The sequence below is a fragment of the Chelonoidis abingdonii genome, chromosome 26 (genome assembly GCF_003597395.2).
Source record: "Chelonoidis abingdonii isolate Lonesome George chromosome 26, CheloAbing_2.0, whole genome shotgun sequence".
NCBI classification, from domain to species: domain Eukaryota; kingdom Metazoa; phylum Chordata; order Testudines; family Testudinidae; genus Chelonoidis; species Chelonoidis abingdonii.
In genome coordinates, this window is record NC_133794.1 from 12553080 (window position 1) to 12623957 (window position 70878).

General features: G+C 50.9%; 2 protein-coding genes across 2 annotated transcripts in view; both read right to left on the reverse strand.

Annotated features, from left to right (window-relative positions):
* LOC116828549 (keratin, type II cytoskeletal 8-like) overlaps positions 1 to 7506 on the reverse strand; it is a 17311-nt gene extending 9805 nt beyond the window's left edge. The window contains exons 1-5 of the mRNA XM_032786879.1: positions 7174 to 7506; positions 4307 to 4515; positions 2156 to 2216; positions 1825 to 1920; positions 1 to 107 (exon numbers count right to left, since the gene is read on the reverse strand). The exon at positions 1 to 107 is cut by the window's left edge and continues 64 nt beyond it. Coding sequence (XP_032642770.1) covers positions 1 to 107; positions 1825 to 1920; positions 2156 to 2216; positions 4307 to 4515; positions 7174 to 7506 — 806 coding nt within the window. The remainder of the gene's footprint in view (positions 108 to 1824; positions 1921 to 2155; positions 2217 to 4306; positions 4516 to 7173) is intronic.
* A 6252-nt stretch (positions 7507 to 13758) lies between these two features.
* On the reverse strand, positions 13759 to 31179 carry KRT8 (keratin 8). Its single transcript, XM_032786818.2, has 9 exons — positions 30767 to 31179; positions 24806 to 25014; positions 23943 to 24003; positions 23756 to 23851; positions 23027 to 23191; positions 19766 to 19891; positions 18681 to 18901; positions 16440 to 16495; positions 13759 to 15339 (listed from the first exon to the last, which is right to left on the reverse strand). Exons 1-9 carry the CDS (start codon positions 31106 to 31108, stop codon positions 15149 to 15151), a joined length of 1467 nt encoding a protein of 488 aa, XP_032642709.1. The 5' UTR covers positions 31109 to 31179; the 3' UTR covers positions 13759 to 15148.
* Positions 31180 to 70878: the final 39699 nt, after the last annotated feature.

The window sequence follows — 70878 nt, forward strand, 5'->3', positions numbered from 1 at the left end:
CTGGCCTCCGCAATGATGCTGTCCACATCTAGCTCGGGACTGCTGTCCACGGATATGACGACGGGGGTGTTGGACATCTCTACATCGGCCTGCAGTTCGCGTAGCTCCTACATGGGGAAGAAAACCCTCATTCGTTACAGCAAAGGACAGAGAACTGAACTGCAGCCGGCTCCCATGGAAACTCCTTCCCCAGGCTGATATAAATCAAGGCTGCTGCCTCTTCTGGACCCTGCGTGCACCACTGGTCAACCCACCTCCAAAAAGGATATTGCAGAATTAGAGGGGTTCAGGGAAGGGTAGACAAACTCTTATGAAAAGAGATTGACAAATTTGGGATGGTTTATCTTCCAAGACGAGACAAATAAGGGGACACAATAAAAGTATATACAATAACAGATGTCTAGAGAAGGGAGATTGGGGTGTCCTTACACAAGAACAAGGGTACGTTCCATAAAATTAAAGGGTGGCAAATTCAAAAAACAAACTAGAAAATACTTTTTCCACACATCACGTTGTTCGCCTGTGGAACTCACTGCCACAGGAAGTCAGTGAGACCAAGAACGTTGCAAGATGGAACATTTATAGGGATGAGAAAAATACCCAAAGTTATAAGTTTACACTGACAAATTTAGGGAGGGATTTAACACCTCATGGTTCAGGGGTGAAAACAATATCTGTCTGTCAGAGGTCAGGACGAGCCCTAACATGGAGGTAGATTATTCCACATCTGCTAATTCTATTTGTCTTACACTGAAGCAGCTGGTGCTGGCTACTGTTTGAAACGGGATAGTGGATTAGATGGAACTTGGGTCTATTAGAAGATGGAAGTCCCTATATGCCTAATGTCTTAGGGTATGTCTACACTGCAAAAAAAAAACCTGTGGCAGCAAGTGTCAGAGCCTGGGGCTATAGACTCAGGCTCACACTACAGTGCTATAAAATAGCCGTGTAGACATTCCCACTCCTGCTAGAGCTCAGGGTCTGAGACACAAACCCCTCACCAACTTTCAGAATCTGCACTCCAGCCTCAATGGGAATGTCTATACTGGTATTTTTAATGCCATAGGGTGAACTCAGTGAGCCCAAATCTGTAAATCCAGACTCAAGACACTTGCTGTAGCAGGGTTTTTTGCAGCATAGACGACCCCTTAAGGGGCTGAACGGAGGAGCTCCTGAGTTCTGATCCCATCTCCGCCACTTTCATGCCAAGTAGCCTTGGGTGAGTCATCCTGTCTCAGTTCTCCTGTCAGTAGAATGGGAGTCATGACACTTACGACAGAGGAGTTTTGTAAGAATTAATTGGTAATATTTATACCAGTTGTGGGCCCTGAACAAACCCCAAACAGCTCCTGACCATTGTGGGGCTTGAAATCTGGCCTGGAATTTTGCAGCTAGTTTGAAAGAGTCAAGTGAACCATGGAGGCAGGTCTGCCCTTTAAAAAAAAAAGACACCACTTCTGGCTCTTTAGAATGGGAGGATCTTTCATTACAGGAACTCAGTGTTACTCAGTGGATTTCACCAGGAAATTTACAGACACTGCACACACCCCTAGCATGGGTATAAATAGCAGTGTAAATGGTGAGGCACTGCTTAGGCAGGTAAAGACATCCCAGAACTTTTGGGCATGTACCCTGCGCAGCACTCTATGCATCCATGCAGTGCATCCCTCATCTACACTGTTAGCATTAGCCGTGTAGTGTCCCACTGCCTGCCCCCTGCTAGAGCCTTTCACTGCCGCGTGTAGCCACACACCCCAGTGTGGACGCAGCCCGTACCTTCTGTGCTGCCACAAAGTGTAGACAAGGGAGAGAAAAGTCACTTGCCTTGGCATAAAGCTCCATCAGGAAGTGGATTTCATCGGTCAGATCTTGCCACTTGACCTCCAGTTCCTGCTTCTTGGTGTAAGCCTCGTCCATATCCTGAGAAAAGAGTCCAGGAACCCGTGAGTCAGGCTCCGACCCTGGTTACTAAGACTGGAAGTTCTTTGGAGGTAGGAGGCCATTTTTTTGGTCCGTGTTTGTACAGAGCCTAGCACAATAGAGTCCTCGTCCATGACTGGGTCTCCCAGCCAGGCACTCCCACAATACCCATAATAAATAAATAATAATGCCCGATGCCTAGCGCCAAACCCAGTTGGAAGTAGCATGGACTCACCTTCTTAAGCAGGACAAATTCGTTCTCCCTCCCACTCCGGGCATTGATTTCTTCTTCGTACCTGTGAGCAGGAGGGAGGGAATCAGGGTGCATATGAGTGGCTGGGAGTTAATTCTCTTATAGAAGCTACTGAGATGTGGGGACCATCAGAGGATGTTCTGCAGAGCACCCAAAAAACCTCAGCTGAAGTCAGTGGGAGCTGTGGGTGTTCCCTGCCTGTGAATATCAGGCCTTTGCTGTTGCAGCTGTGGCTGCTGGCATCCCTAAAAGTCAACTTTAGGACTTTGCAAAAGAGAGCAGTGGTGCAGCCTAGTGAGTAGGGCACTGCACTGGGACTCTAGAAAGTTTGGTTCTAGTCTTGTCTTTGGCGCTGCCCTGCTGTGTGATCTTGGATGAGTTGTTTCCCCTCCTGCCTTTTGTCTGTTTACACCATGAGGCTTTCAGGGCTGGGACTGTATCTCACGATGTAGCTGCACAGCCTCCAGCACGATAGTGCCATGATCAGAGTTGGAACCTGTAAGCACCATGGGGATAGAAATATGGACCGGCTTTGATATACTGGGCCTGATTTAAACCCACCAAGGGCGTGATGGAGTTAGTCTGGATGTGCATCGGTGTAGCATAGGTGCCGACTCTGAGGGTGGAGCACTCACGGGGGAAAAAAATGGTGGGTGTTCAGCCCCCCCCAGTCAGCTCCTCCTTATCCCCCCAGTGCCTCTGACATCCCACTTGTCGGTGGCCCCACTGATTAGCGCCTCTCCCTCCCAAGGCCTCCCCTCCCTCCCAGTGCTGCAATCAGCTGTCCCATGCAGTTTCGAGGCATACACAAGGCACTGGGGGGGAGGGGAAGGATCAAGGGCGGAGTGTGCTTGAAGGAAGGGGGCAGGAAGAGGTGGGGGGAAGTGGAGTGGGGGCAGGAAGAGGCAGGGCAGGAGTGGGGTTATGGGGATTGGAGTAGGGGCAGGGCCTGGGGAAAGGTAGGGGTTGAGCACCCCCCAGCTCATTAGAAAGTCGGCGCCTCTGGCTGAGAGAGATGATGAAGGTAAGAATCAGAGTTGTGCAAATGATACATCTCTTAGTTCACTAATAGTGCTGAAAAATCAAGGGTAGGGGGGAAATATTCTCCCAGTTCTATTGGGATAGACTTGAGGTGACTATGAGCAAAAGACCCCCTACCCCACTGAGCCTGGAGACACTAACCATGCTGCAGTTTTGCCCATTGATATAATGGACTAAGTTCATCTGAAAAGTCACGTCCCTGGGGAGATGAAAGGAGATGAAAGCTAAGGACGATGCTTGCACTCAGGCAGTATTCATGTACGAATGCATTGACGGAGGCAGTATCCCGTTAGAGGTTTTGCCTTTAGACCAGGGATGGGCAAACTTTTTGGCCTGAGGGCCACAGCGGGGTTCTGAAACCATGTGAAGGGCTAGGTAGGGAAGACTGTGCCTTTCCAAACAGCCTGGCCCCCGGCCCCTATGCGCCTCCTGACTGCCCCCCTCAGAACCCCTGACCTATCCAACCCTCCCCGCTCCTTATCCCCTGACCGCCCCATCCTGAGACCCCCCCACCTCTAACTACCCCCCTGGGACCCCACCCTCTATCCAACCCCCCTGCTCCCTGTCCTCTGACTGCCCCAATCCCTACCCACACCCATGCCTCCTGGGACTCCCACGCCTCTCCAGCCCCTGTGTTCCCTGACCATCACCCCCAAAACCTCTGCCCCATCCAACCGCCTTCTGCTCCCTGTACCCTGATTGCCCCCAGGGACCCCCTGCCCCTTATCCAATCCGCCTGGTCCCTGCCCCCTTACCATGCCTCTCAGAGCACCAGGACTGGCAGCCGCATTGCCCAGCCGGAGCCAGCCACTCCGCCGCACTGCCCGGCAGGAGCTGAGACTGTGGGGGGACAGCAAGGGAGGGGTCGGGGGCTAGCCTACCCAGCCGGGAGCTCAAGGGCCAGGCGGGACAGTCCCTCAGGCCAGATGTGGCCCATGGGCCATATTTTGCCCACCTCTGCTTTAGGCCTTCCTTCTTCCATAGCTGATGGATACAGACCTGGATGTGCAAAGGACCCTAGCTGGAATCTTTACCCAATTCTTTCAGCGTGGTGAGAAAGTCCCCATGGGCTGCTTCATAGTTTGGACTCACTTTCGCTTGAACTCTTCCAGAAGGTCCTGCATGTTGCCCTGTTCGGATTCCAGCCTAACCCTCTGTTGCCCCAGGTCCTGCAGCTGCTTCTTCAGGCTGTTGATGTGCACCTTGAACATGTTTTCCATGTTACTGGGCCCAGTTTTCTGGCCCTGCAGGATGCTCCACTTGGTCTTCAACACCTGGTTCTGCTGCTCCAGCTTGCGAACCTGGGGAGAGAAGGAGTTTGCATCCTCAGACTGGTGGGACTGCGCACATGGGAGACCTTAGGCCAGACTTTTCAGCTGCGCTAACGCCCCTTTGCTTCACATCAGCAGTGGAAAAAAACATCATTAAAATGGGTGTAAATATAACTAGTGATTTACAAGAGCCAGTGTGCTCCAGTACATTGAGCAGCTGGCTTAGGACTATGGACAGCAGGCATCTGGGTAAGCTTGGGCAAGTCACTTCCCCTCTCTGTGTCTGTCTATTATTTAGATTGTAAGCTCGTTGGGGTGAGCATTATCTCTTGCTGTGTGTGTCTGTACTAGAACTGGGCAAATGATTTTTTTTGTTTGGTTCATTATCAATTCCAAAGAGTCTGAAAAATATTAATTTGGAGTCAGATGGAAATTTTTGGCTAATCGAAAAGTCAAAAAAAAATATTCATTTTGGATTGAATACAAAGTCTCGTTTCTACAAAATTAAAATGTTTTTGACCATTTGTAAACATTTTTTTAAAAAAGTAAGTAAAACCAAAGGACATTTTGCAACAAAATGTCATTTCAAATAGAAACATGAAATCGTTTTGTACCAATTGTTTGAACTGTTTTGTTATGTTTTTAAACAAACCATTCAGTGAAATCGACATGAATTAACAAAACGTTTTGGTGTCACTGAACTTGAATCTTTTTGCTAAAAAATTTCTCTCAGCTCTAGTGTGTACAGCACCTGACACGCTAGGGCCCTGATCTTGAAGGTTTTATTGTAATATGAATAAGAATAGCATTCAACCAACTCCAGCCGCAAGTACATTTTCCTTGTGCCACGAGCTTCCCATTTTCATTCAAGCTACGCCAACTACTCTTCACATTCACAGTTTCAGTTTCACAATTTCTCAACACCCAGATAGTGACACATGCCCTGACAGAACTGTTTGTGGTCCCTGAGCAGCTGTGTCCATGAGACGGGGAATCTGCACCCAGGCTGAGAAAAGGGCTTTCCAGCATTCAACCATAGGGGCCAACTTTGTGGGTGCTCTGGGGCTGGAGCACTCCTTCCCCCCTAGCACCTCCTGTCTGCCAGCAGCCCCACCAACTGGCTTCTCCCCCTCCCTCCCAGCACCTCCCGTGATCAGCTGTTCCTCAGCATGCAAGAGGTGCTGGGGGGAAGGGGGAGGAGTGAGAGGGGCCAGAACGGGGTTGGAAGAGGCAGGGACAGGGTGGGAAGAGGCAGGGCGGGGTGGGGCCTTGGGGAAGGGAAGGAGTGGGGGCAAGACCTGGGACAGAGCAGGGGTCAAGCATCTGCCCTGTCACATTAGAAAGTCAGCGCCTCTTCATTAAACTGCTGAAACAGACGCTGCCTTTAAAAACACATTAAGAGCAAAAATGACCCTCTTGATAGTCTCATTAATCGATCATGGGAGACTTTTGATCAGAACATCAATCTGACTTCTGGCCTTAAAGTCTATGACTCTGACACTAGATAACTGGGCCCATCTCCTTATTCTTTAGCCACAAAGGATAATTTATCTCCTCAATGCTAACCCACAACTCCCTGGGAGGAGACCTTGTTCCTACGAATACCTACGTACTAATCTTTCTCCGCTTCAGGAAGGATTATTATTGCAATAGGACAAACCTCACTCCCTTCCACAGATGGCTACAGGACACATCTACTTGGAGAAAACACTTGGTCCTCGTGGAAAACTGAGCATTTTTCCAGGATAAGACTATCCCCATACTTAGGAACACAAGAATTCCCAGGCTGGATCAGACTCACAACCATGCAGTCCAGTATCCCATCTCTAATAGTGGTCAGTACCAGATACTTCAAAGGAAGATGCAAGAAACCCCACAATGGGCAGATGGGGGGATAATCTGCCCCTCAGGGATCTTCTAAACCCTAAGAGAGAGAGAATTTAGAGAACTAATGGCCAATACGGCCATCGGGCTGTGGGAGCAATGAGAAAGAAACATTAAAGAGGGTTGGCCTTTATTGTAGGATGCTCATTGATTACTCCAAGCATGAACCAAAAGACATATCAACTAGTTCGGGGAAGCCTCTTTTGCTTCCCAACTTGAGTCCTATAAAGTCTTGATCTTGCTTTAGAAGACCTCAGCCTGAATAGTGATTTTAGGTGCCCAACTTAAGACCCCTTAAAGGGAGTTGATTTTATCCAAAATCGCCGAGCGCCCACCGCTGGAACTCAAGTCTCTTTAAGGCATTTCAAGTTGAGCACCCCAAAACTGAGTAGTCTAGTTGCTTTTGAAAATATAGACAGCAATTGTGACATTGGGAGAGTCTGCTTGAAAGCATCCCATTTAGTGTAACCTTTGGAGCCTCAGATAAGGCCTAGCTAGCTAGCTAGCTTCTGGCATTGGCTATGACAGCTCTTCAAGCTGATTATCTTTTGTACCATATCGATTCCCTACATGTCCCACAATGATTAAACCCTCTTTATTGCCTTTACTTATTCCACTGACAACAGCTACCAAGATGTTAGCAACTTGCCACCACTGCCCGTTGGGCTGTATACATCAGTTTTCCATGGTCTCTCCTGTTCTTATGAGGTAAAAAGTATAGGAAAGGAGGGCGACAGAGCTCTTCACGATACAGATCCATCTGTCAAAGAGAGGACGCTTGGCATTCAATAAGCCAAGGCTTACCTTGTCGATAAAGTGGGCAAATTTATTGTTGAGAGTCTTGATCTGCTCTTTCTCCTGAGCTTTCATGCGCTGGATCTCTGGGTCAAGCCCAGTCTCGATGGGACTCATCAGGCTCCAGTTGAAATTCACTGCTACGAGACTACCCTCGATGCTGGCCCCACCACTCATCCCCAGCCCCAAGGGGCTCCTGGCTCCTCTGAATTTGCTGCCACCAGCGCTGGAGATGGCATAAGTCACGGGGCTCATTCTGGGGTGGCCAGTGAAGGCATAGGACTGTCTGCTAAAATTGTGGGAGGAACTCCTGTACTTCTTACTGATGGAGATGACAGACATTTTGACAACGCCGGTGGAGAATGAGGAGGTGCTTGGTAGGCAGTCGCAGGCACTGGAGGAAGATCTGTAAAGGCTGAAGACTGCATGGAGTCAGTGCTGATTTATATCCAGGGTGGCCACGGGGCAGGGACACACCTGAGTGGCTGTGCAGCTGTGGAGGTGCAGCGCTTCACTGCACCCAGTTCATCACCTGCTTCATCAACATGGGCCCAACCTAGTTAACTTCTTCAGAGCCAGCAGAGAGAAAGCTGTACACCTTCAGCTTTTCAGCTACAGGGAGTCTTTCTTTTATCATGTCCATGCCAAACAGCTGTGTTTGGGTAGTTATTGCAAACTCTTCCATTACTAATTATTAGAGGTTGTGGAAACATTTTCATCATGACATATTTTTGATGAAGAACAGCTTTTCATTCAAATGAAAATTTTCATAACTGTCTAAATTTCCTGGGGTTTTTTCCCAATGGAGAAAAGAATTGGTAATATTTGTTATTTGTCCATCAGTAAAAATGTTCAGTTTTCAGTAAATGTTTTCACTTTTCTGTCAGTTTTGTAGTTAAAATTTTGGGGTTTCAGTCAAAAAGTATTTTTTAGTTTGTTGTATAGTAAAAATGTTCATGGTCTGGTACAATTTCTCTTTTTTCGGTCTGCTTTTAATTTAAGTAACACATTTTGGTTCTTTGTTTTTGAACCGCAATAGTTTTTAGCCTAAACTGAAAACAGCTTTAGGTTTTCAACAAAAAAGGGACCATTTTTGAGAGAATTTTCTTTAAAATATGAATATATTTTCTAAATTTCCCATGAAAAATAATTAGCATTTTTCAAACAACTCTATGATACTATACTTTGTATAGTCAACGATTAGATAGATAGATAGATAGATCCATCACTGTCAAGGCTGATTCCCAACTCTGGCACCTCCAGGTCAGAAGGTGGGGGTCCGCAAGGATTAAAAAAAAAAGGTCCCAGAAATGTTGCAGTGAAAAGTCTCATTTTCATCAAGTTTTAACGGGAAGAAAAATCATTTTCCAGCTGGCTACAGTCTTGGTTTCTTACTTAGCCTGGTCTACACAGCACTGTTAGGTCGACATGTGCCGCATTAGGTTGAATTTATAATGCATGTATCTACACTATCGAGCCCTGTCTGCCGACCTAAAGGCCTTCTAAAATCGAAGCCTGTACTCCACCTTGGCCAGTGGCGTGACGCTAGAGTCAACCTTCCTGGGTTGAATTAGGGGTAGTGTAGATACAATGCTGTGTAATCCAATGGGATTGGCCTCCGGCAGGAGTCCCAGAGTGCTCCAATGTGACTGCTCTGGAGAGCACTTTCAGCTTCACTCAGGGGTGAAAGTAACTTAAAGGACTTACCGGTATGATGGAGTCCTGGGCGGGGGCGGGGTCTCAACCAGAAGAGGCGGGGCATTTCAAGATTTAAAGGCCTTGGGGCTCCAGCTGTGTCCCGGGGCTCAGGGGCAAATTAAAGGGCCTGGGGCTTCAGCCACTGCAGAGCTTCGGCTCTTTAAATCCCCGCCCGAGCCCGGCTGCTGGAGCTCCAGAAGAGATTTAAAGGGCCCAGGGCTCCCCACAGCGGCTGGAGCCCTGGGCCCTTTAAATCACCGCTATGGAAGCCGGTCCAGTCTGGCACGGCGTATTGGCTCTTGCACAGGAAAAAGCCCCAGGAACTTTTGGATTTCATTTCCTATTTGATCAGGGTGGAGAACTCGCCAGCACAGCTGACCAGGCCTGCCCAGGGCTGCAAACGCACTCCAGGAGACACTGGATCTGATTGCTGTGTGGGGGGAAGAGTCTGTGCAGGCAGAGCTCTGAACCAGCAGAAGAAACACGGACATCTATGCCAAAATCACACAGGCCACACTTGTGTGACAAAGGCTACACCAGGAACACACACCACTACCGCATGAACATAAAGGAGCTCAGGCAAGCGTACCAGAAGACAAGGGAGGCGAACAGTCACTCTGCTTCTGAGCCACAGACATGCCGCTTCTATGAGCAGCTGTATGCGATTCTAGGTGAGGACCGCACCAGTATCCCAATACTCTCCGTGGATATCTCCCAGGGGCCCCAGGTGGCCTCAGGCAACAATGAGGAGGACATTGTTGATGAGGAAGAGGAGGAGGAGAATCCGCAGCAGGCAAGCGGAGGGTCCATTCTTCCCAACCACGACCTTTTCCTAACTCTGGAGCCAATCCCCTCCCAGGACCTATAGCTGCGGGACCGTGATGCAGGGAAGGCACCTCTGGTGAGTGCACACTTGTAATCACATGACACAGGTTAAATGCAATTGTGTTTACAATAGTGGCCAGTCCAGCTCCCCAAAGGGAGCTCCCCGGAAAGTCTGTTTATGTGCCAAGAGTTTCCTCACCAGAAAATGTCCCTAGGTGTCCCCTGACACCTCCTATCCTTTCTTGTGTGCTTGCCATACCTGCCTGCAAACCCAAATCTGCTGCCCAGTGCTCTGCTGTGTGTTGTACCTTACCGGTAGGTGCTTCTCTTAAAAGACAGAAGGTGGCCGTGTACATCAGGGAATGTATTTACTGCTGTGAAGTGTTTCATTCATTGCAGGCATTAACCTTCTGTTTTCAGCAGTGTCTGTTCCGTAAGGCTACCCTTGTGGTTTCTTTTTCCTTGCAGCGGCCTCGTCTGTGGGTGCTCCCTCCAGCCCAGAACAAAGGCCGTCCCAGCTTAGAAGGTGAAAAAAGCAGACATGGGGAAGACATGTTCTGCGATTTGATGCGTTCCTCCGAGACTGACAGGGCCCAGCTGAATGCATGGAGGCTCACACTCTTGGAGATCATGCACACCGACCAAGAGGGCAGGAAAGCATGCAAGGGACAAGAGTGTAATACGCAAGCGATGTTGAGGCTTATGGGGGGGGCAGACAGCCATGTTGAGGTGTCTTTTGAGGTGCAGGAAAGGCAGCTAGACCTTAGAGTCCTGTTGCACCCAATGATGAACCAGCTGCTCTCCTCCCCAAGTTCCAGATCCTCCTCTCCCAGATGTCCTAGAATGCAGGGGGAAAGCTCAACTCAACTCCAAGTGGTGGTTCATGGAGCAGAAGGCTCTCATTCTCCAAACTGCTAGACCAGGGGTCAGCAACCTTTCAGAAGTGGTGGGCCGGGTCTTCATTCATTCACTCTAAGGTTTCGCGTGCCAGTAATACATTTTAATGTTTTTAGAAGGTCTCTTTCTATCAGTCTATAATATATAACTAAATGATTGTTGTATGTAAAGTAAATAAAGGTTTTTAAAATGTTTAAGAAGTTTCATTTAAAATTAAATTAAAATGCAGAGCCCCCCAGCTCGGTGGCCAGGACCCAGGCAGTGTGAGTGTCACTGAAAATCAGCTCGCGTGCCACCTTTGGCACGCGTGCCATAGGTTGCCTACCCCTGTGCTAGACACTGCAATTGTAATAAGCTACATGTCCTTGCCCCTCCCGCCCTGTGTTATCAGGCCCTTAGATACAGGTTAACTTTGCTGTTCATCACTGTCTCTGTTCAGTGTTTATGAGCATAATAAAAATGCATGCGTTGAGGACAAGAGGCTCTTTATTCACTGTGCACATCGTGGTTGGTGGGGGTTTAGTTTACAGGGCAGTACATGTGAAAAAGAGGGGCAGCTTGGTAAGGAACAAACACCGAACGGTCACATCAGCGTTGGGTCATTCATGAAACTGGTTTTCAAAGCCTCTGGGAGACCAATGTGCCTCGAGGTGCTCTTCTTATTACGCTGGTGTCTGGCTGCTCATAATTGGCAGCCAGGTGATCTGCCTCAACCCCCGCACCCTGCCAGAAACCTTTCACAGATATTATGGAGCACACAGCAAGCAGCAATAACAATGGGAATATTGCTTTCGCTGAGGTCTAACCTAGTAAGTTAACTGCACCAGAGCCGCTTTAAACATCCAAAGGCGCATTTGACGACTGTTCTGCACTTGCTCAGCCTATGGTTGAACTGCTCCTTACTGCTGTCCAGGCTGCCTGTGTATGGCTCCATGAGCCACAGGAGCGAGGAATAGGCTGGATCTCCAAGGATAACTATTGATATTTCAAAGTCACCAATGGTAATTTTCCAGTCTGGGTAGAAAGTTCCTTCTTGCAGCTTTCTGAAGAGACCGGAGTTCCTAAAGATACGTGCGCATGTACCTTTCCCAGCCATCCCACCTTGATGTCAGTGAAATGACTCTTGTGATCCACTAGTGCTTGAAATACCATTGAGAAGTACCCCTTGCAGTTTCTGAACTCTTTGGCAAGGTGGTCTGGTGCCAAGATAAATGGAACGCACATCCCTATCATCCCATCACAGTTCATAGAATATCAGGGTTGGAAGGGACCTCAGGAGGTCATCTAGTCCAAACTTCTGCTCAAAGCAGGACCAATCCCCAACTAAATCAGTTAGGGAATCCCTTCATGGCAAAGCCATTCACTGTGTCGTGCACATTTCCCAGAGTCACTACCCTTCTTAGCAGAAGTGAATTGATTGCCCTGGCTACTTGGATCACGGCAGCCCCCACAGTAGTTTTACCCACTCCAAAGTGATTCCCAACTGACCAGTAGCAATCTGGAGTTGCAAACTTCCAAAGGGCTGTCGCCAGTTGCTTCTCAACTTCTCAGAGCAGGTCTCATTTTGGTATTTCTGCACTTCAGGGCTGGGGAAAGCAATTTGCAGTTCCATGAAAGTGGCCTTACGCGTTTGAAAGTTATGCAGCCACTGCTCCTCATCCCATACCTGCATAACTATGAGGTCCCACCAATCTGTGCTTGTTTCCCAGGCCCAGAAGTGGTGTCCCACCATGTCAACAAGCCCAGCTCCCTCCACCAGCATATACGAATTGCTCCATTCCATGGGTTCCAGCACAGCTATTTGTGTGCCATTACATTGTTGCACGCGGCAGCTCCTGGTTAGGCTCTGCAAGTACCACAGGACAACGCATGAGGTGTTTGCGACGCTCACAACAGTGTACAGCTGAGCGGGGTCCGTGCTTGCTGTGCTATGGCATCTGCATCGGTAATCCAGGCTTAAGCACAAAAATGATTGTTTGCCGTGGCTTTCAGGGACAGAAGGAGGAGACGAGTGCATCATGGGAGGCTGACAATATGAACCCAAAACAACCAGTGAAAAGGTTTTTGTCCCATCAGGCATTTGCAGCCTAACCCAAAATTCCAGTCTGCAGCAGGAACTGTGGGATAGCTGCCCACAGTGCATCGCTCTGTGAGGCGATGCTGCCATGGTACTGAGGACACATGCTGCCGATGGAATGTGCAGAAGAGAAGAATGAGGGGGGATTTGATAGCTGCTTTCAACTACCTGAAAGGGGGTTCCAAAGAGGATGGATCTAGACTGTTCTCAGTGGTACCAGATGACAGAACAAGGAGTAATGGTCTCATGTTGCAGTGGGGGAGGTTTAGGTTGGATATTAGGAAAAACGTTTTCACTAGGAGGGTGGTGAAGCACTGGAATGGGTTACCTAGGGAGGTGGTGGAATCTCCTTGCTTAGAGGTTTTTAAGGTCAGGCTTGACAAAGCCCTGGCTGGGATGATTTAGTTGGGAATTGGTCCTGCTTTGAGCAGGGGGCTGGACTAGATGACCTCCTGAGGTCCCTTCCAACCCTAATATTCCATAGTGGGGACATGCAGCATCGACTTGGTAAATATAGACTTCAATAAATTCGACCTAATTTTGTAGTGTAGAGATACCCTTAGACTGAGCTTTTTGGCTCAAGGGACATCTAGCACAATGGGGAGACCTGGAAACAGGTTTCCTCTTCCATGAGATTTTCAAGCATTCAGAAAATTTCCTCCATCCTGAATCGGGACAAAAAGTCAAAATCTTGAAAATGTTCATGAGCTGGTCATCTGAAAATGTTTAGTTCGGATCAATTGAAACATTTTGCTTTGATATTTTCAAAATATTTTGATTGTGACCTTAAAAAAAAAAGAAAAGACTAAAATTTCAAATGGAAAAACCATTTCAAACCCCCAAAAAATCAAAGGGTTTTGATATTTTTAAACACTTTTCAAAACTTTTTTCAATTTGTTGCTAAAAAAAACCGTGTCCATATTGATGCATTCGCCTAAGCTTCAGTTTCAAAGAATCAGAAAAATGTTTAGCGCCTCCTTTGGTCTTATGACAGTCAGGCAAAAGGAAGACACGGACTGATTCCATATCACTGGGAGAACAAAACACAGACATCTCTCAGCAAAAGTTAGCATAGGACACAAGACAGACACCACCACTATCAGTAACAGCTTTATTGAGAAAATGGAGAAAGTACGGCCCTCCGTGGGGAGGGGAATGAGAGAAGAAAAAGCCAACACAGCTTCAATCTCTATCAACTGAACATTGTACTGCAGAAGGAGGAAAGAGAGATAATGTCGCTTACAGTCACACCCACACCCTGCTCGCAAGGAGGTGGAGGGGCTGGGAGAGAAAGGAAGAATCACACATTTCACAGAGTTGGCCTCAGTGCTTTAGTTCCACCATCAAAGATTTTGCTCACAGTTGTGCTGACAAAGCATTGAACCGGACATGCCCAAGCTGGGGAGGAGCCTTGATTGCTGACCCAGTGGGAACAGAACTGGAAACTTCCCCCACCCATCACCTCCCCCAGATAATTGGGAGGGAGAAAACACCCTTTTCCTCCCTCCCAGCCACCCAGAGGTCTCATGTCATGGCAATGAAGAGAGTCACAAAGCAGTGGACTGACAGTTAAGGTCCTGGCATCATGTGGCCATATGACACCGGTCCCTGAACTTTTTTGGCACACCTCCGCCCCCCTTACTTGGTTTGCAGCAAGGCTGCGGTTGGGGGCTGTGGCCAGGAGTGGGGCCACGGTCACGGGCCAAGGTCAGAAATGCAGCTGGGGGCAGGGCCAGAATGGAGCTGGGGTAGAAAGGGGCTGGGTGGCGCTTCCTCCCCACCCCTTGTGGGGGTTGGGGTGGGCTCAGGCCTTGCTACACCACCCCCCAAATATTTCTCTGCACCCCCCTGGGGGGGGCACACCCCATAGTTTGGGACCCACTGCCATAAAAGAGATTGAGGACGTTTGTAACAATCAAGACCCCATTTTCCAACAACCTCAGAGCCTGGGGTGTTGGGACCCAGACCAATTCCCCTTGGCTCTAATCTCGGGGCAGAGAGGGACGTCATGATGCCATGTTGTTGGCATTCTGGCAGCACCACATGAGGGCCATGCCACGGGGCGCATTTATAACTCTCTGCATCTGTGAGAAGGCAGCTCAACAGCTGTGGGCGACACCAGTTGAAATGCTTGGTCCAGGCCTGAGTCAGGCTTCCAAGCTGAGACAGCGCTGAATGGAGCAGCAAGGGAAAGAGAAAGGACTAAGGGATGGAAACCTGGCCATCTGGACTCTAATAGGTGGATTCTCAACACTTCCTCCCCCCATGCCTGAAGGAGGAGAGGGACAGGTAGGGGGAGCATCTGGGGCATCAGATGACTCATCGATTATCACAAGAGAATTTGCAAACGCTGCTGGGTTCGGGGTGGGGGATTCTGGGTTCCAGCCCTTGCCCCAGTCTCCCCCAGAGTCGTAGCGGCCCAGCTGATCAGGAAAGACTCATCTCTTAAAGGCACTTTTAAGCTGTGGAGGCTCATCCGGTGGCTGCTCAGTTGGACAGGACGTCTGAGGTCTCAGACACCAGTTTCCCATCCCTGGTCTCAATTTTCTTGATCACGACGGCCTTTGACCTGGTGAGAGGCGAGCTCTCCAGTATGGGGGAATTCAGGGAATAGCTGCCACTCGAGTATGAGCTGCTGTATCCTCCCCCGTAACCACCATATGCACTGCCAAGCCCACCTGGAGGGGAGGAGAGAGACAGATGATCAGTAAGACCACGCAGGATTTGCAGGTGACTCCCCAACCAAGGGCAATGCTGACCGCATGGACGGCTCAGCCCACATCCTGTGGGCCTATGTGTCAGCCAAGGACTGAGCACTGCAAATCCTGGAAGGATACAACACTTGATCTCTGCTACAAAACCTGGCCCAGAGCTCTCCTACAGTTGAGTCAGCTGTGCAGCTCTGCGCTTCAGAACCAAGCCAGGGAGGACATCACACTGCATGCGAAAGGCTAGATCTTGGGCTAGGTGCTGCCAGGATGGAGTGGTTCTGAATCACTAACTGGATTCCCCCAAGGGCGGAGAGAGGATGTGGGCAGGATGGGTCACCCTCTAGCCAACACCCCATTATAAAAGCAGAAGAGGATGTCAAAGACACAGGGGGGAGGGATAGCTCAGTTGTTTGAGCACTGGCCTGCTAAACCCAGCGTTGTGAGTTTAATCCTTGAGGGGGCCAGCTAGGGATCTGGGGCAAAAAAAAAAAAAAAAAAGTTGGGGATTGGTCCTGCTTTGAGCAGATGGTTGCACTAGATGACCTCCTGAGGTCCCTTCCAACCCTGATATTCTATGTTTACAAAGCATCTAACCCTGCAGTGATTCCTTCCCTCATCTTCTAGGTCAGGAGCTCAACCTTGGAAAAAGAAGCCCCTGGCATTAGAAAACATCCCATTACTGGGGCTTAGGCATGTTCTGTCTGCCCCTTCCCTCTGCATATCCCCATTGTTGCAGAGAAAGAATCACTTCCCAGCACATCTGGTTCAGTGCCAGTAAGACTCAGCAACCAGGGGGAAGGCAGACCAGGCGCAGTTCTGCAAGGTCCTGAGTGCCCTCAGCTCCCACTGAAATCAGTGAGAATTAGGGCCCTCAGTGAGTTTTAAGGGGCCAATTTCTTCTCCCCAAGCCACAACCCTGGCTCTGTGGTTCTGCTCTCCCGACATGTGTCAAGCTCCTGCTGAGTAACAGCGTCCACCCTCACCAAAGGGGGATTCTGCCCCAGCTCAGAGTGAGGCATCACAGCAGCACATTACCAGCCCCCATCCCCAAATGAAAGTGCATTTACCTGAATAGCCGGTCGTCTTGGTCTGAATGCTCATGTTTTGCATCCCAGACTCCAGCCTGCCAAGAAGAAGAAGGGAACATGAGTTATCAGTGCCCAGATGGTGTCAAACAGGGATGGGGCACAAATTAGGGCTGCGTGGAATGTGTAAGCCACTGCCAACATGGCATCAGAACAGCTCATCTGTGTGTCATAGACCCAATACTGCCAACAGCAGAGATTCTCCTTTAGCTCTATTGATAAGGGCCTGTTACTTTTGAAGCAGAAAGATCCGGGTTCTATCCCGGCTGCCTCTGGGAACTTCTGAGCATCTGTGGCCTGCCAGAAATTTACAAGAGTGAAGCCCTGAGTGGAGAGGGTTTGTTACTAATATCACTACCCCTGCTTTGCAGATTAGCCACTGACTCAGCCAGTGAGCCACTAACGGCAGGACTAAAACCCAGGCGCTCCTGGCCATCTAGACAAGGGGGTCTCAAGCAGGGGGCTGCACTGCAAACAGAGATCAGGGGGTCGTCACTAGGGTGACCAGATCGCAAGTGTGAAAAATTGGGAGGGGAGTTGGGGGGGGTAATAGGAGCCTATATAAGAAAAAGCCCCTAATATCAGGACTGTCCCTATAAAATTGGGACATCTGGTCACCCTAGTCGTGACCAGCCTGCCCTTGCCGTATCGCTGAGTGGGATGAGGGGAGGGGCAGAGCCGTCCTTACCCATATACATTTCCTGATGCCTTACGCAGCTGCGTGCTGCTTCAGCCCCTGCCCCTGCCCCTCTGCAGCCCCACCTCTTCCCACTCCTGCTCCACCCCCACTCCCCTTCATCCTACACCTGCTCAGCGTCAGCCCGCCCCCATTCCCCTGAGGACTGAAGGGGTCGGGCCTGCACTCACACAAACCCCCTGGCCTGCTCTGCTCCCCTGGCTCCCAGCCGTGCCACTGGCAAGTGCTGGAGGGTGGTTCCCTCCTGCCCTCGAAGGCTGGGAGCCAAAGGAGAGGAGCGGGCTAGGGCCAGGGGGCAGTTTCCTCACAGAGTGTCCCCCCCGCCCCGCAGCGGCCTGGGGCTGCATAGGGCACCAAAATGGCTAGGGACGGCCCTGGGGAGGGGTATCCCAGTAAGGGAAAGTGGGTGAGTGCACAGAAAGGATTTGATCATCCCCACACTAGGCAACACTGCCCCTGCTGCATCTCAGAATTCACGGCCCCCTGGCTGCACTGTACTAACTCGCTGCTGGGAGCCGAGTTACATCCCAGCCACTCTGCGCCTGCTCCCCCCCCCAACTCCGAGCTCCATCCCCCTCTCGTCCTCACACAGCAGCTGATACTGCCTTGCCTGACACGCTGCAGCAGGGCTGACTCCGCATCCGCGTGCAGACACCATCATCGATGGGACGTCTGCGAGACATTGGCACCAACGGATGCGCTGGACAGACGAACATGTGATGGCAATAGGCCAATTAACGGGCCCGCACCCCACATAACTAAGCTCCGTCGGCCTGTCAATTACGGATTATTCGCAGGAGTCACCCTGAAAAACCGAGGCCTGATGTGAGGTTGTAGTGATGGTGGATGTACAGTGCAAGTCCCTTGAAGGGCCAGCAACCCCTCGTAGGCTCCATGCAGGCTCAAACAACCTGTGTAAACTGGGACCAGCAGTCCCATTTGCACCCAGCATGTTGTAGGCACCATTGAGGGTGCTCTTTGGAAAGCTGGCGCTAGCAGGACATCCTGATTAGGGTGACCAGACAGCAAAATGTGAAAAATTGGGACAGTGTGGGGGGCAATGGGCGCCCACCAGGGCCGGCTCCAGGCACCAGCTTAGCAAGCAGGTGCTTGGGGCGGCCAGTCCAGCTATTCGGCGGCAATTCAGGGAGGGTCCCTCACTCGCACTCGGAGCGAAGGACCTCCCGCTGAATTGCCGCAGATTGCGATTGTGGCTTTTTTGGGGGGCGGGGGACCACTTGGGGCAGCAAAACCCCTGGAGCCGGCCCTGGCACCCACATAAGACAAAGCTCCAAATATCGGGACTGTCCCTATAAAATTCATGACATCACCCTAATCCTGATACACTCAGAAGTCAGCAAGGCTCAGCACACAAGGGGTTAATCTACAGATCTTGCTCTGAGACCCACACACACCACACTGGAGCCAAGTTCCAGTCCCGCCTCCACCCTTCTCATTGGTCTTCCCTCTGGAGAGGGGGAGAAGCCATCCAATCATGACACACGATGCCGGCCTCCCACACCCACCTGCTCTCCTCTCCTTCCAGCAGCTTCCTGTAGGTGGCGATCTCGATATCCAGGGCCAGCTTGACATTCATCAGCTCCTGGTACTCCCGCAGCTGGCGGGCCATATCCTGCTTGGCTCTCTGCAGGGCAGCCTCCAGCTCAGCCAGCTTGGCACTGGCATCTTTGACGGCCATCTCACCGCGCTCCTCGGCCTCAGTAATGGCTGCTTCCAAGCTGGCACGCTGAGGTGGAGGCAAGGGGAAGCATTAGATGGCCAAGCGGGGGCTTGCAACTGGGCAGTTTACCCCCCATTTCAAACCAGAGGGAAGCTATGTGGGTCCATACTCTGCTTTGCACCCATGGCAGACAGTTTGCACCATCAGGTGGAAAATCTAGATCAGCCCTGAACTCTTGCATCCTGTTCAGATTTTCCTTTCTCCCATCATACAGGCTTCTCCAAAGGATACTGGGGATCAGGGAAGTGAAAATCCCTCCAGAAGAAAGGGAAGCGGGCTCTTGTCTACACCAAGGCTGCAAGCATGTCACCGTCTCAACACACACTCCCCGATCCTATTTCTAAGCGCCGCTCCATTCTGCAGTGCAGGCCGACATGTGGGATTGGTGAGGTGCTTAGCTGCCAAAGTCCCAAGAGCAGCGAAAGAAACTAGGGAGAGCAAGAAATTGACTCCACAGAGAGAGATTATAGACAAGAGTCAGTGAGATTAAAGAGAATGAAAAGTCAGATCAGCAGCTGAGGTAAACAGGCAGAGACAGCTTGACTTCTGTGGTGCTGTGTTGATTACGGCCGCTGAAAAACTGGCCCAGAGACAGATATTAACCATGTCCTCAAACCACAGTTGTGCTGCTCACGGCTGGGGAGCACATGGAGAATTTCCCGTCTACACTAGAGAATGGGGCTCTGTTGCCCCACTGCTACAGTTATAAACCAAGATCTAAAGGTGGATTTGGAGGGATCTGTAGACTGGCAAGCTAAGAATGGTAAGAGGAAATCCTTTTCCCAGGTCTCCGGGGCAGGCACCGTGCCCCCAAATAACTGAAGAAGGACCGAAGGGTCTGGTGCAATTTTGGAAAAGTCAATCTCTCACCTGGCCTTTCAGGGCATCAATCTCTGACTGCAGCCGGTGGATCATTCTGTTGAGCTCGTTGATCTCAGTCTTGGTGTTACGGAGGTCGTCCCCGTGCTTGCCCGCCACCGCCTGGACCTCCTCGTACTGCATGGGAAGGAGAGAGACAAGGAATTGAGAACAGAGCATGCAGTGTCATCAGCTGTCCCCCTTCCAGAAGTGCAGGATCCAGGCCAGGATTTAGCGAGGTGCTGTGTGAGGAGAGATGGCAGCCCAGGCTGGGAGCTAGAGAGACTCCCAAGGTTAGTCCATGTCCAGCAGCCTCAATAAAGGAATCCTCTTATAATCATAACAGCTGAATCCTGGCTCTTTACCACCAGGGAAACAGTATAAAACAGGGGTCCTGTCATAACTGTCCCTGCTCTGGAAGGCTCCACTTTTAACAGCTTTAATCAGCCTTGCAAATTTGCCAGGAAGATTCACCAGGCCAGGCTCAGAGATTGCAAATGGAGAGACTGGTGGCATTTCATTTCCCCTTCAGTCAAATCTTCCTCCCCAGGAGGAGGTGGGATTTTGCAAGGGTGGATTAGATTTCATGTGCCAGGAAGGGAAGCCAGAAAGAAATCAGAATGAAAACCATGTAATATTGCTGCTTAGAAAGCCCCATGCATAATGCTATGCAAATTGCAGTCAGCTCTGCAGCTAAGGGCATCATCCCAGCTTCCAGGGGCAGAGGAACCAGTGTGGAATCCCTCCGTGAAAAGTCTCAGAGTGCACATTGCAAGACCACCGCAGGATTAGAGACAGCTGCTCCGGGGTGGAACAGCGCAGATCCTGCAGATCGGGCGGATTGGGAGCTTGGGACAGGAGTAGCAATGGGATGCGTCCGGTCTGGATTGGAATGATGCATAAGCTGTGTGGGAGCCCAAGGCTGGACTGCCAGGGGAGTGCAGCAAGCACCGCTGGTGTGCAGGAAGCACTCGCCGTTCCTGCTTGCACGAAAGCTTATCCTTAAGAGTGAGGCTTCTACCTGGGGCAATCAAAGGGAAGGGAAGTATGGTCCAATGGGTAGGGCACTGACTTGGGAGACCTGGCTCCAGTTCCTGGCTTGTCACTCAGCCCCTCCGTGCTTCAGTTTCCCATCTATGAAAGAGGGATGGCAGCCCTACCTTGCCTCCCAGAGAACATAGAATATCAGGGTTGGAAGGGACCTCAGGAGGTCATCTAGTCCAGCCCCCTGCTCAGAGCAGGACCAACCCCAACTAAATCAATTTTAAGATGTGGTGAGGATAACTTGGGAGGTTCTCATATTATCTTAGATAGACACGAAAAATCCAAGCCTGGGCTTTCATGTCAATATGGACTGCATTCCAGCAACTGTCTATTTGAGTCCCATCTTCTTGCCAGGACAGGTTTCCATTCCAGTCTGGTTTCAAATGTTCTCAAGTTATGGAGCTTCCCCCAGGAGATGATTCTACAGCAGGGGCAGGCAAACTTTTTGGCCTGAGGGCCACATCAGGTTTCGGAAATTGTATGGAGGGCCAGTTTGCGGAGGCACAGCCTTCTCTAACAGCCAGGTGTGGCCTGGCCTTTGCCCCCATCTCCCCCCTGCTTCTCGCCCCGACGGCCCCCCTGGGATCCCTGCCTCATCCAAACCCCCTGTTCCCTGATGCCCCCCCCCCAGGACCCCTGCCCCATCCACCACCTTCCCCCCGGCCACTCTCTGTCCCCTGACCGCCCCCAGAACACCCACCCCTGGCTGCCCCTGCTACCCCATCCAACCCCCCCTCCTTCCTGACTGCCCCCCAGGACCCCTGCACATAGTCAAACTCCTGTTCCCCACCCTCTGACCACCCCAACCCCTATCCACATCCCCTGCCCCCTGACCACCACCCCAACCCCCCCTGCTCCCTGACCACCCCCAGAACCCCTGCCCCTGACTGCCCCCCACCACCTCATCAAACCCCCCCTACTTCCTGACTGCCCCCCAGGACCCCTGCACCCAGTCAACCCCCTGTTCCCTGCCCTGACCACCCCAACCCCTATCCACACCCCAAACTCCCCTGCCCTCTATCCAAACCCCCCTGCTCCCTGCCCCCTTATTGCGCTGCCTGGAGCGCCAGTGGCTGGCACTAGGTCAGGCCAGGCTCTGCAGCTGCGCTGCCTCACGAGCTCACAGCCCCACAGTCCAGAGCATTACGCCGGCGGCAGAGCAAGGAAGCTGAGGCTGCGGGAGAGGGGAAACAGTGGGGGAAGGGCTGGGGGCAAGTTTCCTGGGCCAGGAGCTCAGGGGCCAGGCAAGAGGGTCCTGGGGGCTGTAGTTTGCCCACCTCTGTTCTACAGCCTCAGATTTCAGCCTTAGGTTGTTTGTGCCCCATTTGAGAGATGGGGGGGCGGTCTGTGAAGCCAAGGCCGTAGCAGGCTCCATGCGGGGAAGTGCTGTGGTCTAGGGCATGCAGGAAGAACAGACGGGGGGTTCCTTGTGGCCTGAGACTTGGAATGTGTGACCCAGCTGTGGCAGATACAGCAATCCTCTGTCATAGCCTTGAAAAGCTTTATTCAGTTGAGTGTTAACTCTCTTTGGAGACCATTGTGTTCAGTGCAAAGTTGTATTATTGGGGGATTGGCTGTAACTTCTTCAAGGGAAGTGTTATGAGTATAGTATCAGAGGGGTAGCCGTGTTGGTCTGAATCTGTAAAAGCAGCAGAGAATCTTGTGGCACCTTATAGACTAACAGACGTTTTGGATCATGAGCTTTTGTGGGTGAATACCCACTTCATCAGATGAAGTGGGTATTCACCCACGAAAGCTCATGATCCAAAACGTCTGTTAGTCTATAAGGTGCCACAGGACATTATGAGTATAGGCAGGGACCTGGGCAGCCTTGGAAAACCCCAGTCGGGAGGGAGAGACGCGGTTCCCCACCCAAAAGAGGGGACGGCTGAGGAGCCAGGAGCTTAAGAGCGGGTGTCCTTGCTGGACCACAGAAGGGAAGCACAGGTGCAGTTGCCCTGAACTGTGACTCCAGACACTAGAGGGGGACAGTGAGTCCCGCTGCATTTGAGAATTACGCAGGCATACACAATGCCTGCTACGGAAGGCTTCTGTACTGCAGGAGACACTTCATATGCTCGGCTCACCAGCTGGAGGGAAGGAATGGGACAGCTGCCACCTAGCGGACGTTCCCATGGGCAGTGCCACACTCCCTGACCCACCCATGTCAGCTTGGAGACCAGGCTGGCTGCATCACCAGCTGCTCCGGGGGACAGACAGGCAACTCACCTTGGTCTTATATACGTTCTCAGCCTCCACCCGGCTCCTGTTGGCCATCTCCTCGTACTGCGCTCTAACGTCCGCGATGATGCTGTCCAGGTCCAGCTTGCGGTTGTTATCAATGGTCAGGATCACAGAGGTGTCAGAGACCTGGGACTGCAGCTCACGCAGCTCCTGGGTGCAGTGGGGAGGAAGCATAAGGATCATCTGTCACCACGGAGCATGGAGAACTCTGTGCACCCACCAGCATTCCCAATGACTTGCCGTTGGCTCCTTTCCCAGACTAGGGTTACCATATTTCACGTTCCCAAACAGAAGAGATCGTAAGGGTGGTAATACCAAAACACAGACATTGGTTCAGATTTCGAAAATCCCCACCCGGATGGAGGTTGGAGGACTAAGGTAACCCTGTCCCAGACTGATCCAGCCATTGAATCCACTGGGGCTGATGTTGGCCAAGATCCTCATCCTTCCACTCACCAACCTCAAAGGGCCAGGGGGAAGCAGCAGATGCTGTAGGATTGATGGCATGGGTATCCAGGGAGGGGAGAAGGGGAGTGTCACCATGAACTCTATGTGCAAACAGTCCCAGCCCTTTAAAAAAATCCCTTGTCTCCTGCAAGAAGACACTTGTCTTTGCAGGAACTCAGTGTTATTCAATGGGATTCCCCCTGCAGGTCAGGAAGGAATTTAAAGGGGCAGGGCTACAAGACAGAGCCAAAGGGAGACATCACAGACCTCGTCATATAGCTGCCTCAGGAAGTTGATCTCGTCAGTCAGGCTTTCCAGCCGGGACTCCAGCTCCACCTTGTTCATGTAAGCCTCGTCCACATCCTGCAGGAAGAGAGTACAGACCCCATTAGAGAGACCCCCAGCCCTCTCTGCCTGTGGCGCCCAGTCGAGCCCTGGAGCAGCGCGGACTCACCTTCTTAAGCAGGACAAATTCATTCTCCTTCTCAGTGCGATGATTGATTTCATCCTCGTACCTGCGGGAGGGGGGAAACTGTCAGGTCTGCGGCAGGGCTGGAAGTCATTCTCTGATGGATGCTATGAAGGTGTAGCGACCATCGGAGGCGGGGACATATAGACTAGGGTGACCAGACATCCTGATAAAATCAGAACCGTCCCAATATTTAGGTGTTTGTCCCGACCAATCTTTGGTCAGGACACAATTTGTCCCAATACTTTGCTCTGCTGGCAGCACTCGGCGTTTTTTTCCCCCCTCCACTGGCGGACACCCTGCCTCCCCCCCACCATGTGTCCCGATATTTTCTTCCTCTCGTCTGGTCACCCTTATATAGACCCATCTAGGAGATGCTAAGAGGCAGGGAGACCCCTAGCCAGGCACCCATCAATGACCTGGAAGGCAAAAGGACAGGATGGGTTTGGGAAACTGTTCTCTGTTGGGTGGGGCGGGATTGTGCATTGGGGTTTATATGTGAAATGATGGAGGAAAACCCCTAATGATACCTACCCCACCCCCACCAAGAGCAGCTGAGAATTCCTCCCTCCCCCCGCAACCCCTGGGAGAAGGTCTCTGTGCAGGGAAGCAAGGACCACATAAGCCGAGCAGGTGTTGATAACCTGGCCAGATATAACGAATGCGCTGAAGGAGGCAGCATGCTGATAATGGGGGTTGCCTTTGAGAGCCTCCTTGTGCTAGAACATTGGGGTGCAGTCCAAGGCCTTGGTTATGCCTGGGATTTCTACCCCCTTTGGAGGGAACAGGAAGGTGTGTCCTGCCCCCCCCCCCCCACACACACACACACCCACCCTCGTTAGACTCACTTGTTTTTGAAGTCCTCCACCAGGCCCTGCATGTTACCCAGCTCAGCCTCCAGCTTGAGCTTCTCCTGGCCCAGGCCATCCAGCTGCCTGCGCAGGTTGTTGATGTAGGCCTCAAACATGCTGTTCATGTTGCTGCGGGTGGTCTTCTGGCCCTGCAGCAGGCCCCACTTGGTCTCCAGCATCTTGTTCTGCTGCTCCAGGAAGCGGACCTGGTGTGGGGAGAGGGAGGGGGAGGAAAGCAGAGCCTTGCTGTTCACACCTGCAGAGCTCAGTGATTGTGGACGTGGGAGGCAGGAATCTCTTGCTGGGAGAGTTACAACCTGTTGGGCACCTGTTCCCACTCATGCTCCTGAAATCACCTGCCATCCCTCCCACTAGGTCCTGATCCTTCTCTCACATGTGAATCAGGAGTATCTCAAGCAAGTCAATGGAGTTCCCTGGTAGGATCAGGTGTAAGTGAGAAGACAGCCAGGCCTACAGTAACTGAACCAAGCCTGATTCTGCCCCCACCTCTGCTCATAAATCCAAAGTAGCTTCACTTCAAGCAACAGAGTTTGCCTTGTATAAGTGACTCTGCGCCACAGAGACTTATTCTGCCATTGGACATGTGCACGGTTTAATTCCATGGGAGATGAGTCCAGGTATAGGAAGGAGTGGTTTTCCCTACTGAGCCAGATTCTGCTCTCAGAGTAAATCCAGCGTCACTCCATTAGCTTCAGTGGAGTGACTCTGGATTTACACCAGTATAAGAGAGCAGAATCTGACCTTAAATACATTGTGTCTGATTTACACAACTAAGGCCCATTTTCCCTACTCAGGGGGTGTAAAGCAGCTTCAGGGTAAATGAGAAACAAGCCAAAGGAAGTAAGTGGAGTCATTCTGGGTTGACGCTTATGTACCAGAGGGGAAGGATTTGGCCCTTGGTATTTATTTTCTTGAAAAGTGAAAGTAAAATGATCAAAAAGGCTGGGCCTTGTCTGCATCAGAGACATCTGCATCGAGACTGTTCCATCAATGCAAACCCCTAAGGGAGGCGCATCCAGCACCGATGCGTCACAGGGTTTACACCAACACCACCCGATCTAGTCAGCTACCAGAGCCCACCCTGCCAGCACAAGCCTTGCTTTTATACAGGGCCCAAGGGTCAGAACGCCTCCTACCACACGCCACAGCACTGAACTAACAATCCCTATGCCATGGGTGTGAAGGAGCCTTAGGCCTGGTCTACACTACGCATTTAAACTGATTTTAGCAGCCTTAAACCGATTTAACGCTGTACCCGTCCACACTATCGATATAAAGGGCTCTTTAAATCGGTTTCTGTACTCCTCCCCGACGAGAGGAGTAGCGCTAAAATCAGTATTACCATATCGGATTAGGGTTAGTGTGGCTGCAAATCGAACGGTATTGGCCTCCGGGCGGTATCCCACAGTGCACCACTGTGACCGCTCTGGACAGCATCTGAACTCGATGCTGTGGCCAGGTAAAACAGGAAAAGAAAGCCTTGCGAAATTTAGATTTCATTTCCTCTGTTTGCCTCAGCGTGGAGCTCTGATCAGCACGGGTGGCAATGCAGTCCCAATCCAAAAAGAGCTTCAGCATGGACCGTACGGGAGATACTGGATCTGATCGCTGTATGGGGGAAACAAATCTGTTCTATCAAAGCTCCGTTTACAGAAGACGAAATGCCAAAGCGTTTGAAAAAAATCTCCAGGGCTACACAGTGCTGCAGTGACAAGCGTAACGGAAAGCCAGAGACTCAATGGTGGGCACCTCATGGAGGGAGGGGTACTGAGGACTCCAGCTATCCCACCAGTCCACAGCAGTCTCCGAAAAGTATTGCATTCTTTGGCTGAGTCCCAATGGCCTGTAGGTTCAAACACATTGTCCGGCGTGGTTCAGGGAATAGTCCTCAATTTACTGCCCCCCACCAACCCACGTGAAAGAAAAGGGAAAGAAATCGTTTCTTGACTTCTTTCAATTTGTCACCCTATGTTCTACACTGAATGCGTTGCTGGTAGACGCGATGCCTGCAGCAGTGGAAGCCGCAGTATTCGCTCCTCTCCCTCCCTGGTGGCAGAATGGTGCAGTAGGACTGGTAACGGTCCTTATCAACGCCGTGAGTGCTCCAATGCTTGATAAACTGCTGAATACCTCTGGCTGGCTGAGGTGATGCCGGCCGGCGGGGCTCACGCCTAGGTTAAAATAGGAATGATTCCTGGTCATTCCCAGTAGATGGGGACAGAAACGGCTTGGTTAACCGTCTTCATCATAGCAACTGGGGGCTGAGCTTCAATCAGCCTCCTCCCTTTTCATGTGTAAGAAAAGATTCTGTACTGCCTGGGATTATCATAGCAGTGGATGCTGGGCTCCTCTCCCTGCTTACTGTCCCTTAATGCCTAGCTGGACTATTCTAGCCCTGGGAGGCTGCCTCCCCCTTCATTTTATGTCACTAAAAAGAATCAGTGTTTCTTATTCCTGCATTTTTTATAACCTCATGACACAAATGGGGGGGACACTGCAACAGTAGCCCAGGAAGGTTGGGGGAGGAGGGAAAGCAACGGGTGGGGTTTGGTGTTGCAAGGGGCTACCCCTGTGAATGGCATGTAGCTCATCATTTCTGCAGGGATCTGACACGGCAGCAGCTGTGCTCTCTGATACACTGGTTCTCTAGTACACTTGCCCATTATTTCTAGGCAGGACTGACTCTATTTTTAGAACCATAAAGGAGGGATTGACTCGGGAGTCATTCCCAGTTTTGCTTTTGTGCCCCCGGCCGATCTCAGCCAGGGGCACCCATGATAGCAGCAGACAGTACAGAGGGGACAGATAACCATCTCTCTCATTGCCAATTTACAGTGGCAGCAGACAGTACAGAACGACTGGTAACTGTCTCTGCTATCATGCAAAGCAAATGAAATGCTGCTGTGTAGCGCTGCGGAGTATCGCCTCTGTCCGCGGCATCCAGTATTACATACGGTGACTGTAAAAAAAAGCTGAACAGGCTCCATGGTTGCCGTGCTATGGCCGTCTGCCAGGGCAATCCAGGGAAAAAAGGTGCGCAAATGATTGTCTGCCATTGCTTTCCCGGAGGAAGGAATGACTGACGACATTTACCCAGAACCACCTGCGACAATGATTTTTGCCCCATCAGCCACCTGGGCTCTCAACCCAGAATTCTAAGGGGCAGGGGAGACTGCAGGAACTATGGGATAGCTATGGAATAGCTACCCACAGTGCAACGCTCCGGAAATCGATGCTAGCCTAGGACCATGGACGCACATCGTCGAATTAATGTGCTTAGTGTGGCCGCGTGCACTCGACTTTATACAATCTGTTTTATAAAACCGGTTTATGTAAAATCGGAATAATCCCGTAGTGTAGACGTACCCTTAGTGTAAATGAGCAACAGGCCCAGCAAAGGGGAGTCACTCTGGATTGACACTGATATAACTGCCCTTCACCACACAGGGGTTTCTCTTGAGCAGGTACGAAGGCTGCCATCTCAATGGACCGAGGACCTCCAGAGCTAAAAGGGCAAGCAGCTATAGCTTGAGCTAAACAACCACGGCTGCTTAAGTGGGTCCGTCACAACACATACCCTTCAGGGCACGGGGGGTGACGGGAAGCTCTGTAACCTACGCCTCCCAGTGGGTTACACAGGCGCTGCAGGATTTAGCCCACAGGCCTACAAATGCCTTTACTTGTAGACATCCAGCTGCTGAAGTCAAGGGGAGCTTTGCCAGTGGGAGACCTGATTTAGCACATGGGGTTAGATTCAGCCCCCGCTGACTACCATGAGCACTGCTGGAGCACGTGCAAAAAGCTGTCCCATTTAGCATGTGGCCAGGCTAAGGGCATGACGCAGCCCTCTCTGCGCCGGTGGAAACCAGGAGCAACACCACTGAAGCTAATGGCACAACGATGGCATTGAATTAGTAAGAGGGAGAAGAATCGGGCACAGTGGAGTTACTCTGGGTTACCACCAGCATCAGATTACCAGGCGGCCCACTGTAATAGGGTGACCAGATGTCTCAATTTTATAGTGGAGACGCATGCATCCGACACGAAAGCTCATGCTCCAAAACGTCTGTTAGTCTATAAGGTGCCACACAACTCTTTGCTGCTTTTACAGATCCAGACTAACAAGGCTACCCCTCTGATACTGACACAATTTTAAAGGGACAGTCCTGATATTTGAGGCTGTGTCTTATATAGGCACCTATTACCCCTCCACAACCTGTCCTGATTTTTCACACTTGCTATCTGGTCACCCTACCCAGAGGAAGGGATGCACCTGGCCTGGAGTTCTCTGCAATGATCTGGGCTAGGGGGCACAAGAGGATTTGAGCCAAAGGAGTGGCCAGGACCCTTGGACTCCTGAAGAGCAGGGGCAGGGCGAGGCAGCTGTTCCTGCCAAAGGGCCCAGCCTTAGATAAGGAGAGGTAAACATAGGCCTTTGCTAACAGGCAATAAAACCTGTTTGTTTAAATCCAAACCAGGCACAGTTGTCCCTGACCAGTGATGGGCGTGGTGGGAGAGGCTTTCAGGTTAGATTGTTACATTGCCTGTAGTTAAGCATTTCCTCCAGCTGGCAGCCAGTGTGTGTGTGTGTGTGTTTATTAAAAAACAAGAATCCAGGGGCACTTTAAAGACTAACAGATTTATTTGAGCATAAGCTTTTGTGGATAAAAAGCTAAAGCTTATGCCCAAAAAAATCTGTTAGTTTTTAAGGTGCCACCGGACTCCTCGTTTTTGTGGCTACAGACTAAGACGGCTCCCCTCTATATTTTTTAAAAACCAGCTTTCCAAGCCCAGTGCTGGAAAAGGGCAAAAAGAATCGAGCTGCCCTTTTGCCAGGGCACTAGCCTCTGAAGCAAAAGCCCCGGTGAGGGCGGAACAGGAGCAGATGCAGGTTGCCTGTGGGGCGGGGGGAGGGTGGGGGTCAACGCCTGCCCCCTGTAAGTGGGGACCACTGTGTTGCCATATACCAGGGCCTTGGAAATCTTGCTGCAGCCCCTCTCAGCCTTACCGCATGCAGGGGGATACATCTTTTTACAGGCTGAGATCACAGGCGCATGAGGATGGGAAAAAGCCACTGGGTTCCTTTGGGCTCATCCCAGCTGCACTAGCTCAGGACTTTTCCCGGCTGTATGTATGTTAGTCCCCAAGATTTTAGATGCCTCCATTTTCAGAGGTGCTGACCCCCTGCTGCAGCTCTTGCTGGTTTCAGCAGAAGCTGCCCATGCCTGGCACCCTCAGGCACCAAGCTCACCAAGTTGGGCACCTGGAATCAGCCCCCACTTTCAGACCGCAGCACCCACTGAGAGCAATGGAGAATCCCCCCCAGCCACACCCTTCAGCAGGAGAGCTTTGCAAGGTGGCACATTAGTACTAAAGCTGCTCTCCAATGCCAATGCTTTGACAGCCGCTCGGGGGCCTGGATTGGCAGATGTCCCAATGGGGAACCTTTGTGTCTCTCACTCCATTCCGCTCCCTCACGTCCGGGAAAGGGGCTTTTCCAACCCACCAGGCAGTGCAGTGACAGAAAATCTTTGTAACTAAGAAAAGCAGAGGAAATTTTTCTCCATGTTCTCATGCACCTGTAGGAGGAGCCTTTGCCTCAGAGGGATCTGATCTGGCTACAAAACTGTTCCGATTCCCCTGTGATTGCGGGGAAATTGGCTAGCAGGTCACTGCTCCCCTTATATGCTACAGGACAGAGAGACGTTACCCAGAGATGTTTACTGTACGCACCCCCGTACCTCACTCGAGTCACTGTGGGTGGCATGGGGCGTAACTGAAAATAGAATCCGGACTATCTCCTTCCAGCCTACAAGTGTTACAGCAACAGGGCAAGTCTGGTTGACTTCTGCCCATCCCCAGGGAACACACCCACTTCTCTGCCTGCCAACCCGGCTCTGCAGATACCAGCTTCACCCGGATGGTGCCAGGACTCACCTTGTCGATGAAGGAGGCGAATTTGTTGTTGAGGGTCTTGATCTGCTCCTTCTCCTGCGTCCGCACGTGCTGGAGGTTGGGGTCGATCTCCAGGTTTAGGGGTGCCAACAGGTTCTGGTTGACGCTGACGGCGGTGATGCCACCCCCGGCGCCGAGTCCGTAGCCCATCGATGGTCCCCGCATGCTGCCTCCTCCATACCTGCTCCCACTATAGCTGGAGTAGGACGAGCTCACCCTGGTGCTGCCCACGGGGCCAGACGTGTAGGAACGGCTGCTGAAGGTGCGAGGGGGAGCAGAGGTGCTGCTCCTGTAGGACTTTTGGGTTATTCTGACAGACGACATTTTGGGGAGGCTAGTGGAGGAAGACAGGAAACACTGGTTGAGCAAGCACAGCAGCTGAAGGACAGGCTCTGGAGGCTGAGAGCTGAGCAGGGTGTGTGCAGAGTTATATACCAGGCCATCAGGGGGCGGGGCTCCAATGCCTGGAGCATTGACTGGCCGCAGGCCGCTGGAGGGGCGGGGCTACCACAGAGCCAGGCCAACACCTGCTCCCTCCACCCTGCCGCACCTAGTTAACTCTTTAAAAGCCAGAGAGGGGCAATCAAATGCACCAGCTCAGCTCCGAGAAGCGTTGAGACTGGCCCTTTGCATCCCCTCACTGTTGTGTTTGGAAAAGCACCTGGCAAAAATACCAGAGGGGGGCAGCAGCCTCATGAACTGGCCCCAGATCCACCCAGAGGGAGCAGGAAATGCAACTATCCAGCCAGCTTCTGGTCTAAGTGATACTGGGGTGAACCCAGAGCTGGCACTAGGCATAAGCAGAGTTAGGGCCCCAAGTAGCTCCATGGGGCCCCCTGTTCGGTTTTTATTATGTGTTGGGGGGGGGGAAACTATTACTGCTTAGGGCCCCCAATGAGCTAGCACCGCCATTGTGTGGCTTGGCTGGAATTATTCCGGGTTTATGCCACCAGCACCTTACACATCATTAGGGAAGCCGCCAAAGACACATGAGTTGAGGCTTGTTTCATCAGCAGGTGCCCAGAAAACAAAAGGAAAAGAAAAAAGCAAAGGAGAAAGAGACAATAAGGTGTTTTGCAACGGCAGGTATCTGAGGTCCTAGGTCCTTTTTCACATAAGGTTCAGGGCTTCTGAGCAACAGGGAATTGATGCTATGCTCCCCCCCATCACCACAACTTCACCAGTAAATGCAGTACTGGGCACACTAGCGTAGACGATACTCTGTACTGCAGATGCTGTTGGAAACACAACAGCGGTGAACTGTCACAAGCGGCAAAAATCTCCACACATGGACACAACATGCATAGCAGACAACACAGGATAGACATGCACTTCCAGACTTGTGTAAGCTCTTATGCATGGCTGGCCTGGCAGAGGTGCTTCAGGCCAGCCTTGGGGGTCACTGTCAGATTTGGGGGATCCTGGGCTGGAATGACATAGGGGCTGCAGGTCAGGACTAGAGCTGGGTGGGGGAAAGTTTTCATCAGAATTTATGAGATTTTAAAAAAAATTCTCGTTTCAAATTCAGGAGAAAAAAGTCAAAATACCGAGAATTTTCATGAACCAAAAATCCAGAAAAAAATAATTGATTTGGGTTAACTCAGCCTGTTCAAAATTCTCAAAGCTTTTCTATTCATCCAAGCCACATTTTTGGCTTGCAAAAATCCTCTAGTTATCTTACATTACAAAACGACAAGTCATTCCAAAGCGGAATTCTTGGTTTGGAAAATGCCAAAGCAGAACATTTCAAACTTTTTTTTCTTCAAAAATTTTCCAAGTTGAGAAATTCCTCAAAACCCACCTTTTCCCATTCCAAGTTTTAGGGTTGACTAATCTGCATTTTCCAGGGAAAAAAAGTTTCATTGGAAAAATCCCCACCGGCCATAGCCAGCACTGATAAGCTGTGGCATTTTCCAACATGCTGATAAGGGATGGCATTTTCCAACATGCTGGCTGGTTTATGCCCACGAAGTCGGGCAAATTCATCCAAACACATGTAAAATCCAAGGGGTGGGGGCAGACTGGGTCTTGCCCACATGCTCAGGGTCTAAGTCAGGCCTGCACAACATGGGCTCACTGTGCAGCCCGTGGGGGGTGAGTAGGCAAGTGGCAGGTGACGCAGGGGGGCTGAAGAGGCGGGTGGGCAGTGGTGGGGGATGAGGAGGGGAGCCGGGAGGGTGGGAGGCTGAGGAGGCGAGGGAGGAGTGAGTGGCTGACCTGTTCTACTGATTTGGTCTGACTCCCATCCCCTCTCCAAGGGTTGCAACTGTCTGGAGGTGCTGCCTTCCAGGCCTTCCTCAGTCACACCTCATTCATTCAACAGGGCAACTGATTACAAAGTTGGGGGAAGATCTTATTCTACTTCTAGCAAAAAGACATTTTTCTTTTACCTTAATTACACTACCTTAGGGGCCTGCTATAACATATTCCCAAGGTTCAATACTGGTGTTTCAGTGGGGCAGCACTGGGGAAGGAGGGTTTGTTTCCGCGGGGCGGGCGGTGCTGGGGGGAGGTTGTGTTTCAGGGGGCTTGGTGGCACTGGCGGGGGGTCAGCATGGCGGGGGGGTGGTCGGCCCTCAGCTGTTTTCTTTGGAGTAATATGGCCCTCAACACTTTATGAGTTGTGCAGGCCTGGTCTAAGTGATTGCCACAGTTAGGGGTGGGAAGGAATTTTCCCTCAGAACAGATTAGCGGAGGGGGGGTGACCAGATGTCCTGATTTTATAGGGACAGTCCCGATTTTTCGGTCTTTTTCTTATATGGGCTCCTATTACCCCCCTACCCACTGTCCCGATTTTTCACACTTGCTATCTGGTCACCCTGGGGGCAGGGGGAGGGGGAGAGATTGTGGTTTCACCTTCCTCGCAGCATGGGGCATGTGTCACTTGCTGGTTTGAACCAGGAGAGGCAGATGGTCCCTAAAAGAGGGGGGGGGCCACCGGTGCCCTCACTGTGGCCCCACCCCCCTGTGCTTCCCCCTCCCCCGAACGTCTGCACCTGTACCTCCCCTTCCCTCCAAAGTCCCACCCCCATACCGACCCTTCCCCCAAGGCCCGTCCCCAAGGCCTCGCCCTCACACCGCACGTTCCCCCAAGGCCCCTCCCACGCCGCTCCTTCCCCCCCCCCCAAACCTCGCCCTCTCCTCCCCATTGCTCATCCTTTCAGCTGGTTGAAAAGAGGGAGGGCCGTGGCCCCCCGGCTCCGCCTGTTCCAGTGCCCCGGTTTGAACTAGGGTTGTCAGTTTTGGAGTTGGATGTATTCCTGGAGGTTTCATCATATGCCATCATCTTGAATTAATTCCTGGAGATTCCAGGCCACCCTAGTTTGAACTAGGGTAAACGGTGGATTCTCTGTAACGTGATGGCTTTAAATCAAGCTTTGAGGACTGCAGTAACTCAGCCAGAGGAGACACAGGAGAAGATGGGCGAGGTTCTGTGGTCGGTGATGTGCAGAAGGTCAGAGCTGATGATCATGATTGGTCCCTTCTGGGCTCGAAGTCTTTGAAATTGCAGGCACTAGTATCACATAGATTACAAGAGTATCCAGTTAATTGTAAACGTAGTGAAATCCCAACAGCTCCAGTGGGCAGGGCATGTAGTCGGCCCAGCAATACTCACACCTCCAATTAGCGATCAACATTATCCGAAGGCGCCACAGGAATGTGAATTCATTGTTTCATTCACTGTAAGTGCTGTATATTCATATTTAAACTGACTTTGACTGGTCAATAATTCAACCCCACCATGCTCTAGTAGCATGTGCTGCAAAGAGCCACAGGAGACGCATTAAAGAGAACGTCAGTCAGAGTATCACGGAGTTCGCATGACAACCAGAGGCGGCGACTCTGTGGGTGCTCCAAAATTAGTGGGTGCTTAGCACCCACCAGCTGCCAGCTCCCCCTGCCCAGCGCCTCCTGCCTTCTGGCAGCTTCACCAATCAACTCCTCCCCCTCCTTCTCAGCACCTCCCGCCCCTCACAATCAGCTGTTCTGCTGCGGGGAAGGAGGAGCAGGGACCGGGCCTGCTAGGGGAAGGACATCGAACTGGGTGGGAAGAGGTGGGGTGTGGGCGGGAAGAGACGGGGTGGGAGTGGGGCCATGGGGGAAGGGGTGGGGTGGGGTGGGGGTGGGGCCTGGGGCAGAGCAGGGGTAGGAAAAGGCAGGACAAGACGGGGGCTTGAGGGCAGGGATGTAGTGGGGGCATGACCTGGGGCTGAGTGGGGGTTGAGTACCCCCAGGGAAAGGAGGAAGCCAGTGCCTGTGACGACAACCAGAAGACCCAACCTCCATCCTTAGAGGTTTTTAAGGCCCAGCTTGACAAAGCCCTGGCTGGGATGATTTAGTGGGTGTTGGTCCTGCTTTGAGCAGGGGGTTGGATTAGATGACGTCCTGAGGTCTCTTCCAACCCTAATATTCAATGATTCTAAGACAGAGCAGCTAAGCCTCTCCTGGAGGGACATTTGCATGGTGGCCATTCAATCATGGAGACCATGGAGAAGATGGAGGAGTCATGCTGAGAAAGTTCTATCATCTCGTAATGGGAGCTGTCCTCAGTGGGAAAAATATGCCCTTCCCTGGAAGAGGTGGTGTCCACTGGGGAGAGTGCCCAAAGCCCTCTGTGGTCTATCCAGCCAAGGAGGAGGAGACAGAGAACAGCTAATCATCAAAGAAGAGTGTTTGGAAGGGATATTAAATCTTGTGCTTCAAGGTATAAATTGAGCTCTAACCATTACGAATGAGGATGAGAATTCTGTGAGGAGGACAGGTTATCCTACAACTGCCTATTGCAGGGTTCCTGCTCCTTCCTCTGAGGCATCTGGTGCTAACCATAGTTGGAGACAGGATACTGAACTAGATGGACCTTGGGTCTGGCAAATCCCTCTGTTCCCCAACCTTCCCCTCCGCCTCCTTGGATTTTGGAGATCCTTCTCCAACTCCCATCCTAAGCACATGCACCCTTGGGGGGGGTGAGTTCCTGAGTTCTGATGAGTGAGCAGGACCTGCCTCTGGCTCACAGATGCGGATAGGATTAGTGGCTAATTGGAACGTTTGCCTGTATGGGAAAATGGGCTCAAGGAAAGGGCAAAGCATTTGCCCACTTAGATCATTCAAGTTTTGACCAATGGCCTGGTATAAGATCCTTGGGTCCGTGTATCCAGGATCGGGGGTTGTGCCCACTGCAGGGGAAGGGTGTGAGCTGCCAGATCTGAGGAGTACATGACAGGTGCCCCTAGATCTATGGGCCCATCTGCTGGGTCCATTCCCAGTCTTGGGTCTAGATCAGTAGATCCAAGAAACCTCCATAAATCAGCAACTGATTTACCCATCCTTTAAAAAGGGACATGGGCTCACATTCAGCCTGGGCCCACAGTCAACCTGTGGCACTCCTTGCCAGAGGATGTTGTGAAGGCCAAGACTAGAATAGGGTTCAAAAAAGAACTAGATAAGTTCATGGAGGACAGGTCCATTAATGGCTATTAGCCAGGATGGTCATGGATGGTGTCCCTAGCTTTTGTTTGTCATTAGCTGGTAATGGGTTACAGGGGATGGATCATTTGATGATTCCCTGTTCTGTTCATTCCCTCTGGGGCACCTGGCATTGGCCACTGTCAGAAGACAGGATACTGGGCTAGATGGCCATTCTTATGTTCTTATTCTTCCCAGCCTTCCACCCCAACCCAGACCCATTAGCCTGCATGCAGTGTAGCTTAGGATCAAAACTGGCCCATAGCACTTGTTGTGATTATTGGTCTACTGGCTCCCGTATGCTGCCTGATGCTCCTATAAAAGGTAACCTCCCCCACCACACACACACACATGCAGAACCTAGCAATGGATTTTACTAAGCCTGGGATGGGGCCTCTGCACCTGTGGCTCCCCGCTTGTTAACGGGGATGAGTGCGCTCAGCAGGTTGGAACGTTCTTGGCACCTGTTGAACACCAGGATTAGAGCCTAGATAGTGGAAGGATAAAGAGGCAGGATCCTCAGGGCTGAACTTGTCCCTCATTAAAGGGAGTGACTGCGCCGGTTTAGAAGAGTGAAAGTGAGGCACCCTCAGGCAGGGCTTTTTCCCTTTCTTCTAAGTGGCAGCAAGTGAGGCATCTGCCTTTGATGGTCTGCCAGGAAATTATCTTCTCCGAAACTACACATGGAAAGTCAAGCTGGAGAAAACAGCTGGTGACTGTGACCAAGTCACTGGATTCTACTGGAGAAGACTCATCTGTCTACCTATCTCCATTTACATTCATCTTTCTATCCATCCTCAGATACATCTATCTATCCCTCCCCATACACATCTGTCTAATCCGTCTATCTATGTCCATGCACATCTATCCATCCATCCATCCACTCCATATCTATCTGTTCATCCCCATACAGATCTATCTATGGATCCCCATACAAATCTAATCTATCCATGCATCCCTGTAACACATTTGCCAGAGGCTGTTGTGAAGGCTGAGACTATAACAGAGTTCAAAAAAAGAACAAGATAAATTCATAGAGGATGGGTCCACCAATGGCTATTAGCCAGGATGGGCAGAGATGCAAAACAATGCTCTGAAGTTTCCCTAGTCTGTTTGCCAGAAGCTGGGAATGGGCGACAGGGGATGGATCTGTTCATTCCCTCTGGGGAACCTGGCATTGGCCACTGTCGGAAGACAGGATACTGGGCTGGATGGACCTTTGGTCTGACCCAGTCTGGCTGTTCTTATGTTCATCCATCCTCAGATGCATCTATCCCTGTACACATTTATCTATGTAACCATCCACGCCTATCCATCCCCATATTCATCTATCTAATCCATCTTTGCGATGTAATAAAGGTCTCCAAAGGGAAATCTTTATGCCTCACGTGTTATAGGCTCAGTCTCCCACCCCTCCTCCCATGCCCCCCAAAGACAGTGCTACATGCAAGCAATAGACACTCAAGTTATATTAGAATGATGTTGCCTGGTTTTTATCCTCAGGTGGCCCAGCATTACCAGGGAGGCAAAGGGGACATTTGCACCCCCAAATCAATCTTCAAGGGGCCCCAAATTATTGTCAGAAAGGCCAAAATATGTACAACGTCATCAGAGGTTAAGCAGTGGAACAGCCACCAATTGGAGAATCTTCATCTGTTATACAAATTACAAATCACAGCAAAATACTGACCCAGTAGACAAATTTTACTTTTTTTAAACTCTAAAAATCCCAGATTTTCCAGGGGCCTAACAAGCACCTGGGCTCCCGGAAGATTGTTTGTTTTTTAAATAGTGACATCCAGAGGGCCTCGAAATTACCCATTGGCCCCCCAATACAGCCCCCAATAATTGGCCCCTAGAACCAGTCCTGATTCCCAGTCCAGCACGTGGCCACTCCCAGCTCGGCTTTCAGCACACACAGGGTTGGGGGCATCTGCTGTCATCGCTGGAGAAACCTGTGGCTACAAGCTAAGGAAGAATCTATGGGTACTGTAATAAAAAGCCTGTGGCGCCACGTCTCAGAGCCCAGCTCAACTGACTCAGGGTTGCAGGGCTCAGGCTGCCCAGCTAAAACCTGCAATGTAGGCTTGAGCTGGACCCGGAGCTCTGAGACCCTCCCTCCTCATGGGGTCTAGGATCCCAGGCTCCAGCCCAAACCCGACCGTTTACACTCCATATTTTAGCCCCACAGCCTGAGTCCCAGTCAGCTGACTGGACCAGCTGTGCTGCGAGTCTTTTACTGCAGTGCTCAAGCCCGGTTTGCCCTCAGCATCAAAGCATGCAAGGGAAGCTTGGCTCCCCAGCAGCTATGCCAGGCATTTCACAGCCTCTGTTCAGCAGGGAGATTGCCACACCCCAGGGCATTTAGAGCAGGCTGTTCATTCACATGGGAGTCCCAGATTGGGGGTCTGCGGACCTCTGCTGATTAGGTTATCCAGAGACTGCCTTGTCCAGGGATTCTCCCTAGTAGCCTCAGTCTAGGACAACATAATTATAACACCATGGATCAGCACCATCCATGTCTGCTCCAGCCCCAAAGCGCCTCCCCAACCCGAGCCTCAAACCACAGGGCCAGAGGATAAAAGCCAGGGACCTAAATGGGCGTTGCTTGACTATTGCAATGGATTTGGGCGGCCTGCGGGGCGGGGAGGGGACTGACCCTGTAATAAGTGGGGGATAAAGACCTACTTTAGGAGATTGTTATTGCAAGACGGGGATGGGTGGATGAACAGAGAGACGGATGGATGGACAGACAGCCTGATAACAGACAGACTGAGGGTGGGGGTGCAGCGTGGGGGGTGGGGATTCTCCATTGTTCTCAATGGCAGCTGCTGGGTGCAGGGCACTTTGGAGCACCTGGCCCTGCATGCACAGCCGTGTACATACAGATCTATCCCTACAGGACCTGCTGCAGGTCACTTTGGGTAGGAAAGCAGCAGCAGCAGGAGGAGAATTATACAGTGCTGAGGATTTGGGAAGGGGGGTGGGGGGCTCCAAGCGTTGAGGATCTATAGGAAAGAGGTGCCTTTGCCAGTGGCTGGGGGACCACTCTGTCATGCACTGCAGTGCCAGGGGACCCCTGTGTCATAGAATCATAGGACTAGGAGGGACCTCGAGAGGTGTCAAGTCCAGTCCCCTGCATCCATTCACTGCAACACCGGGGGCTGGTGGTCCTCTCTGTCATGCACTGCAGTGTCAATGGGGAACCCTTCTGTCATTCACTGCAGTGCCAGGGCCTGGGGGATCCCTCCTGTCATGCCCTGCAGTGCCAGGGACTGGGGGATCCCCCCTGTCATGCCCTGCAGCGCCAGGGACTGGGGGATCCCCCCGTCATGCCCTGCAGCGCCAGGGACTGGGGGATCCCCCCGTCATGCCCTGCAGCGTGTAGACAATGGCTCTAAAGAATCCCAGATCCCTCTTACTGAGAAAGCTCCACAGCCCCCACTGCAGCCTGAACCGCCCCAGGAAGAAGCCCTGCCTGCTTCCCTCCTCCCCCTCCACTTCATGTCTCATGGAAGGCAGGGGAAGAGGTTTACAATGGGGATCCCCTCCCACCCCATCCCCATTCCCTCCTTTCTTATCAGGAAAGAATTTGCCGCTCAGACAAATATTTCGCTCCTGCTGAGATACTGCAGAGGGAGTGGGGCCTTGGAGCCTGGCCAGGCACGGTGCACCTAGAACGGGGTGGGACCGGTCCGACTGGTCCCCATGTCCTTTTATGGTGCTGTTCAGTTTGTTAGTGAAACAAAAAGCACAGGGGTTTGGAATTACAGACACAAAGGGAAGTTACGCTAGGCTGGGCAGGTGTGTGCAGCCGGAGGAGCTCTTAGGGCCTTCCAGATTCTCTCCCGGACCCTCTCCATGGCTTGCAACGCTGAGCTAACAGCAGCATGCATGGAAGGATATGTCTGGCCTGACGCCTCCCACCCTCACAGATCCCAAAGCACTTTATTAATAATCCCTAGCCTTTCTCATCCACAGAGCCCAAAGCAATGACAGTGGGTATTGTTGCCCCTGGATGGGGAAACTGAGGCACAGGGGGAAGGGCCCCACCATGGACACCCAGCAGAGCCGGGAATAGAACCCAGGTGTCCCAGTCCATGGCCTCACTATGCTATAGCTAACAGCACACATTACCTACCGCATATTGGAATCACTTTGCCCAGTGTCGAAGTGCGGCCTCCTCTGGGGTTGACCTGTGGCTGCTCTTTAACAGTGCACAACAACAGTGTTGCAAGAATAAAATGAATGGCCAGAGCTGGAGTCTGGCCAGACTCAGAGGATCAACACCTCCCCAGCCAAAAGTGCCACTGGGGGGTTAACGGGCTTCTCAGTTCTTAAGAGGGAGGCAGGTCACTGCTCTGCCCCTGCTCAGAGGCACCCTTAGACGGACCTGGCTCACCAGTGAGGAATAGATTGGGATGCCCTAGGGCTCCGGGACATCGGAAATCTGGACCCAGATGTTGAGATTCAGGCTGTGACTAGAAAAGGTTCTGATCCCGTGAGACGCACTGACTCCCTCCACACAGATCCACCACTTGACCCAGGGAACCCTTTAAGACAGTGGTCCCCACACTTTGGAGGGTTGCGCCCTGCTTGCCCCTGTCCACGCCCCACAGGGCCAGGAGCGGGGCCGTGGCTCCAGGGAGGGGGAACGCGGACAGGTGTAAGGGGGTCGAGGCTGGGACCGCAGCTGGGGCTGTGGCTAGGGTGACTAGATGTCCTGATTTTATAGGGACAGTCCCAATTTTGGGGTCTTTTTTCTTATATAGGCTCCTATTACCCCCCAACCCCATCCCGATTTTTAACCCTAGCTGCGGCCGATGCCGAGAGCAAGGCCAGGGACCAAGCCGTGGTAAGGGCTGACAGCCAGGCCCCCCGGCCGGGTGTGGAACTCTGCTGAGGCTGGGGACAGGGATGGAGCTGAGGTCTCCGCTAGGGGCGAGGCCAGAGCAGAGCTGGGAGTGGGCAGGACTGGGCAGCACTCCCTCCCCGCCCCACTGTGGAGGATAGCGCAAGCCTGCCGCATCACCCTGAACATTCCTCCATGCCGCGCCTCCCTAGAGGGATGCACCCCACAGTTTGGGGACCTCTGCTTTAAGGGCTAATCAATACAACTAGGTCAAAACAACTCCTCCCCAGTCTCTTTTAAAAAGCAAGGCGTGCTGCCCATTGGCTGCAGATCTTAGGCCATGTCCCACATGACGGGCCAACCACCACTGTCACTGGCAACTTCACCAGCAGCAAGTCCAGGATCGAACGGACCACAGAGGCCATGCTCCGCCGGGCACAGAGAGCATAAGTGATTTGCCTAAAGTCACACAGCAAGTTTGTGGCAGTGCCCAGCAACAGAACCCGGCTATCCTGAATCCTAGTGCAGTGCACTACCCACTAGGCCATGTTCCCATCCCCATTTCACAGAGGAATCCAGTGTCATAAAAGAGAAAGGAGAAAAGGAACTTGCATTTCAGGTCCTTAGAGTGGGACTTATGCTGTGTTAAAGGGCTTTTCAATTGTCTATCCCCATCCACACCCATCTATCTATCCCCACATATATCTATCCCCATTCATATCCATCCCTATGCATCTTCTGTCTAGCCTCATTTATAACCATCTATCTAGCCATTCCTACACATCTGCCCCATCGATCTAATCTAGCTATTCAGGAAACTCAATACTTCTACTCAGGCTTGGCAGCATTTGATTTTTTGTAAATATATATAATTTAAATGGATAATATCTATGTTAATTTTGAAGCATTTTTAATGTTTATCGATTTAATTGTTCACAGTTGCACAAAATTATGGGTTTTAAGCACACATCCCCCCCCTTCATTTTTGTCAATTTAAATGTTCACCGTGGCTGGAAATTAGGCAGGGGGAGGTGGTCAGACAATAGGGGCGGGGGCTGACAATCATTATTTAACGGCAGCAGGTGATCAGATTCGAACCGTTAAAGCTTTATAACCGTTAAAACACAAAATGTCAACAGCCCGTGTCAAAATAGACAAGGTAAATAGCCTTCAAGCCAACACTCTGAGTGCTCAGGCGCAGGGCCGGCACAACCCATTAGGGCACTAACATTTGGGGGGCGGCGACTGCAGTGGCCGGATCTTCGGCCACCCCAGGAGGCGGCATTTTGGGGGCTGGACCTTCCCCCCTCTCTGTCAGGGGTGCCATTTCAGGGGCGGGACCTTCCACCTCCTCTGTCGGGGGTGCCATTTTGGGGGAGGGACCTTCTGCCCCCTCGGGCGCCAAAAAGGCTGGGGGGCTCCTGCTCAGGTGACATTGCTCTCACTTGCCTAGCTGTGAATTTCGATCATTATCAATGGAAAGAGATGCTGGCCAACATTTCCAGATAAAAATCTAATCTTTCCAACCCTACACCTCTCTCGGCCTGTCTAACCCGCATGGCTAATGCTTTCCTGCCTAGGCTACAGCAGGCTGGATGCCACTGTCTATTTATTCAGTGCAGGGAGTGGAGAATTTGACAGCGGCGCCTCTCAGCCAGCACTTGAATCCTGGAACTATCGGCACCCTAAGAACCAGCCATAAAAGCTCCAGGTGAGCAAAGCCACTTCCTTTCTTTATCATACACATCTGCAGCCCCACCCCGGTTGCTAGGACAACAGCTAATTAGCCCTGTGGGCCTCTTCCTTGCAGGTGCAGCCAAGTCTATGGGTGGCCCGGGGTTTATCTGTGGCTCCATTCACCTGCTTCAGGGTTCTGGTTCAGTGGGTCTTGGCTCCACTATTCATGCCCTGGAGTTATTTCTAAAGAGAGCCCAGGAAGGCACGCGCCAGCCCCAGGCCCCTTTTTAAAGCCAATGGCAGGTTCTGCAAAGCAGTTCGAATGCTGCCAGCTTTCACTGAAGTACTTTGGGACAGGGTCAGATCTCCCAGCAGGGCTTTGTTTGCAACGGGTGGAGCTGTGGTTTACTGGAGGCCTGCAAAACCCGACACTTTGCAGCCAAGGTCTAGGAAAGGGGCTTATCTTCGCCCAAGCATCAGTCATTTCAGTGCCGTTGATTTCAGGGGGGTGGGGGGTAATAGGAGCCTATATAAGAAAAAGACCCAAAAATCGGAACTATCCCTATAAAATCAGGACATCTGGTCACCCTAAGCCAGGCAGACACTTAACGTTAACCTCTGTAAGACCACCCACCAGATGGTGCCTGAGAAGGGGCAATCTGACTCTCTAAGGCTTTCAGCCCCGGATGCCTGGAGGCCCGTAGGTGGGGCTGAAGGAATCAGGACTCCGAGTGGCTGGGACCAGTGCTTGCAAGGCCCGGGTCTGGGGTTGGGGGCGCTAGGGTGGGCTGGGGCAGGGGGACCTGCAGCCACAGTGAGGATGCGCTGGGCTCCGGCAGGGGAGGAGGATGGAAGAGGAAGAGGAGGGACAGGTCCTCTGGCAGAAGGTGAGGGGCCAGAGGCTAGGCTCCGCCAACGGCCGGTTCCCCCATGCATGATAACCCAGAGGATGGGCTTGCGGTTAAGGAACGAGACCCTGGAGATTTGCATGCTATTCCAGGCTTCCTAGGTGGCCTTGGGCAAGTCAGCTAAGAAGCAATAATTTTTTAAGGCGCAGTGACATGGAATGCTGAATTCTTTCATGTCTGCAAGGTGCTGTGGTGATATGGGTCATACAAGTGCTTAGATAGAACATCAACCCTACCACTCTAAATTAAAATGGGGAGCAAGTCAGGAGGCTGCTGGCTCAGCGACTCAAAAATCGCCAGCCCAGGGTCAGATACTCAAAGCCCTAAAATCCAGGGAGTTTGGATGCAGATTCCGGGTCCCCCTCCTATCCTTCCAATTCAGCATACCAGGTCCAAGATCTCGGCTGGCCGGAGAAGCCGGCAGATAAGCTTCATGAAAGTCATTCCACAAGTCTGATTCTCCACTGCCTTGGTTGCCCCTCTGCAAATTGATGCCATTAGTCATGTTTTACGCTTCTCTTGCACAGGTGTCAGTGACGGCACAAGGGATCTCACCTGACACTGGTTTTACACCAGTGGATCTCTGTTAACTTCAGTCGAGTTGCTCCTGATTTGCTCCGGGGATAAGCACCAGGAGAATCAGGCCGCCTGCGTCTTCAGGCAAGGCAATGTTGTTCTAAGGTGATTTTCTGCACTGCTGTCTGTCTTTGGGATGATTGACAAAGTTTGAGGCTGCGTGGTTCTCCTCTTTATCATGATAGCATGGGCAAGGCCCCCAAAACCAGGTTTGAAAATGATGCAGCCGCCCCAAACACAGCTCTGTCCTAAGCCTCCAGCTCCGAGGCATTACGGTAATACAAGCAATACTCATTCGTTCTACCCCGGAGGCTGCAGGCTGGGCCCCAGAGCTGGATACACCCATTGCAAAAGAAAAGCCACAACAGGGTCAGAATGCAAACGATTCCCCATTAGGAAGGGAGTGAAGCGAGAAAATGCAAGGGGGGGGGATCTTCAAGCCAAGCCATCAGAAGGTCAGAGTGGTTCATCGCATGAAAGGAAGCCAAAGACAGGCCCATGGAAAAGCTGCGACGCGGCCTTCGTTGGGCTCTGGTGGGACAGACTGGTCAGATCTTTGGTCCATCCTCCAACAGACAGCATAGCAGATGGACATTGAACTGGGATGGTGCTTGACCTAGGCTAAATGGGCAATGTTATGTTACCACTATACCACCCAGCTGGTCTAAGCAATGGGTGTATGGAAGGAGCAGAGGTGACTGAGTAGGTCAGTGCATGATATTATCCTATAATCTCTTCCGTGGCACTTTGTCCTCTTCCAGCTCTAAATAGGAAGTTCTTAGGGTGCTAGTCTCTGACTTTGGAGACCCAGGTTCAATCCCTCCCTCTGCTGTTGACCTCCTCTGTGGTTTTGGGTAGATGACTGAGCCAGAGCCTCAAAGGTCTTAAGGCACCTAATTCCCTCTGAGTTCAAGAGCAAGATCTGGGCCTCAGTTCCCCATCTGTGAAATGGGGATAATAGCAATGCCCTGCTTTTCAGGGATGATAATAGGATAAATATATTAAACAGCGAGACACCCGGTTCCTACGGCCAAAGGGGCTGCATGCAGTGACTTAGATTTAAGGGAACTCTAGATCCTTGGGCGAAACAAAGAGGCTGTTTACCCTTTGCTAGGCTCTTTGTCAGTTTCCAAAGAAACCTGTGGTGGGTGACAGATGAGTGACAAATGATCAACTTTCCAGTAAGTGAGAGAGTTCCTCTGCCTTTCCAGAAACATTTTGCGCTGCTCTCAAAGCAAAGGAAGCAGAGATGGGGGAGGAGGAAGGGCAAAAGGTGAATTCCTCCAGGCATGGTGCTGGCTAGCAGACCAGCTGCCCTCACCACTCAGGAATGTTCAGGGATGCTGAGATTAAGGAGGAATGATTGCCTAGAATGTTTAACCCTTAGGGAGCCGGGCAGCTGAGTCATGGGAAACACATTTATAGGAGTTCGCAGGTGGTGGTGTTGCAAGGATCAAGGTGCGTTTCCAACCCCAGGGGATCCAGGCAGGTCAGGATTCCAGCCATTTCTCTCTCTCTACTCTCACAGCAGCTGGCCCTGAGTCTAAAACCCTAGTTGGGCATTCAGGACACCTGGGTTCTATGCTTCATTTTGCCACTTCCTCCTGCAGGAAAGTTGCTTTGGTCCAGATCCTCAAAGTTCTCTAGGCACCTAACTCCCATGGGAATTAGGCTCCTAAACACCTTTGAGGATCTGAGCCTTCCTCTCCCACTTTTTGTGGAATCAGATTGATTATAAATTCTTCGAGACGGAGACCAGCTCTCACATGGGGCCTGGAGCCTGGTTGGGAACCCCACCCTGCTATTATAACATGAATAATAATAATCTACAGCTCTGTGGTATGTCCAGTCACCTTCTCTGAGCACCAGTTTGTGCCCTGTGGGAAAACCCACTTCCTCTCTGGGGATCAGAGTTGCGGGGAACCCAAGAGGGCAGGTTTGGGGAGTGAGATCTGGGCTGGAATGTTTCCTGGGAGAAGGATGGTGGAGGCTGAGCTGACTTTGCCCAGCACCATGCCTGGCAACAGAAAAGCCACGTGCTTCCATGCGCTAGCTGTGTGGCGTATGTTACAGCTTTGCTTGGGTGCTTGTGACAAAGTGGGAATGTTCTTAAGGTTTTCTCTGAATACTGTGTGGGTGCCTCTGGAGTTCTTAAGTATCTAGGTGGGGGGATAAGGGTGTGTGATTGTTGCAGAGCCCTAGAGAGCCAGTGTGATGGTGTCTGCACAGAGAATGGCCTTCTGGCAACTGGTGGCCTGGGCCCCTCTCCTGCAAAGATGCCACTGATGATGTTGGAGAACAAAAAGATCAGGTAACCTCCTGGCCCAGGAAAAAGACAAAGGCCAGAGGAAGGGCTGGAGAGTTTCAGTTTGGAGCTGGCTGGGGAAAGAGAGGGAGGCCCAGACCTGGGGTCTGGCCTCCCTGGCCCCAAGATAGACTTGACTTAGGGGTCCGGTTTCTGTACCTACAAGCTCTGTTTTGGACTGTGTTCCTGTTGTCTAATAAACCTTCTGTGTTACTGGCTGGCCGAGAGTCACGTCTGACTGCAGAGTTGGGGTGCAGGGCCCTCTGGCTTCCCCAGGAGCCCTGCCTGTGTGGACTTGCTGTGGGAAGCTCACGGTGTGAGAAGGGGGATGCTGAATGCTCCGAGGTCAGACCCAGGAAGGTTGAAACTGTCTAAGCGTCTTGCCCTGGAGACGGTCTGCTCACAGAGAGAAAGCGGCTCCCCCAGAGTCCTGCCTGGCTTCGTATGGAGTAGTTCCAGACCATCGCCCGGTGACGCCGTGACAGTGCTGTCCTGGCTTCCTGGGTGTATCTCCAAGAGCCGATGGCAATCTGGATGGGGAGCGGCATTGACTTTGGTGGGATCCAGCCCAGAGTCCGGGACCTGGATCATGCATCTCTCTACAGATGCTCAGGCAAGCTGAGTTCAGCCGAATGCCTTGTGCAAACAGGGCCAGATGCCAGCACTGGGACATGGGGGTGGATTGGAGCATTTCCAGCAATGGGTCCTTTGCAACAGAGTTCATTCCCCTTATGAAATTCCTAAATCCTGAGTCTGATGGCCTTGCCTGAGACCTTGGTACAAGACCCACAGGTATCGGTCTGCTCAGCAGAGCCAGTGCTAGGCCTAAGCAGACGAAGCAATTGCTTAGGGTCCTGAGCAGCTCAAGGGGGCCCCCTATTCGCTTATTATGCTTTGGGGGGCAAAAATATTCCTGCTTACGGCCCCCCCGGGCTAGCACCGCCTTGGTCTGTGGCTCATGGAGGAGTTTAGCCACAGACTTTGGAAACCAGCTGGAAAGGCTGGGTTTGCTCTCAGTTGCTCAGTCACCATGAATTTGGGGGTCAGCTCAGCAGCTGCTGGCTGATAGCCATTCTAATCGGAGCCAGAGAGGCTGGCAGAGCTTGTCAGGATAAACTATGCCATAGATGCACAAGGCTATTTTCTCCCTGTAAGATACACTCATATTTTTCCCCAGTTATTTTTGTAAAGGACACAATCACCCTGGGGCCTTGGGCCAGGCTGGTGGCCCAGGTGTAATTCAGAGCAGCCTCGGGGCAGCTCTAAGGACACATCAACATACACAGAGTCTGCCCCAGTTTAACTCAAATTGATTTAAAAACTAGTGCAAGCATTGTGTGGACACTCGGCTGTCAATTTAACGGAGGATAGCTTGGTTTAGCTTAGCTTGCAAGTTCCCAGCACACACTAAGCCACTACACCCCAGGTTTCAAGCTCATTTAAGAGCATCCATACAACAAGCTGCACCCCGCTAATTAAACACACAGCACTGAGGTGAGGAGACCAGGCCTAAATTGCATTCTGCTAACGGTCCTAAGTGGAGTCAGGGATTGCTGGATAAGGGCATCCTGGCCTTGCCCCTTGTGGTGCGCTGGGGGTGCAGGGGCAACATGACCCTTTGACCCATGCAGAGGGGAGCGGGGGCTCCCATCTGGCTGTTTGCAGTGCTGCTTTGCATCACCGGCATGGGACCTTAATGGCTGCAAGCAGGCCCTCAGTTCAGGGTACACGAGCCCACCCCCAAAGCCAGGCCCTGCGTGTGTGGATCCAATAAATCAATCCATTAGCAGTGCAATTCCCCTCTCTGTTCCTTTGCTCACTCTTCCCTTACATAAGCAAACTGAGAGCCCGCTTCATGAACCAGGGCCCCACTGGGACAGGTGCTGTACACAGACTCAGAACTCCCTGCCCCAGAGAGCTTCCAGGCCAGGTCTCTGCCCATTCACTCCCCTGCCTTCTCGCTGTTTTCCAGCCTGTTTCCCCCCTCCAGAGCAGAGAGGGAAACCTGGGGGCATTCAAATCCTAGTCAAATGTTCAAACCACCCAGGCTCCAAATTAGGCAAAACAAGGTTGCCCGGCCTCAATTGTTATATCTCAAATTCACCCAGTGGCTTAGACAAGAGGGGCAGGGACAGAAGGAAGGAAAGAAGGAACTCCCTTTACCTCCGCTTCACCGATTCTACCTCACGCCAAACAGTATCAACTTTGTAACTCATGTTTATCGGTTTGATTCCCCGGTTATGAAGCAATAACTATATCGCGGCTTAATCACCACTTCTGCCGGCCCTTAGTCACGCTGGGAGAGGTCTGTGTTCCCAGCTTGGCCAGGAACGTACAAAACAGAGCCCACTGCCAGGACCCACCTGTGGGTAAACAGACTCGGGGCCCAGGCGTCAGTGACTAACCTCCCAGGAGCTCCCTGAGAAGGCAAACACGCCAAGGGGTGGGAGGCCAGGACGGGGGCAATGGATAATAAAGGCAAGTGTCAGCCGGTGTCAGGCAGCCGGCCAGAATTCCCAAGCGGAGCACACTCATCCCCCTCTCTCTAGTGCACCTGGACAGCCTCTGCAGAGGTGAGTTGAGCTATCAACCTGCTCTTCTGGGGTGTGGGCTGTGTGCAGCGCTGGAAGCACCTACCCCAGAGTGGGAGGTGCAGTGTTTGTAGAGAGGACGCTGCAATATAATTCCCTCTCCGCCAGCCCTTTCCCACTGGCTAGCTCTCAGCACGGCCCCACCCTGGACAAGGCAGCCAGCCAGGGCTGTCACAGGTCAAAGTCTACCTGGCAAGCTCCTTTCCTACTGCAGCGTGTTCAGGAATGTGCAAGCCAGAAGCCAGGCACTTTGCAGCTACACCCAAAGGAGCCTTTCCTTGGGTTGCCTGGGAGGGGTGACATTTGAAGGGCTAGCGTTGCTCAGGCACCCCCGTGCAATCTTTCATGCTGGAGAGCTCCATGTGCATTGCAGATGTTTAATTTATCCTTGCCATCAGGTTGATAAATATGAGCCTCCGAGTTTCAGGTGGGGAAACTGAGGCAAGGAACTGGTACATGATTTGCCCCTTTTCACACAGGGCTGACAGAACTCAGTACTCCTGACTGACTCCTCAGCATTAACCTGGAGACCACACTTCCCTCCTGCAGTCCGGTAGAGAACTCAGGTGTCCTGATTCCCAGTGCCCAAGAGACCTGGAGTCAGGTAGGGAAGCCAGGAGCCCTGACCCCCAGTCTCCTCACTGCCTCCCAGAGACAAGATCACAATCTGAGGGTTTTGATTGGCAGCCACCTCTTCTAACCATGACACCAGCTGAAGGTCCCGGGAGCTGTGGCCACCCAGAAAGGAGCCCCCAACAGTGGCTCAGATTGGACGCCCAAGATCAGTGCCCCATTTCCAAAGAGCCTGCCTTGATGACTCACCCCTATGACCTCATCAGAAGCTTGCCAGGGAGCCAGGACTAGCTGGCTCCCAGCTATGAGTGCCAGACACCTTCTGAAGAGCAGCTTGGATGTTATTGTAACCCTGTGACCAGCCCTCTGGAGGCAGAAGGTAGCCGTGGCCATCAGCACACCTTGAGCACCAGGTTCACATGGAGCTGGTATTTGAGCTTATTCCAGCCACAGGTCCCAAACACTCAGCCAGGGAGGGGGGAGTTGATTTGCTGCCGTTGTTCTCTGCAGGAGTTTGGCAGTTCATTGGGCTAAAACCACTCCCTTCCACCACCCGCCCCATCCTGTAAAACTAGAGCTCCGTGACCAGACGCTGCACTCAAGGGCTCATTTGCAGGGGGAGAAGAAACAGTCCCTAGCGCCCCCCAGCTCCCTGCTTTGGTGCTTAGCCAGTGGTGGAGCTCATGGGGAGCAAAGAGCATATGACACCCCCCCCCACCCACACACACACCATTAGATGTAGGTGTCGTGCTTTTCCAAGCTTATTCTGCAGTCGATGAAAGGACAGGAATTTTGATACAGGGCTGGAGAGCAAGCAGCAGGGGCTCCTGTACCCCAGAGATAGGCCTGGATCCCCGCTCTGGGCATTGTGACGAGGCACATAGAGTCACATCACGCTGTGACCCCGTGCACAGTGTCACGACACCATTCGCTCACCAGCCATCATAATAGAGGGCAAATCTGAATGGGGCTGGTTCAGGCAACTGCAGCTGCATTAGAATAATAGAATATCAGAGTTGGAAGAGACCTTGGGAGGTCATCTATGACCCAACCCTCTGCTCAAAGCAGGACCAACCCCAGCTAAATCATCCCAGCCAGGGCTTTGTCAAGCCTGACCTTAAAAACCTCTAAGGATGGAGATTCCACCACCTCCCTAGGGAACTCATTCCAGTACTTCACCACCCTCCTAGTGAAATAGTGTTTCCTGATATCCAGCCTAGACCTCCCCCCGCTACAACTTGAGACCATTGCTCCTTGTTCTGTCATCTGCTACCACTGAGAACAGCCGAGCTCCATCCTCTTTGGAACCCCCCTTCAGGTAGCTGAAGGCTGCTGTCAAATCCCCCTTCACTCTTCTCTTCTACAGACTAAATAACCCCATTCCCTCAGCCTCTCCTCGCATTCCCCCTCCAGAGTCCAGCAAGAGCACTCACTGTTAGGGGTCCGGTTCCCAGCCGTCACCTCTCGTGGGCAGGGTAGCGCATTTCTTCCTCCCCCCATGATCAGCAGCTCAGTTCCCAGCTTACCCTGTGTTACTCCCAGCTAACCGGATGGCCTCAGCAGGCCTGTGTCTGCCCTTTGCCTCCTCCTATACAAAGCAGCAGAATTGCCCACAGGTGTAAGTTACCACTCAGCCGCAAGCACATTTATTTTTAAAGTGAAAGCATTACAGAGAGACCATTAAAACAACAGAAGAATCTACACACATGCACAGGTCACCCCCTTCCCGCAACTCCAGTGGGGGTTCTGATAGAGTCCGTCCTTCAAACCCCACCAAAGGGTTTTTCTAGGGTTACACATTCATAACAGCCTTCGCTCAAGATCAGCACCCCTGTGCATAGGTCAATGTTTCCTTTAACTCCGGATTCCAGGAACAAGTGGTCAGCAGACAATGGTTTCCTCCTCAGGCATACCTTCAGAAGGCTGAGCTTTTGCAAAACCAGGGGTGAGAATCTGCATTCACCTCCCGCTAGATATTCCCTGGGTGAACCGCTTGGGAAAAGTTCTTTTTTGTCTGGCCCATTGTTCAAGATTGTCCTTGGCAGTTCATAACACTTCCCGGGGCTACATCACCATTGCTTTTACTCCAATGGACTTCAAAGATACTTACACTTAATTCAGTAAGGTTTGTCAAGGATATCGCAGGCAATTGTCATATCTGCCTCATTGTGCCTCAGTTTCCCCTCCCACCTTTGGTCTATTTAGACTGAGACCTTTGGGGCAGGGACTGTCTCTCACTCTGTGTCTGTGCAGTGCTGAGTGTCATGGGGCTCTGGTCAGTTACAGCCTCCAAGTGCCACTGGAATACAAGTAATTAATCATAAGGCCCAGGAAATGCAGTGGGACAGTTCACTAGGCCTAAACACTCAGCTGTGGATGCTGGGTTCCCAGTCTGGGACACTAGTAACAACCCGCTAGCATCAGTAGCTCTCAAAGCACAGGTCAGTATCATTAACCCCATTTTACAAATGGGGACACTGAGGCATAGAGAGGGCCTTGCCCAAGGTCACACACCAGGCCAGCAGCAGAATCCAGGTCTCCTCTGTCCCAGTCCAGTGCGCTGCCCACTAGGCCACATAGGCCCTGGTCTCCTGATTGTCAGAGGTGCCCATTGACTCCCTTGGAGCGGAGTTGCACGACTCTGGATCATCCCCATCCAGTGCGGTGCTTTTAACATGGACCCTGCCAAGGGCGGTGGACGGTCACTCCATCATCCCATCCCTGTTTGCAAGCGGTTTGCCCCACACAGCAGGATCCGTGGAGCTGGGATCTGGGCTCTGAACAGCTCGCCTGGCTGGTTGAGACCAACCCTTTCCACGCTTCAGCAGATAAGAATTCCCTTTGGCACCGAGGCTCCAGCGAGGGAGTGGCAATCACCATAGGAAGCAGGGGCTGAGAAGGCCAATGCAATTTCCCAGAATTCCCGGGGAGAAGAGGAGCTGCCAAGCCCAGAGAAAACATCAACAGACAAAGGAGAGCAACTGTGCTGGCTAAGGAGGGGGAAAGAGACCCAGAAACATGGTTTGCAAGGAACTGAGCTATCAACGGCCTTCAGATCCTGTGGTTAAAAGGCCACAGAGAGAAAGAAACGTGCACACCCGCATGGATGGACAGGCAGACAAAAATGGGTAACTAGGTGGATAGCAGTGATGCAAAGCCAGCTAAGGAACCTGTAAAGCAGTGGTCCCCAAACTTTTTACCTCATGCCCCCCTTTATCCCTGTCCATGCCCTTCCCACTCCCAGAGCCGTGGTTCCGGGAGGGGTGACACGGATGGGGTAAGGGAGCCAAGGCTGAGGCTAACAGCCGGGACCCCAGGCACTGGGCCAGGAGCCAGGGAAGGGAGCAGAGCCTCAGGCACAGCACCGGCAGCTGGGCCCCCGGGTGCAGGGCCAGGAAAGGAGCCTCAGGCGCAGGTTGGGGGTGCTGCAGCACCCCCCAAGCCCCTTGTTCCCGTGCCTATGGTGGACAGATAGACAAATAGGATCACCAAGAAAGGGACAGATAGGTACAATGAGAGAGAGAGAAAAGTTTGTCATGGGGACAGACAGATCAACGTGAACCCATTCACCGCATCCCCTCCCTGGGCTCGACTGTACGTTCTTCCCAAAACGGGGAAAGAATTCCTCCAGCGGCTCCTCCGCTCGCGGCAGGCGCTAAGCACCATGGGACGCCCCCCCGAGCCAGGGCAGCTCGAAGGTTTCGCTTGTGTCAGAGAGGAAGGACATGGGGGAGGAAATAGGTGCAGGTCAGCAGGAGCGCAGGGTGGGTCCCTCTTTCATCTCTGGAAAATGAGACCTTGGCTGAGCCCTGTGGCGGAGGGGCAAAGCCCTGTGGAGATGTATTTGACCCTTGGAGAGGCCAGGACATTCTTGAGATTTGTCCTGTTGCTTTACACTAAAGGCCCAGCATGAAGGTATTTAAACCCCACCTGGGCCTGAGGCTGGGACCAGCTTGCCCCAGCGCCTACTGCTCTCCCTGGAACAATCCCCACGGCATTCCTCTCCCTCCCTGGAACTCCTTGGGCTGAATGGCTTGGATTTTGGGGCTCCCATGGGTACCAGAACAGGGGCGGCTAGGAGGATACAGCCCCGTTTTACCGGCCGCAAGCGACGGGGGGGGGGGCGCAGAGAGGAGCGAGCAGGGGGTAGGCTTCTGGGTGGAAGACGAGGGCTGAGGGAGAAGGGGCAGCATGAGGGCAGGGTCTGGGGAAGAAGGTCATGGTCTGGGGAAGAAGGGGCAGGGCAGGGACCTCAGGGAGAAGGGGTGGAGTAGGGGGCAGGGCCACAGTTTGGGCCCCAGTGGCTCCTCCCAATTTTTATGGAGGGTTTCCGCTGCTCCCACATATAGACACCAATTCCTTCGCCTTTATAAAGGAGGGCTGTATCATCCTCATCTTGAAGATGGGGAAACCAAGGCACCGAGTGGGGAAGGGACTATCAGCAAACCCCGCCCAGCACAGCAAAGCCCAAGAAGCAGTGTGGTCCAGTGGTTAGTGCACTCGGAGACATGAGGTCTGTCTCTGACACTGAACTGTTGTGTGACCATGGTCAAGTCCCTTCTTCTCCTAGCCTTTGTCTTGTAAGCTTTCCGGGGCAGAGATTCTCTCTCCCTCTGGCCTTGTGTTTGCTAGGGAAAAAAGAGCGGGGCAGGCTAACGTGGTAAACACTTGGCATGAAAGCATCCTGTGGCTCTATGCAGTGACCAGCATCTACAGGCTGCTGCCATGCGTATATGAACAGCTTCTTCTGGTGCCACCACTACAGAAGGGATGTGGACAATTGGAGAGAGTCCAGCAGAGGGCAACGAAAATGATCAGGGGGCTGGGGCACATGATTTATGAGGAGAGGCTGAGGGAACTGGGATTATTTAGTCTGCAGAAGAGAAGAGTGAGGGAGGATTTGATAGCAGCCTTCAACTACCTGAAGGGAGGCTCCGAAGAAGATGGAACTCGGCTGTTCTCAGTGGTGGCAGATGACAGAACAAGGAACAATGGTCTCAAGTTGCAGTGGGGGAGGTCTAGGCTGGATATCAGGAAACACTCTTTCACTAGGAGGGCGGTGAAGCACTGGAATGGGTTACCTAGGGAGGTGGTGGAATCTCCTTCCTTAGAGGTTTTTAAGGCCTGGCTTGACAAAGCCCTGGTTGGGATGATTTAGTTGAGAATTGGTCCTGCTTTGAGCAGGGGATTGGACTAGATAGGGCCTGAGATCTCTTCCAACCCTAATATTCTATGATTCTATGATTTGAAAGCACCCAGGCTAGTCCCATGCTTTGTCAGAGGCCTCTGTAGGGCTTGATTGCTTCAGATGAGCCACTAAAGGGACTGGAAGGCACATCTACAAACTAAGCCACTTTGTTTGTCCATTATGCCTGGCTGGATGGCGTCAAAGACTGAGGCTGATAGGGGGTGTCCCAGCAGAATGACCATGCAAAGCAATCAAATCTGCAAGACCTTTGAGCTGGGAAACACATGCAGATAAGCTAACTGAAGCCAGATCCTCACCTGCCCCGTCAGATCTCAGGGATGGAAGCTGGGTTTGCAGCAGGAAGGGGCTTGAATACAAGAAAGGTACCTGCCTAGATGCCAGGCCTTCCATCGGAGGTGCTCAGCACACATCGGGTGCTTATTGTCAGACCTGTTTTACATGCCAGTTCAGTCATTTGATCCCGATCGCTAAGGTCAGCGCTACCCCCAGCACAGGCGAGCTTGAAACAGCGAGATTAATAAAGCAACACTGGCAAGCCAGCCGAGTGGGGCCGCAGCTTATACAGGCCAAAGTATAGCGCTGACATAGTTTAGACAAGTTCCTGAGCAAAAGAAGCTACCCCGGCCAAAGCACCCTTATGCCAGGATAACTGCATCTACGCCAATACAGATAGGTCAGAAAAAGCCCCCACCCATGCTGGCAAAAAGTTCTTGGGATACCTCGTTCGTTGTGCTAGTTACTATATTAGGGCCTCTTGAATCAACTGCAGGGTCATTCTACCTTGAAGGTAGGTATGAGCTGAATCTTCACAGATCGGTTTGATCGAGGGACATGGTCAGGTTCCTTTAAACTCAGCCACTAGGACCGGAGACTGCTTGAGATGCGCACAAGCCCCGCATTTATTTTAAGACCAGCCCCTTCTTTGTTCAGACTTGCACACCTGGGTGCTTTCCGTCTCCAAGTGCCTCACGAAAGAGGTCGGCCTCACTACTCACTTTTGCCAGATGGGGAAACTGAAGCACGAGGGCGATAAAGTGTCTTGCCCCAGGTGACACAGCAGATCAGTGGCACAGGCAGGAAAAGTATTTGAGTCGACTGGTCCGAAAGCCAGTCCCATCCCCACTGGACCACACTGCATCAGCCTGGACAGTGCTGGTTACCATGGACTTTGTCAGCAGCTGTTTTTGTGATTACACCCCGCGAGCTTTATTCTGCCTTCCCCTCCACAGTGTTCGTCTTGCATCTGACGAAGTGGGTATTCACCCACGAAAGCTCATGCTCCAAAACGTCTGTTAGTCTATAAGGTGCCACAGGATTCTTTGCTGCTTTTACAGATCCAGACTAACACGGCTACTCCTCTGATACCTGGGTTGATGGAAAGTCATCCTTCAAAACCTGGGGTAAATCAAAGGAGAATCAGCCCCAGTATTTTCATATATTATTGATTGCTCCAGCACCAAATAATTTTTACACATAAAAACAATCTGCATTTATTATAGGTCCTACAATAACGGAGCTGTGCCATTCATTGATTAAAACCTCCACACCCAGCTTCCTTTTATTTAGTGCCTACAATAAGTGCGGTAATGTGCTGCAACAGTAATCTTTCATTTGCTCAACTCCTAGGGCCGCCATCCATGTGTTTGTAGAACCTCCACCACTAAGCTTTCTGTCCACCAAAGGCCTTAATCACTCCTAGTTCTTTTCTTTTCAATGCTGTTTAATCTGGAGTTGATCACACAAAACACCTTCCTCGCCTCCCCATCCACCCTTCTCCCTTTCACCCAATCCAAGAATCAATATTTATCCAGGCAGGCAGAAGTCTAAACTCATTGTCATGAATGGTGACAGCCAATGGCCTGGGAAACTTACCCAGCATCTCACTTCCTTCTGCCCCGCACAGGCTGTGTTTGAACGCGCTGTATTTACACTGGCCAAGATTTGCTCAGGGACAAAACAGCTCTTTGCAAACACCTCTGGCTAATGTACAACTTCATGCTTGTGTGGCAGGTATTTTTTAGCTCCTTCAGGTAGCTCTTGAAGGTGGGAAGGTCAGGAGGTTAGCTGGTCATCCCCCTACACTGAGGCAGGATGAAGCTCTGTCAGGTGTTCATCTAACCTGTTCTTAAAAACCTCCAGTGACGGAGATTCCAAAACCTCATCAGGTCATATGTTCCACTCTCCTTAGTTAGAAAGTTTTCCTACTCTCTAACCAGATTAAGCCAATTCCTCCTTGTCCTACCTTAGAATATCAAGGTTGGAAGGGACCTCAGGAGGTATCTAGTCCAACCCCCTGCTCAAAGCAGGACCAATCCTCAGACAGATTTTTACCCCAGTTTCTTAAACGGCCCCCTCAAGGATTGAACTCACAACTCTGGGTTTAGCAGGCCAACACTCAAACCACTGAGCTATCCCTCCTCATATGGATCTCCTGATCCATATGAGGAGGGATAGCTCATCATCTTCTTGCAACAATCCTTTGTGCACATTGAGGAAAATACTAAGTCATTGGCTAATACTGTATTTCCTATGGGTTTGATCCTACAGTCCTAATTTCCGCTGCAGGCAATGAGGCCTCTGCTCCAGCAAAGACTACGTGGTTTAGACCTCATCATGCTGGACCATGAGTGTCACTATAGCCCAGAACAGCTGGATCTGTGTTTAAGGCATTAGGCAAGAAATCAAAAGACCTGATCACAAGAGCTGCAGTGATTACCAAGTGCATGACTTGACAAAAATGGAGGAGAAGGCTTACGTCCAGAATAGAGTGGGGGTATTCAGACCTCTCTGAGTTGGCAACCAAAGAAAGATTAGTTTAAGAACATAAGAACGACCATACTGGGTCAGACCAATGGTCTAGCTAGCCCAGTGTCCTGCCTTCAAACAGTGGCCAGATGCTTCAGAAGGAATGAACAGAACAGGGCAAATATCAAGTGGTCCAGCCCCCTAGCTTCTGGCAGTCAGAGATTTAGGGACACCCAGAGCATGGGGTTCTCACCCTGACCATCTTGTCTAACAGCCATTAATGGACCTGTCCTCTATGAATTTATCTCATTCTTTTTTTAACCCGATTATACTTTTGGACTTCACAACATCCTCTGGCAATGAGTTCCACAGGTTGACTGTGTGCTGTGTGAAGAATTACTTCTTTCTGTTAGTTTTAAATCTCTTACCTGTTCATTCCATTAGGCGACCCCTGATTCTTGCATTATGTGATGAGGTGAATAACCCTTCCCTGGTCCCTTTCTCCATGCCATTCATGATTTTATAGATCTCTCTCATATCCCCAGGGTCAGTTCCAGGCACCAGTGCAGCAAGCAGGTGCTTGGGGCGACCAACGGAGAGGGGCGGCATGTCTGGCTCCTCAGCGGCAATTCAGCAGCGGGTCCCTCGCTCCCTCTCGGAGGGAAGGACCTGCCACCGAATTGCCTCCAAAGACTGAAGTGGCAGTGGTAGAGCTCCTGCAGGTTGCGGCTTTTTTTTCCCCCAGTTTGGGGCAGCAAAAACCCTGGAGCCGGTCCTGCATGTCCTCCCCTTAGTTGTCTCTTTTCTAAGGGGAACAGTCTCAGTCTTTGTAATCACTCCTCATACGGACACTGTTCCATATCCTTAACCATGTTTGTTGACCTTCTCTGTACCTTTTCCAATTCTAATAGATCTTTTTTGAGGTGGGGCAACCAGAACTGCACAGAGTATTCAAAGTGTGGCCGTACCATGGATTTATATAGTGGCATTGCGTTATTTTAGTCGAGGGAAAGAGCAATTATATGAATCTGAAGAAATGTCGAGCCTGTTTCTTGGTTCATTTGGAAAAAGTATGCTGAGATAGCTCAGATAATATCAGACTTCCATTCCATGTGATCTCACTGCTTTTTCCCTCCCTCTTCCCACCCCTCGGTCTCCTCCTTCTCTCTTTCGCCTATTTGGCCTTTATTTTATTTTTTTTACCCCCATCTTAACATGTTATGCTGGTGTAATATCGTTTGATTTTGTTTTGGCCGTTCTTGTTGCCGTGACAAGTTGTAAAGTTGCAGGATTGCATAATTTTATTGACTTGCTTGTGAAATGTATGGCATTTGGTCACGTATACAAGCTGAAAGTCGCTTACATTTTTGTCCATTTTTAGTGTTTCTTTATGAAAATTAATAAAAAATCAATAAAAGAAAAAAAATCTGCATTCTCTTCCCAGCTCTGAACACAGATAAGTCATTTGTAACTATCATTTTCCAAGCATCTGAAGGTCCCATTGACATGGAGTAGATGTGCACGTGCCTCAGTTTCCCCATCTGTTAAATGGGGATAAAGATACTAACCTCCTTGGTAAAGCTTTGAGATCTACTGATAAAAAACACTATAGAAAAGCTAGGGATTATTGTGATTCAGAATGTGCTAAATAGTATTATTCCCACATAAAAGAGTGCAAATGTGAGCTCACACGCTTGTGCAAAAATGCAAGTTCTCAGATCCAGCTACAGATTGGTGGGATTTGATGCCCAGCAGAGCACTGGTAGGATTTAGCTGGATCCATTACCTTTTACTTACATTTCTTTTTTAAGACAGATCAAGACCTGCCATGCGATAGCGCAAGGTTTTTGTAATACAGGCTCAGTGTGAAGGGATCCACTCACGGCTAGGGCACGTCCTCCTAGCTGCTCTGGGGATTAGCTCCTTCCATAGGTCCTACGCCCCCTTCTGCCACTCACGCACATATCCTGCCACCTCTTTCTTTCTCTCTCTGCAATTCAGGGTGCTCTCTTCATGACTCAGCCCTTTAGCCAGGTCACTGCATAGTCCTCCCCATCTGGAGTAATCAGCTGTCCAGCTGGCATCTCCAATGCTCCTATGCCACTCACTGGTAGGAAAACCCAGCCCCACCCTCTGCACTGGGTTCCAGCCAAGGACCCTTGGGTGCTTGTCTGGGTTCCAGACAAGCACCCAAGGTCTGCACAGTCCTACCCCTTGCTGCTGTTCCCCTGGACTTCTACCTAAGCTTCCTTTCCCCACAACTCCTCTGGTATTGACCCTTCTTCCAGGGGTAGAACCACGGTGCTTGGGCTTTCTCCAGTGCTAGAACATTCTTGATAGTGGGGGTGCTGAAAGCCAGTCCCTTTACCCCTATCCACCACCACCTCAGAACTGAGGCTGGAATCCCAGGTGCACAGGGCCACAGCCAGGACCCTGGGTGCACAGGGCCTGCACCCCGGGGGCAGGGCTGGCAGCCAGGAGCCCAGGGGTGCTGCAGCACCCCACGCATCCCTAGTTCCCACATCTATGGTTTTCCCCTCCCCCAGGGCCGTCCTTAGCCGTAGGCAGAATAGGCAGCTGCATAGGGCACCACTAGGTCTGGGGGCACCGCTCTGCTGGGGGCCTGGACTGACGGGAAGCAGTGGAGCATGTAAGAGCAGGGCTGCTGCGTCCTAGAGAGAGACAAATGCAGCACAGTCTGAGGGAGGGGATTGGCTGCTGGGGTCTCTGGGAAGGGGTGGGGGAAGGAACTCACCTGTAGGGTGACCAGATGTCCTGGTTTTATAGGGACAGTCCCGATTTTTGGGTCTTTTTCTTATCTAGGCTCCTATTCCCCCCCACCCCCGTCCCAGTTTTTCACACTTGCTGTCTGGTCACCTTAGGTAGGGGTAATTGGTACCTATATCAGACAAAGCCCCAAATATCAGGACTGGCCCTCTAAAATCAGGACATCTGGATCTGGTCACCATAGCTGGGAAGCGCGTCTCTCCCCCGGGCTGGCAGTGATCCATCTCATCCGGGGGGAGCTGCATAGGGCAGGATGAGCTGCTGTGGCTTCATGGGTGCCCCGTCCCTGAGATCAGATGCTGTGCTAACTTCCCCATGGTCAGTTGGGCTGGCGGTGGTGCCCATTGGAGTGTGATCGGACCTGAGGGTTTGCTGCTGCTGTTGCCACTCTGCACCCCAAGAGGTGGATTTTGGGGTCCGGCACTTTTCCACCTGTCTCCTCCTCTACTGCAGCTGTTGGACCAGCAGGCTGGGGGTGAGCCCAGCATGAAAGCAGTACTGTGTTTCCATTTAGATTGTCATTTGACAAATTTGGTCCCCAAAAATTCTTGCTAACAATCCTGAATTCAATTTCAATATATTTTTTTAAAAAAATCAATATCTTAGCCAAAAACAGAAAATTAAGTTGACAATTATTTGTGACAAGTTTGGTATGGGGAAGGGAGTGGGCCAGTTTTCATCAGAGAAACAAACAATGTTGACTGACTTTCGTATAGCCCTGTTACTGCTAAATAAAGCCCTCCAACAACTGTAATATGCTCATCTCCTTACTAATGTATAGAGAAGGGGTCGGCAACCTACGGCACACGTGCCAAAGGTGGCACGTGAGCTGATTTTTGATGGCACGCAGCAGCTGGCTGAGCGGCTGAGCCCACCACTGCTCTGCGGTTCCGGCTGCTGCCCCATTGCCACCTGGGGTCCTGGCCACTGGCCCCACTCAGCACCCACTGATGGCCTGGGGACCCACAAGGAACCCCAGGCTGGTAGCGGGCTGAGAAGGCCGGGAGCTGACACCCTGGCTGAGCCACTCAACCCACTGTCAGCCTGGGGTTCCATTCACTCAGCTGGTAGTGGGCTGAGCAGGACTAAATTCAACGAAATAGGAAAACAAGAGCAACTAATGACAAAGTGCAAGCACCTAGAGCAGTGGTCCCCAAACTTTTTTGTGTGGCCCCCGCCAGACAAAGGACTGTGGCAGTGGACGAGCATCCGCCAAAATGCCGCTGAAATTCGGCAGCATTTCAGCAGCAACGCCTCTGGATGATGATGCTTATCGGCAGCAAGCGGCGTCATCCAGAGTCATCGCCATCGAATTTCGCTGGCATTTCAGCAGATGCTTGTCCTCCGGCCAGTACGCAGGTGCACTGAGAGGCCCTTGTGGGTGCCGTGGCACCCATGGGCACCACCTTGGGGACCCCTGACCTAGAAAGGCTCCTGAAGCACAGCTAGCATTTCGATTTAAATGGACTTGAACTGTATGAAGAATTGAGTACACTGTCATCCGTGTTGCCACGTGCAAAATCAATGATGGACATTGTACAGTTTACTCATACCAGCAAACTTGTTGACATATATCCTAATGTGCACATTGCCATTCGCATTCTACTGACAATTCCGGTAACAGTAGCATCAGGAAAACGGAGTTTCTCAAAACTAAAGCTCATTAAAAACTATCTCCACTCTACAAGGAGTCAGGAACACTTGACTGGTCTTACTATTCTTGCAGTTGAACAAGACATCACTTTGTCTTTGTCATACGATGACATTATTCCTGATTTTGCAGCCAAAAAAGCCAGAACGATTGCTTTTAATTAAAAACAAATCTTTGTTTCAATGCCTCTTCATAGAAATTTCCAATAAAATGTTGACAAATTAAAAAAATTATATTATTTGCATCATTCTGACAAATCAGAATTTTTTCTATAGTGCTACTTCTTTAGTGCTAATCCATCAGCGTTACAATCTGCTTAATGACGTTAAACTGGTTTTAATAACATGCATGTGGCAAATTTTCCAATAGTGTAAACTTGTGTTTGTGTTGCTAAGAGCAAGACAGGCACAGGGGCACCAGTTTAATAATCTCTCCTAGGGCACCATAAATCCTAAGGACGGCCCTGCCCTCCCCATCTCTCTGCTCCCACAGAGTGACTGCAGGCTCACTCCCTGCAGCCCTTTGCTGCTGCAACTTCTTGGCTTCACAATCCAGCCTCCTCCTGCCCAGCTGGGCTTTTTATTCAGTCCCACTGGCTTCTCCTTCCAGGTGCAGCCAGGTACCTAATTGGCTCCTCAGCCAATTAACCCCTTCAGGGCTGTGTGGGGTATACACCCCATCACACTCCAAAATCCAGATTTCATAAAGTATGTAGGCTCTATCTGTGTTAGGGAAAAGGAGCTGTGGTAGAAAAGGATGTCAAACACAGCAACACGCACACACCGCCCTTCAGGGTGTTCAGCGCAGTCCTGATGCGGAGAAGATCAGCTGAGTCCATCCCGTGCTGTCACAATGTGTGCTACAGAGAGCTGGTTGGGGAGTTTTCAGCAGAACATGTTTTTCAGTGAAAAATGCCGAGTCGTCAAACCGGAACCCGTTCATGGGAAAAGGTCAGTCTGGATGAATTTCTTGTAATGAAAAAAATCGGGAATGGGGACTGGGAGGTGGGGATGGGAGGAGTTTCAAATATATCAAATGTCCCATTTTGACATTTTCTAAATGACAGTTTTCTAGTCGCTCCCCTCAGGCCAGAAAAGAAAAACAAATTGCAAATCAAGGGCCACATTCCGCAATGATCCAAACGACATTGATCCACGCTGATTTCTTTTTGCATGGGCGGTTTATGAAAATGTTCAAGATTTTGTTCTGACTCCCTCCCCCCCTGCAAAGCTGCAATGCTACAACCTGGTCCTACCAGAAGAAGCTTCTCTAAGGTATCCCAGGGTCAGCGCCATGTTGATTTACAGTTCCAGGGAAGTGATTAAATACTCTAGCGATGGAAGCAGTTGGTCACTCTACCATGGGCCAGATCCTCAGCTCATCAGTGAAGTTCTATTAACTTCACAGCTGCACTGATTCTTGGGTGAGCAGACAGCAAGTGTGAAAAATCGGGACAGGGGGTGGGGAGGTAATAGGAGCTTATATAAGAAAAAGCCCCAAATATCAGGAATGTCCCTATCAAATCAGGACATCTGGTCCCCCTGATTCGCACCAGCGGAGGATGTGGCCCATAGTAACCGGCACCCTTTGCTACACTCAGTGGATCCCATTTGCACCAGCAGGATAATTGTATTCAACACCAGCTTAGGCAGAGCTCTGGTTGCCACTTCTCATTTTCCTAGCCCAGCCCCAGTCTCAGACCTGCTCCCCATCAAACCCCCCAAGGACACACCCACGTGCTTCCAGAGAGGTCTGCTTTGAATGGTACCCAAATGATGCTCCATCCCCCTGGCCCATCCGCTCATAGGACCCTGAGGCTTTCCGAGGGCAATGTGTTTATTTATTGAAACAAAGCAAATGCAGAGCAGGCAGGGAGCGTGAATGAATCAAACTGCAGCTTGGACAGAGACTAGATACCCATCAGCCTCATGCTTAGCTTTGCCCTTACATTCCTGAAGCCAGATCTTTAAGGACGCCAGGGTTCAGAGACAACCCCTACCCGCCGATAGTGAGGAGGCAGAGTGAGGGCAGAGGCTTCAGCAGATGTTACTGAGCATGCTCAGTCCACGTGAGCATGCTCAGTACAAGCCAAGGGGCACATCTGGCCAGGCACACGACCCCGCATGCTCCCCCCAGGCGTCGCCTCTGCCATGGTTTGTACCACAAACACTGCGAAGGAGGGTGAAAAAACCTTTACTAAGCACCATCCCATTAAGCCACTCTGATTCCCTCCAATTAGTTTCCAATGCAATTTCGTTCCATTTTTGGTCAAAGACCAGCTTCTGCTAGGAAATCCATTTTTGCTGGTTCCTTAGCCTCTCACGACACGGATTTTGTACTGTGGGAGGCATCTGGAGATAGAGGAGGGGTGGGCAAATGGAAATTGTATGGCGGGTCATGAATGCTCACAAAATTAGGGGTTGCGGTGCGGGGTCTGGGGTGGGGCCAGAAATGAGGAGTTCAAGGTGCGGGATGGTGCTCCGGGTTGGGACCGAGGGGTTTGGAGGGTGAGGGGAGAGTCAGGGCTGGGGCAGGGGGTTGAAGCATGGGAGGAAGTCAGGGGTGCAGGCTCCAGGTGGCACTTACCTCAACCAGCTCCCAGAAGCAGCAGCATGTCCTCCCTCCAGTTCCTGCATGGCCAGGCGGCTCCGTGCCCTACCCTGTCCGCAGGCGCCGCCCCTGCAGCTCCCATTGGCCACAGTTCATGGCCAATGGGAGCTGCAGGGGCAGCATGCGGAACCCCATGGCTGCCCCTACACATAGGAGCCGGAGCAGAGACATGCCGCTGCTTCCAGATACCAATTGGAAAGAGAAAAAGAGAGTGACCTAGAGACACATTACGTAGAGCACTAGAGAAAGAAGCAAAATTCACAACCATGAAAATTCCGAAGCCTGAACAGGCCAGCACAAGCCTGAAAGAAATGGTGGAAACTCATGGACACTTTATGCACCTGAAGGTGTGGGAGGGACCCTGACCAAGATCAGACCCATGATTTTCAAACACTGGGGGGACTGGTGCTATTGCTTCCATGGGCTTTGGATTCAGCTCTGTGTGACTGTCTCCTGGAATACTAGGGGGTGTCTTTACTGCAGTCAGCCTGGGTGATCAGCACCCAGGATGGATCACCCAAGTTAACCTAGCCTGGGAGTGAGCAGCCACACGGCAAAGCCCTGCCCCCGCGGGTGCTGCACTCCCCCCTCTGTGTCACTGGGATGCTTGGGGCACATCCCATGAGCCTCTGAGTTACAGTAAGCTGAGCTGCTCTACAATTCTTTCCTGGTGAATAAGAAGAGAGCTTGACTCTCCTCCTGGGTGAGCACTTGTTGGGGGATTGTGGGAAGGCATTGGAGGACCAGCGGCCTTTGAGTGATTTAGCCTGCGTCCTCACTGTATAGAGGATAGGTTACCAGCCCAAGTGAAAGGGGAACCTGGGTTCCATTCCAGCCCCCAGCCGGGCCATTTCAAAAGCACCACTCAAGTCTTTGTGTGTGGACAGGAGTTGGGCTAGATAAGAACCAAGGTTAACTCTGCAGTGAACACACATCTTTAGTCACTTGAAAGCTTTTCTGTTCAAGAAGCTAAGTCCCACCCCAGAGAGGAACTTTGCAAACTGGACAAGCTGGGGCTGGAATCTTTCTCTGCTCCGCACACATTCTGACCAGGAAAAACCAGTCTTGGGGCAAGCACCAGATTCCTGCAGAACAAATGATCTGCCTGACAACAGCCCCCAGCTGCCCCTGGTCTCCCCCACTCATTCCAGCCCCGCCTCGCTCTGCAGCACGTGTTTACTCTCTGCACAGAGCCCTCTGCCCTGCTCCTCTTGTTCCTCATGTCCCCGCATGGTCTTGGTGGGGAACTATCTGACACAAGAAGAAAGGCAAAGGGACAGTCTGACAATCAACAGCCTCACTCCATGGCTGGCTGGCCTGGCCTGGCCTGGCTGAAACAGATTATCAGATGCCAACCTGGCCTAATCATAGAATCATAGAATATCAGGGTTGGAAGGGACCTCAGGAGGTCATCTAGTGACCCAACCCCCTGCTTCAAGCAGGACCAACCCCAACTAAATCATCTCAGCCAGGGCTTGTCAAGCCTGACCTTAAAAACCTCTAAGGAAGGAACAAAGATTCCTGTGGCACCTTATAGACTAACAGACGTATTGGAGCATAAGCTTTCATGGGTGAATACGCACTTCATCAGACGCATGTAATGGAAATTTCCAGAGGCAGGTATAAATATGCAGGCCAGTATCAGTCTGGAGACAACGAGGTTAGTTCAATCAGGGAGGATGAGATCTTCTTCTAGCAGTTGAGGTGTGAACACCAAGGGAAGAGAAACTGCTTTTGTAGTTGGCTAGCCACTACCTTCCTAGGTAACCCATTCCAGTGTTTCACCCCCCCACCTAGTGAAATAATGTTTCCTCATATCCAACCTAGACCTCTCCCATTGCAACCTGAGACCATTGCTCCTTGTTCCGTCATCTGCCACCACTGAGAACAGCCGAGCTCCATCCTCTTTGGAACCCCCCTTCAGGTAGTTGAATGGGTGGAAATGGAGAAAAAAGGTCAGGCGTGAGGAGGGACCTATGTGGCACCAGGGGCTCAGGAATGAAAGCCGCGGCCAGGCTCTAGCGCCCAGGGCATGCAGCACTGGTCTCTCGGCCTGCTTAGTAAAGATCTCTCTCCTCCAGCTCTGCCAACCAGCTTCATCTCTTCTTGCTAATGGAACTCCTCTTGTGCCAGCAGCACGTACCAAGCGCAGGCAGTGCCAGCGTTCGTTTCCATGGTGCACTAAGCAAAGTCCAGCTGGCACCTGTGAAAGTAGAATGAATTATATTGTAAAAATAAGAATGGATTAAAGAAATGGGTATGCATCTTTAAGCAGAAATAAGAAATGTTGAAATACAGGTGCCAGGAAAAGAAACATTAGGCATAAAGAAGGCTGCTAATGGCAAAACATTAACAGAAGATCGGTAATAGTTAGTAAGGAACTAAGATATGCATTGCTAGCCCAAGTAAACTTATCAGATTCTGCTTCCTTTGTTATCTTGTTAAGTGCTCCCCCTTTTATTTGTATGAATAAGACAGTTTGTGTCTTGCATGGTGCTCACATTATCTGGGTGTTATTAGCAGAGCACTTTGCTAATAAAACAGAGTGGTCTGACAAACTGTGAGTCCTGAGTCTAACTTTGACAATTTGGAGGTTCCAGCAAGATGGCAACCATCTTCACTGGGGCTGTGTGATCTGACAGTTGTGGTAGAGAGACGTGGCAGCGGACTGGGCATTTGGCCCGAGCACGCCCACCAGAACGGAAAGGTGCACAAACCGCAGTGAATCTGCCGCATTAGAACTGTTGTTCCCTACTCGTGTTCTGGTAGGGATCCCGATCTGACATCAAGGAACTGATAGCGTAATTTTGTGTATGTCCGGAACTGAGGACTGTGGCCTGTCTCGGTCTATCCTACTCCTTGATGTTTGAGCGGTGCTTCTCCATCATGGGATGGCGACAGGGTCCTGTGCCCGCGGTCTGAAAGCAAGTTGTAATCTGGCGCAATCAGCAGCTCCGCGCACTTGGGTAAAACACTTGGTGTGAAAAGTCAAGGCAATTGAGGCAGTAGCCGTCTGGGATTCCTGTCTGTGGTGGCATCTGGGCAGCGCTCTGGACAAACCGATTTCTTCTGTGTCGCGATTGAGGGTGGTGAAGTCCTCCTGTAGGTAACCAACGCGAACGTCCGGGACAGTCCTAAACGAACGCGGCTGCATTAGGATTTAGGACCTGGGTTCAGACTCCTGTAAAAGGTCTGAACTCCCTGTAAATTTTGTGGGGAAATGGTTAGCTAACTAGGGGGATCCAAACACGAGTGGCCACTCGTTCAAATATTCTCGGAAAAAGATGAGTGGACGTCATATAAGAGGAAAACTCAGCCACCTAAAATAAATGGCTAAAGGAGAGGTTAATTGTTGATATGCAGTGGTGCAAGAGGCAAGTTCATAGGTGGACAAAATCAAACGCCCTCCTTGAATTATTCAAGTAATAAGTAAAAGCTTTATAAAACTCCCTTCCACACCAGTCGAGCGCCTCCCATTTATCACCAGGCTCCCAAACCACTGGAATGTCCACCCTCATCTCACCATCGCTAGTGTAAAAAGGACAAAAGGCCGCTGTTGCTTCCTTTTGTCGCTCAAAAAACTGAATCTTATGTCAACGAATTCAGACAAGGAGGCGGGGCTCCTCAACTACCCCACCTTGTACTGGTCCTCTCCTGAACATTTCTTTCAAAGTTGTAAGTGACCACAAATAGCATCACAAACGGTCATTGGAAAAAGGCAATGCGACGAGCCAACAAGCAGCAGAGCAACAAGATAAGAGAAACGAAAAACATGGTGGAAGCCCTAGAGGGATAGTGTCAGGAAGTAAGAAACAGAAGTGCACGGCATAACCCTGGAACAATACTATAAAATGGTGAAATCTGAGGATAAGAGGTGTCATTTGGAGACAATACAAGTGGATACTAAAGAAGAGAGTGAAAAGTTAACTACTACAAGAGCTGACGAGAAGATTCAAAGACAGTTAAACTTGTGAAAAATGTTAAAAAGCACATGTTAAGAAGAGAGAATTTGGTGTTTTGGCCAGTTCTGAAGGGAAAATGGCACCATTTCGAAGAAGGCTGTAAATATATCCAAATATATGAATACAGTGCGTAAAAACAAGCAAGTGTAATGACGGAATTAAGGAAACGAAAAGTGTCTATGTATAGTTTCGTCTGTGAAAATATGTCAAGTTCTAAGAATCTAAACCAACACATCTGGTTTGTAAAACTCCTGTTTTCTAGGTATGAGATAAATTGGTTTTGTTTTTGTTTTTAATGCCACTAAAAATTCATTTGATACTTTAATTCAAAGTTGCAAAACTGACAAGACTTTTTTGCAAGACACAGGTAATCAGTGTTGTTTGGCTTTGGGATTTGGCATTTAACTCTTAAGGGGTAACTTGATTCTTTACAAAATTTAAAATGTTTTTAAATAAAGACCAAGTCATGGCTGCAATAGGGCAGTTAAAATCAGGAGAATAGGGAGAGATTCTGGAGTCTTTTTGTTTGTTTGGGGTTTTTTTTTGTAACAATAGCAGATAAGAGCTGTGGTGAAAGAATAAGAAATTAACAGTGACCCTCTGAAGCAACTGCAGAGGTGAGGTGCACAAAACAAAAAGAAGCAATGTTAAAAACACTGAGGCTTAAAATGGCTCTGTGTAATCAGACTGTCACTTTGATAAGAGTACATGAAAACTCTGTAAGAACAAAAGAAACAGTTACACCTTATGTAAAAATTGATATGGCTAATGTTTACAAAAAGTTGTTGTATAGAAGGAATGTGCATTTTCCCTAGGACATGTGCAGTGTATTTTGTAGACGGGGGTAAAAGAAATGCAAATGAAACGTGCTACTGAATTAAAATCCTGTTAGGGCTCCAAAAAGAGCCGCAACAGACTGTGTTTTCTTTTTCAGATCTCTGTGTGTTTTGTAAGCAGGAGTTGAAAGTGGAAAGAAATCAAAACTCTGGTGGAAGTTGATTGTGTCCCTTTTAAGATAGAGTCTCTGAGCTCTGCTGATGGCTTTGAATCCAAAAGCCAAGCCTGTGTTGATGCAAATGACGTAACTGATAAAGGAAGGTGAGAACTGGCAGCACAAAAGAAATTGCCTAAATAAAAGACATGGTATAACAAGATCCCTTTAAGAGATTTGATGCTAAATGCTATTGTTAATCTTAAACATTGAAATAAATGTAATGTTAGTAAGTACCCCTGTACCAACGTATAGTGTGTATGATTTTTGGAAAAATCCTTGAAGGTAATATGGTAATGATGTTCTCAGCTATTACCTGTGAATAAACTTAAAGCTTAACACAGCAGGAAAAACATTACAAACTTGTTCTGCTATATAAGATGAAAAACTTGAGGTACACCACCTCATGAATTTAATAACTAAACAGTGGAATAATTTCCCCATAACCCTTAAAAGTAGAACCAATTAAAACCTGGCCTGCTTATAGAACAAAAACACAGGAAAATATGGGGGTAATTCCTCTGTTTTGCCTGAAATCAGCAAGGGTGTTTGTAAAAGAAAGGAATCTTTTAAACGATAATCAATGCCACCCCGAAAGGGGTAGAAAAATGTTATTTTTGTCTTTCAGAAAATCAGAAAAAGCTAATACCAGCTACAGAACAACCTATTACAAAAATAAATGAAAGTAAAAAAACATACTGCAATTGCTATGGAATGTACTAAAATGCAGATATTTAGAACATAAGATGTTTTGGGTAATATCAGAAAATATTAAGGTTTTGATGCATCTGTTAAAGCAAAGGAAAAAATCATTGTTTGATAGCTATCAATATAAATATAATGCAGTATGTCTCCAGTACAGTGAGACAAAATTTGTTAAGTGAAGAAATTGTTGTTAAAATCGCACACCAACAGGCTCTGGAAGCAAAGATATGGAAGGCTAGCCCATTCCCCAGATTGCCCCTGGGATCTTTCCGACTGCTCTGGACCTCAAGCCAGTGGGCTGGGGAGAAAGGGAAACTATTGGACACCAGAGGTTGTACCAAGTGGGTTTGCTTATCCATGCCTGTTGCTCCAAAGTCCTGTATTAAAGACATTTCACTAGAATCCTGTATGTGGGATAAAATGAATTATGAGACCAAAATTCTGTATAATGGGCTATGTGTATGTGTTAATTCTTGGGGGAAAGTGTTT

Excerpts from the sequence above, each read along its gene's own strand:
- KRT8 (XM_032786818.2), bottom strand. The coding sequence starts at position 31,108 with ATGTCGTCTGTCAGAATAACCCAAAAGTCCTACAGGAGCAGCACCTCT. Across the intron at positions 24,004-24,805 it reads GTGGAGGACTTCAAAAACAA|GTACGAGGATGAAATCAATC; the intron begins GTGAGTCTAACG and ends CCCCTCCCGCAG. Across the intron at positions 23,852-23,942 it reads AATTTGTCCTGCTTAAGAAG|GATGTGGACGAGGCTTACAT; the intron begins GTGAGTCCGCGC and ends CTCTTCCTGCAG.